The sequence below is a fragment of the Carex rostrata genome, chromosome 13 (assembly GCF_964058835.1).
Source record: "Carex rostrata chromosome 13, lpCarRost1.2, whole genome shotgun sequence".
Classification (NCBI taxonomy): Eukaryota; Viridiplantae; Streptophyta; class Magnoliopsida; order Poales; family Cyperaceae; genus Carex; species Carex rostrata.
Genome location: NC_135930.1, coordinates 6,126,588 through 6,197,276, shown reverse-complemented (window position 1 = coordinate 6,197,276; position 70,689 = coordinate 6,126,588). Strand labels below are relative to the sequence as shown.

Genomic DNA, 70,689 nt, shown 5'->3' with positions numbered 1-70,689 from the left:
ACAAAGATACAATTGATACAGGAAAAGAACTAAAAAAACATTAATTACGGGACAAAATGAAAAAAAAAATGCGTTTAAATTGTATCACTACATTAAATTTATAATGAAAAGTTAAGACTTAAATAATTTGTATTTCATCCAAACACAAATGTTTTTACAATAATTAAACTCAATGTCAATAACATAGCGTTATATATAAAATATATTAAGGAGAATGCCATGTATACCCCTCAACAATCCCAAAATTACATATTTGTCCCTCTAAAATTCATAATATCATATTTACCCTTCAAAATTTTAAAAACTCGCAACTTTAACCAACCTAATGTCTTTTTTATTAGAACTCATATTATTTTTATTAAAATTCATAACGGGTCATTTCTCTACATGTGACGCATACACAATGACATTTTGACATACATGTGTGTGCGTGCACAAGTAAGAAAATAGACTTTTTTTTACAATCGACCAATCAGAAAACTTTCTTAAACATGCTATATATTTTTATGTTTTTTAATAATATGTAAAATGGGTATTCTATAAATTTAAAATTAGTTTTAATTAAAAGACATTAATTGAGTTTTTTGTGAGTTTTTTAAAGTTATTAGGATAAATATGATGTTATGAATTTTAGAGCGAGAAACAAGTAATTTTGATGTTTTTGAAGGGTAAACATGAAAATTTCCCAATATTTATTATAAAATGTTCAAAGTCCTTGGTCAATATGTAATGGACATAAAAATTTTCAAGAGTTAATTACAAATATTGAAGTCGCAAGTCTACAAAAAAAAAAAAGTTGTTTATTTTTTTGGAAACGAGAAGATTTGTCCGTAGAATAGAACACACATCAGCATAAACGAAAAGCTGGTTGAAAACTTGAAATCATGAGATATCAAATGTTATCAAATAAAAATATTAGGCTATCTGTAGTGGGCATAGTGCGGATTGGTCAATACTCAAGACTAGAGAAAACATTCCATATAAAAATGTACATACTAACTAAATTTTACATTTTACATTTTTTTACATAATCATTTAAAACTGCTCATTTCTATCTATTTAAGAGCATCTATAACTCAGAAATTCAAATGAGTTTCTAAATAATTGTTAATTATCTTTTAAAAATTAAAGTCTCTTAAATTTTCAACTCTTACATCTCTAAAATTAATTTTAGAGTTTCTATTAAGTTATCAGCAATAAATTAAAAGGAAGAAATAATTTGAGCCAATCATTTGGCTAGCATGGAATTTATAAACAGTTTCTTAATGAGAAACTTTCTTATATAGTTTCTCAATAAGAAACTCCCCCACATCTTTAAAACTGAATGCGAAACTGTCAAATTATATTAACATATCTTTAAAACTGAATTAGAAGTTGTCACATTAGATTAAAAACTCTCATAATATCAGAGATGTAGATTCTCTAAGTACACTTTAGTAAAAAAAAAAAAAAAAAAAGTAAAATTTAGTCTAGAAGTACACTTATGTATAGAAATCATGTTAAACACAGATCAACTGTTTGAACGTCTTTTATTATTTTAAATACTCAGAGAGATTACGACACCTGGTTGAATTTTAAAAATAAAAATATTAACCCATAGTACAGACTAATCCATACTAATATACTATGGACTCGCTCATAAAAATTACATGATACTGAAAGTCCTATAAAAAATGTGCTGAGTCACCGAAGGTACACATGCATGGAAGATGGTTAGGTGATCATCGCTTCTCAAATTATTAAGACGGTCAACAATTTCAGTCTAAGACAAGGTTTCATTTATTTTCTATTACTTTAATTCTTTGAACAAATCTTGTCTCCCAAGGTAGCCGGTAACTTGAACCACATCACAACTTACCTTTGTTTCTTTTTCCTATTTCATTAATATGCCTAAATAGCATCTGATTTGTTCTACAGCTCTTCAGTTGTTCAGTTTCTAAAAATTAATCCAACGGTTAAGAAGTAACTCAGCCAAGAGAGGAGGTAAAGACAATTTTGTCCAAAGATTAAAACACATGGCAGTCTTATTGGTGGGCAATCTAAAGAGAAATAATCTGGACTAAAGAAAGAAAAATCATTTTTATAAAAATAATATCAAAGAGGTGCTTCAGAACTCAACGTGTAAATAAAAGAAAGGAAAGAGAGAGAAATGAGGGATAACCGAACCTCACGGTAGTACTGAACTTTATGTAAAACAACAACAAAATTGGAGAATAAATGATGCAAAACAAATTGAGAAGAGGAAAGAGAGGAATGCATATTCTCTCCTCTCCTCTCTTCCCTTCCCTTCCCTTTACACGATTAGGTACCACTTTATTATAAAAATGAACATGTGAATATAATTAAATAAGAATCGTAAAAACAAAGAAACCAAAAATTATCAACAAAAATAGGTCCTTCAAATTTGATGCTAATATAATTTGCAGTCAGGCCAAAGCTGAAGACCATGTGTTCCCCGTTAATTGAGCAAACAACTCAATCTGGGCGTCTTCAAATTTGCCCAAGGTTTTTCTAACAACAAACCAAAAAATAAAAAAAACTTCATTTGTAAAACTACAGAGAATTTGAGGATCAATCAATTCCAGCTCTACTTTTTATGTAGGCGTTTGATATGAAAAATATTTTTGTGTTTCTGCAACGTGGCACATCTTAAATTTAAAAATATGAAATGACATCTATCAAGCGGCAATTTTAAATGTAACTTAAACCGAAACAATGTTCTTCAACTAAGAGAAATTTAGGGTTTAAAAAAACACCAAGTGTAAGCTAAATTGCCTGACCAAAGGTTTTTAAAAACACCTACACTTTTTAAAAAAAACATCTCAATTGCCTGACCAAAGGTTAACCAGTGGCTTTCCATTCTGGCATTTCGATATACAATTCATTGCAATTTCTCTCAACTGTTCCTCCACAGATTCAATCTTAAGGCAACCATCAACAACCTATTACAAAAATGGTGGTTAAAAAAGCGTTATATCCTGCGTTCAAAACCAAAATAGCAACCTAAAATATTCACAAGGTATTGAGAGATATGAGTTACCTCCCAAGAAGAATCACGAAGGGCATAATAATGCTCGGCCACCTTCTTTTGGAACTCCAATTTTTCATACCTCTCTGTACCATATCCTCCCCTTTCGGCTGCTTTCTGAAATATTCCACAAATCAGTGCTCAAAACCAGTATTGCATTATGATGACTGGCCACACTTGAATCAAACAGCTGTACTGGTAAACCCTAGTATCAGAAACATACCAGTTGAGCAAATATCAGACCAGTAGATCTGTGCCATTCAGAAATATACTGGTAAACCCTCACAGTTAAGCCAAAAATCCAAATTGTATTTGTAATTTTTTATCACCCACCAGTCTCTTAGCATAAGTAAATCAAGAATTTACCTCAGGCGGAATATCGAGATATAAGACCAAATCAGGAGCTAATAAACCCTCCTCCGGAGCCTGTAATTACACAGCTACACAAATTATTCATCACAAATCAGAAGGATTCTCACTTATAGCATACAACAGTTTTCTCCAACAAAGAATTAACCTTGCACCACTGGAAATCAAGTCCTTTGGCAGCTGAAAAGGCAACACCAGAGTAAGAGTACCGGTCTACAATGAGGGTTGTTCCACTTGTTAGCTTACTCTCCATTAAAGCCCTGTAAGAAAGCAATAAATCAAATTCTCTATTTAACATCACATCATAAGAACTTAGATGAAATGTTTCACCAGCATGAGCATTTACAATCTATATTTTCCAGTAAATTTCAGCCAAATTTTCATACCGGGACCTCAAAATGCCTTCATTCAACAGAAACCCTCAAAGATAACATATCTCAGGACCAGAAAACAAACAAAAATGTTTAAAAAGAAAAAAAAAATATTGTATCAAACTGGTACAATATTACAAGGAAACAAACCTTTTCTCCCAACGGTTAGCACTGAAGAGCAGATGAATAACTTTATCATCTAAATGTGACTCGTTCGAGAGGTATGAAGAGATCATTTGGCCAATAACTGTCGTTCTGTCAGGGAACCGCCATGCCTCCACTGACAAACCCTTCCCTTGCAAATAGGAAACTAATTTTGCACATTGTGAGCTCTTTCCACTCCTGTCTAGACCTTCTAGAGCTATGAGGGACCCACGTGCCACTGAGATCTTGCTCTCAGTGCTTTCCATTTTTATGTTGTTGTATGATCTTTTGATTGGTTGTTTGAATCTTAGTTTATTCCTCGAGAAACTTACCCCAGAAACCCTAAACAAAAATTCTGGCTTAGTAAAATATATACACAAAAACATAGTTAGAGATTTTAACCAAATATAGAGTAGAAGATATTCATTACCAATTCAAAGAGATTGCTCTGAACGTGGCCCGGCCTAGTAAGGTCATACGAGATTGAAAAATTTGTTGATAATCTGGCTGGAATAATAAACAATTAAATTAGAATATATCAGAAATCACTATAAGATAACATTACGCAGTTCACAGAGAAAAAAAAATGTAGAGACTATCACTTTCCCTATAGATTGATCGATGATCGTAAAGTAAGTACCTTTATTACCTTACAATCAAGCCGTAGACCATTGTTGCGTTGCCAACATGGTTTGGGAATTCTATCGGCCGCACACGGTCTGATTCGATTATTAGCCAAAGAAGAAATCGTTTTGATCTGTGCGAGACAACGCAACGCTTGAATCGGGGTGGAAATGCGGCTGGCTGGCTGATTCCTCCTACTCACCGACCGTCCGAATGAAGCACGCCGATTCTTCGTTGTAGTTTGTTTGGATGTGAATGTTGATTGGAAGAGATATTAGGGGAAGCGTTTAGTAATGTGTCGTTCATTAAAACGAGGAAAAGACGGGTTTAGGGTTTAGGTTCGGTCGGGCTGTTACTGAGGAATTCGGATCTAATCATCCAACGCGTTACTGGACGGGTAGAATAAGATCTGAGGTTTTATTCTAGCACGATTTCAAAGCATCTCCCAATGAGTTCAGATCCAGTCAAGTAACTCAATCTTTGGATTTTAAATTGGGATCGTTTTAATTTGAATCCTTGATAATTTATTCTAAGCAAGCTTCTAAATAGTGTTTATAGCGGTGTAGCGGGGAGACAAAAAAAAAAGCTTTAGCGAATAGCGGAGCTATAGCGAAAGCTATTATAAATAGCGTTTTTTTTTATTTCAAAAATTATATTTTATATTTCTACTAATAGTAAAAAGAGTGATGCTTCTATGGACATAAGGGCCTATTTGTAAAATGAATATATTTTTATTTTCAAAGTTCAAACAGCCGATCCGAACCGTTCATCTTGTTCTCCATATTAATATATCTTTGGAGACCAAATTTTACATTTTTCTGAATTTATTTACTATTTATTAAGATGGGTATAAAAAATATCAAATTCAGACCATTGAATTTGTACCCATCTTAATAAATAGTAAAAAAAATCAGAAAAATGTAAAATTTGGTCTCCAAGCACATATTAATATGGAGAACAAGATCAATGGTTCGGATCGACTGTTTGAACTTTAAAAATAAAAATATGTTCATTTTACAAATAGGTCCTTATGTCCATAGAAGGCTTTGCCTAGTAAAAATGTCTCATCAAGAAAACAAATATCAAATTAATTAAGAAGTTCTAATATTATTCATATTAAATCAATACAAAGTTCAAATTGTCATTCAAAATATCCCTAATTCAAAAACTATCGATATATTTTATATTCAAAATATACCACTACCGTATATTAATGCATGATACAAAATTTAATTGATATAGCGGTATAGCCCGCACATGTTCCATTGTATTGATATAGCTTAATAAAGTAAAAAAAAAAAACCAATCTAGATATTAATGCCCATTAAAATTGCAAAATCATGTTTTCAGAAAAAAAAAAAAAATTGCAAAATCATAACCCATGTAGCATAGCGGACCGCTATTGCCGCTACGCGCTATAGCGGTCGTAGCTTGATTAGCGCAGTTTTAGTCCGTAGCTTAGCTTTCTGGGTCCAAAACCGCTATAGCTAGCTATTTAGAAGCTTGATTCTAAGTGAAGTACACATATCTCGAGAGATGAATTTGAATCGCGAAACAATTTTGAACAACAGATTCGAATCAAACAATCTCAATCCAAAACTCAAAAATTGGGTTACTTTAGGGGATACGGAACCTCTTCCATTGTGTATTGGTCCAATACGAATTTGCATCCTCTGAGATATCTCAAACTTTCAAATATTTTTGAAAAATCTCAACCGTACAAATATGTTATGCACAAATCTCAAAGCACAAACAATACGAATTCACATCCTTCCTGGTACAGTAAAATATAATCTTTTAAAATTAGTAGATCTGGACCGTTTTTTTCAATTTTGCACAAATCTCAAAGTGCAATAAATATTGTCCCCATGCTAGCTCAATTCTCAAAGCTGCCGAGTAAATCTCAATTTTAAAAAGAGAAGGAAGTCTTTTACAATATTGAAGAGGATACTTATTCCAAATAATAATACTATCCTATCCCCGAATAGGCTCCGTACACATTGTTCACGCAAAAGTGAAGATATCTTAGGGCTTGTTCGACACGAAAGAATTGTGGTGGAATAGAGAAAGAGTGAGGAATTATGACGGAATAGTAGCTGAACGTGAGTGAAATTAAATGAAGTAGAGAAAAAGTGAAATTATGATGAAAATATGCAATCAAACTCTTTTCTTTTACACTTTACTCTCTATTTAATCTCACTATTCCATGGTAGAGAAGTGAAATTGAGAAATAGTGACTTTTTCACATGTGAGAATTAACTCAATTTGACTCTTCCACTATTCCAAATATATCAAACATAATTAAAATTGTATGAAATAAAAGTCTCTTCTTTTTTCACTCTTCCACTATTCTATGTATTTGCCGAACGGCCTCTAAAATAATACGTACTCGTCTAATTGACAAGAATTCTCTCATATTGAATAGTGAGGTTTACAACTTTACCATCTAGATTTACTCAATATGATGCTTATTGAAAATGTAAGAATCCTCTTTAAAATTCTTGCCATGTTAAAAGAACAGTCTGGATCTACAAATTAAGATTCCCTTTTACGGTACGGGGAGGATATCAATTCCTCGTCCAGTACCACAAGGATACTGAATGGACTGTGACTCTGTGAGGTACTGTCGTCAACGAAATTCTTATATTAATTAGACTGATCTATACATTTGAAGTGAATGGATTAATTGGTGCTAGATGTATGCATATGTTTTGAAGTAGACCTTATATTTCTTCTTATCTAATGTTAATCATTTATACCTATTACTTTTTAAATATGTTTACTTTCTTCAATTACTTATAAATTGCATAAATAAATTGAAGAAAAAATATTATATTTATACAAGATCTGACAAAAAAAAAAGACTTATATAAATTTACAATAAACCATATTTAATATTACACAAAAGAGTACTTTTATGTACAATTAAAATAAAATAAAATGACTTTTGAATTAGGTTTTGCTACTTAATTTTTTTCTGCTTTAAATTTACTAAAATGACAATGTTAATACGACGTTATCATTACTTGTAAATGTTTGCATCATATAATTTCATTTTTGTTGTAGTTGTCAATATTAGAATATCATATGTACTCCAAAATCTAAATTACAACTATATTGATCAACTATATATTGAATCTAAATACAATCGTATGTACTTAATTATCAACTATATATTGAAACTTACGTAAAACCAAATGATCCCCGGTTAACGATTACGACCTTGGAAGTTCACTAAATGACTCTGGAGTCCTATTATCGTTTTGAGTCCACAATTAGGAGCTTACAATTATACAATAGGACAACCATGTCAGAGATTAAGTCATTCAACTGTTTAATATTTATACAAAATTTCTCATTCGAATTTCAAATATACAACTCGCACAAAAAGATATTGATCTTTACTTTTCCTCAAACAAAATATATATATATATATATATATTGACCTTTACCACTAGACAAAAAGACAAAAGACGTTTATCTAAAAATTTATGTCCATTAAAAGGACCTCGGCCATTACATAAAGGTGGCTCTGACCTCAGAGAATAAATTCACGGGGCTGCCACCTCCTTCCTCTATGCCCCTCTCCTTTCTTACCCTTTTATAGTTTTACCCCAGGAACCATCCAGTGGTCCAATTTGTTCCCACAACAAACACTATTCTAATAATAACATGACAACAGAAAGAAAAGGGAAACAAAACTGGAAGTTTCTTCTGGAAAAAGATACAACTATACCAGGGGAAACAAAGATGCAAAATATTTTGTATTGCACATAATTGCAATGCAGGAAACAGCAGCTTATGAGCTCATCTTTTCAGGCCTCATGAAAGATCCTACTTGCGCAAAATAAAACTGAGTGGTCTTTCTTAGTTTTGATAAATTCATCCTTGAAACCTGGCACCAATGACTTATTGTCACCAGCATAGCTACCAAATAATTCAGCAAATTGCACATTCAAACAAGACATAAACAAAGATACAAAGCACACACATGCATACAGAAAAGCAAGCTAAATGCACCAGAATCCACGAATTAATACACCCAAATTGTCACCACTTGCCAGCAAGGCTAAAAATATTTCTTTAACATAATAAATGTCAACACATAGCTCACAGAGATGTCTACTAGATGAGCACAATAAAAACCATGTTTTCATGATGTTGGAAAAGAGGTATGTTCATCAAATAGGGCCGTTTCATTTTTTCATCATATCCCTAAAGAGAGCATATACGGTCAAAAACGTTAGACCACATATGATATTCTTGTCCTGAGCAGTATACTCAAACCGCTTGTTTTGAATCTGGTTTCTTCCTTTACTAGATCCTTCTGCAATACGTTGTTTCATTCTCTGTTGCCTTGCACTTCGACCTGAACCTGAGCCTGAACCCGAACCCGAACCCAATCCTGAACCCGACCCAGAACCCATTATTAGTTGTTCTAGGAGTACCTTTTGTGAAACCTTGTTCTTGTTCGGTACTGATTCAGCCTGTTGCTTCCTTGCAATTGAACCTGAGAGTGGAACTAGAAAATTTAGATAGGAGGGCCTGAAACGCAAAATGAATAATACAAATATGTGGTCACTAGGATTTGAACCCAAGTCATCACAACCAAAGTGGAATTCTAACCACTAGGCTCCAATAGTGTTTTGCTAAACCTGTTAGGGGTTCAACCCGTTTTGCCCGGCCCGTACCCGTTACCCGAGGTACCCGTACCCGTTGCCCGGGTACAAACGGGTAGATGGGTAGACGGGTACGGGTAATAAACGGACCGGACAACCCAATTTGAAAAAAAACCCGTTGTACCCGTACCCGTCTACCCGTCTACCCGTACCCGCCTACCCGTACCCGTCTACCCGCCTACCCGTACCCGTACCCGTACCCGACCCGTTTCAAAATTTGAATTTCAAAATTTTTTTGGCGGCCTACTTTTAGAATTCAGATCCAGTGCAATACCTGACTGAGTAGAATAAGATCTGAGTCGTCAATTTTAATTTGGCATGAATCTCAAATTTGACCCCTATACAGTGCAATACCCTACCCGTTAATTTGGCATGAATCTCAAATTTGGCACGAATCTCAAAGCATAAAAATTCAGAAAAAACAGAAAAGAAAAAAAAAACAGAAAAAAAAAACCCGCCCGTACCCGTCAACCCGCAACGGGTACGGGTAATAAACGGGTAGGGTAGAGGTTTTGGGAAAACTACCCGTCTACCCGTTGCGGGTTGTACCCGTACCCATCCTACCCGTCTACCCGCCCTACCCGTTACCCCTAACGGGTTACCCGGAACGGGTCACGGGTAACCCGTTAGCAAACCACTAGGCTCCAAGCATGCACTTGACATTTTATAAGGGGGGCTAAACTACATAAAAACAGAAATTTCAATATACATTATTTACAAATTTAAAATCTTGGGGTTGGCTAAGCAACCTGGCTAACCTTTAGATCCACCCATGCCTGAGCCTGAACCAGAACCAGTTTCTAAGGAACCCTTGCCCTTGCTAGACTTACGCTCAACCAGTTGATTCATTTTCTCATTCCTTGCACTTGGATCTGCTTCTGAACCAATGGCTAAGTCCATCAGAAGCTTTCCCAGGACCTCACTCTTACTCGGCTCTGACGAATTGTTTGCAATTCTTCTTAAATCCTCTCTCCAGTCCCTGCATTGTATTGCTTTTTGGCTAGTAGAAAATTATATTTGATTGGATACCTCAAGATGCCTAACATATAAGGGGAAACATTTTTTGCCCAAAGTAGAGTTGTTGTTGCCAACATTGCCATGTTGTCCCGTGTATAACTATATATGTATACAAGTTTTCCTCAACTAGAAAGGCAAAAGTTTTAACATGTAGACACTATATAATATTTTAATTCATAAATGCAATTTTTTTGAAAAACTAAATTTGCAGTTTGATTTCTAAGCTTAAAAACAAGTCAAGTATATATGCTGATTCCAACAGCATTTTCCATTAGAAGTAAACCATATCAACTCTACTGAAATCTACCTTACCAATCTTATACACCCCCTTATAAATAATTTTTTTACAGTAATAGTGTACCTCCACTTTTGTGGTACATCTATTTTGTATAAAGGTTCCTTGTATTATCATTTTTTTAGAGAAATAGAGTACATCCAATGTTATGGTACATTGATTTGGTACAAATGTATTATGCATCATTTAGATAGGTGTGTACATCATTTGGCAATCCATCAAATGGTTGAAAACATTAATGTTCTAGTTTTAACGGGCTAGTGATGGATGATCAAAGAAATTATAAATTCAGCCTAATTTTGTTTGCATAAAATCCAAATGATAGATAGCAAAAAATCTAGAATTTTATATTTTTAACAAGCACAAATTCTGACGATAGGCAGTCAAAACTCAAAAAAGTATCAAATAGATGTAGAATAAAAAGAAGCATCACCTGTAGGTCTAAATTTTTATGCCTTTTTCTCCATACCAGCATCTCATTTTATTAATTAATAGAGATTTGCAGTGCATTCTTTTTCTTTTTTTGTGCGTGTGACATCACAAAAATGAACTTTAAAAAGTTGTGAATCACAGTACTTACTTGCACGTTGGTACTGCACAGTTGGAAGCAGAGCAGGAATTCGCATGGAATGAAATGAGGAACCACAATGTCTCACACATCTTGCAACCTCCGTAGATGCGTACCTTGCAATTTGTGCTGTGAGTGAAAATTCTCTTGATTTTTTTACAATCGTTAAACTCACATTGCAAGTTCTGGCATCCGGACGCATGCATGACTGGAGTTTGCAGTTGTTTCAGCTACAAATTCACAAAAGAAATATAATATAGAGATGGGGATTACCAAAGAGAGATGGGATATGTAGTTTACATAGATTATCTGAGAGAAGTTATATTAATACAAATTCCTGGATTTAGATGACTTTTAAATTGGTGACCATCCTATTCTGAACCAATCAACTATATTAGCTAGATTTTAGCTACTCCCGATTTTCCTTCTACTTTGAGGAGTGAGAAACAGCTTTTTAAAATTTCCAATCATTTTTCGGTTTTTGACCTGTTGAGTTTCTTGGTGTTGTACAATTAGAATTACTAGCTAGGTGGATAATTTGTCCTTCGAAGAACCATATAGATCTGGTTAAGTATCTCCCAAGCTAATATTTCATGTATAAATTCTATCAAAAATATATAATAAATTGGAGACTTTTATTTTTCCAAGAGTTCTTTATCCGATTAAAAACGATCCAGAATTCTATAGATCTTCCAGTTCTCCAAGAATTATGCATACAACTAAAACCGATCCATAATTAAGATCTAGTTCCTCGATCGCGGGCCTTTCAAGACTGGAAAAAAAAAATTATTGGCAATTAATTCAACCAATCGGGTTGCAGATAGCCATTTAAAAATAAATTTTAGTTGATTGTGAATTTTCTACTTCCATAATTAAAAAATAAATAAATTTCCAATCTAATCTTTTCTTGTATATTAAATAGAAAAGGGAGTAGAGAAGGAGACGAGAAAAGAGAAGAACCCATTCTTGATCGATATCAGACTGATTCAAGCCCTCAACTTTGCTGCACGTTGTTTGATCTTCTGCCATGGGGATTCAACAGGAATAAAATTAAGGAAAAGAAGTAAATCTAGAAAGGTACTAGGGTTAGAAAGAGAAGCAATGGGGCAACTTAATGATCTAATTTATATAGCAGAGGTCACTTTGGTGCAAAGTAATGTATTCTCAACCATTGAATCATATTATCATCTATCTACAGCGTCCATCATTACTAAATAAAAACTTCCCATCTATACCCTTAGCTTCTTCCTCACCTTTCTTTCCATATTTTTTATTATATGTTTATGTTATTTTTTTTCCCCGTGTGGCTCTTTGTTTTATACCTTTGTCAGGTCTTATTTACAGGGCTTGCATGAATTATGTAACAAATGATCTAACACTATGCCGTTACTAAACAAAAGACGAACGCAATGTGTTTTCAACTGTTGGATCCTATTATATTCTATTAATGCAGTTAAACACTATTTAACCAAGACTTTCCATTCTTGCACTTAGCTTCTTCCTTACCTTTCATTTATTAGTATTATTTCTTTCTTATTTACTTTTGTTCAGTGTGGTTTTTCATTGTATAAGCTTTATCAGGTTTCTTTCACAGGGCACACATGAATTATTTCAACAAATCATAGTATCCTTTAAACTAAATTAGATAATATTAGTAATGAAAAATAATTACCACACAACTCAAAAGGGTTAATTACATTGCTAGAGTTTTCTTGAATAATTGTCTTAATTTTGTGCTTGCTTTGACATTTGGGGCTAAGATTTCAGCTTGGCCCCTACTAAATTTTACAGGTGCCAAAAACCTTCAATTTAACAAATTTACTTTTCCAGTTCAATTCATGGGAACAGAGCCAGTATATAGGCTACTTAAGGTTTGTTAAGATTATTTTTCTTTGGTAATAAAATTTTTCAGTGTTTGAGAAAAATCTGCATGGAACATGGTGCATGGGAAATGTTATTGCACAGTTAAAAAATACACTATACTTAATTGCATTTGAGATAGAACAAAGCAATCAAAGTAAATAAAATAAAAGCTTATGAAAGCTAAATTTAAATGAATATTTTTCAGTGTTTTAGGGACATTTCAAAAAGGTTGATATGCCTTCTATAGTTTTGAGTTTAGCATGAAAGGAACCTGTATGTATCCATGAAAAGATGCCTCTGCAACAAACCCATTACCAGTATCCATGAAAAACACCATTTACTCCTCTGTTGTGTAACTAAATTCAGCATACAAATGATGTTCAGGTATGTTTGCATCCCAATTACTCCTATTGCATGAATTCACTCTAAACATAACTGTGCCATTATGTTTCTAATTAAGAAGTAATTAAATTTAGTCCAATCAACCATCACACAATAAAATAGACAAACAGAAAGATTAATATTTTGCAGTTGGTTTCAATATGATCCTACAGGTCCCGTTTTTTAGCATGAGCTGAAACCAGGAATGGCCTATAGAAGTCCTAACACTCAAGTATCAGTAAACAAAGTAACTTCAATAAACTCTTAAATTGTAGGAGCAAAAGCAAATGATTTGAATCTCACATGTACAAAACACTAAAATATGTCTTTTGTGCTAACCTGGGGGTTAACCTCAACAAAACAATAACCTCTCTTCACTGCAACTGGTTCATTCGCTAGCACAAAAACAAATTGCCAGCAACACCGTGGTCATCCCATCCAAGTCCAGTAATTGGTTGTTGCAACTCTCTCATAGCAATTTTCTGTTAACTGAAACCAACAAAAGCCTAAATATAATCAATAAAGTAGAATTAATTAAAGAAATTTGCTATTTTGCAAATTAACTTCCTCATGTGAGTCAAAATTGTCCTGGAATAGGGACAGCACAACACAGACATGTATGATAACCCACTAAATATAACTTGCCAACATATGTCATTTTCATTTCACATTCAAACTTGAGAACAAATCTACATTAAGATTACAACAAAGACTGATATATAAACTAGTGTGAAGAATTAAGTACTTCAATGCAGGAAAAAAAACCATTAATCACAATTGCAGTCCCACATATAATAAGATATATATAAAAAAAATTTATAGAAGAGGGTAAAACTCATTTCATTCAGAAATTAGCATTGTTGTTATGGTACCAAGCAACTGGTACCAATACAAAGTAACCTAATACATAAGAAAAGAAGTTACAAAGTAACCTAATATAGAACTAAAGAAGCAAAGCTACATAATCAGCACATATGGAAACACAGAACTAACAGCTATAACAAAAGTAGTAGTTTTCTTCAAAGAAACTACTTAGAAAAAGCCCCTGTGTTTTGATCATCCTCTAAGGTACTGCATCAAACACTTCATTCCTCTATTACTTCCTCCTCTTCCTCAATTCCAGGCTGCAATTGATTTGTTGCAGTCTGAGCTACTGACACCACTAACTCTTTCAAAAGCTGCATCTAACTTAGGATCGTCCTCAATTTCAAAAGTAAGAACATAGGACATCTGCTTCCCATTATCATCTACAAACTTCATCCGCCTACGTGGAGGAATGTCTGCTCTTGCTTTTATACTAAATCTAACACGCATAAAATCTATGCCCTCAGCAGACGTTGGGTCAACTTCCACGAAATGACCTCTAAATTCATCAGCTAGGAGTTCAAAATCAACATCCTTCCAGAGGTGAGGAGGTAAACCACGGATTTTGACCCATACCATTACCGATATGTTACAGGTACGGGCATTATGAGCATAAAGATCAAACGCTTCTATTGGGAAACATTCATCGCCCAGCCAGATCTGCCCTTTGGAAAGAGCTAGGGACCTCCACTCTGTATCAGGAGGCTCTATTATGAAACTGTCATTAGTAATTTGACGGGCAATCCAGTCCCAGTTCGGAACCGGAAATAGCTTTTTCAGATGAGATTGCAAGTAGATTGCTCCATAGTGTTTCTCATCCTTCAAATGTAAACAACGGAGAAGACCCTCCTCCAACTCATCTCTCGTCTGACTTGGGGGAAGCGTCACGGTGATACTACGAGGTCGACCAGGTATATCCATTTGCTCAGGTGAGAGAGTGAGAGGAGGCGGCGATGGTTGCAAGGGAATATAGCTCGACGGTCATGAGATATATATGAGTATATGACCTTAATCTATCTACCACATTAAAAGCATACCCCAGAAAAATTAAGATATTTTCATAATTTTTTAATTTTTATGCAAAAGCAACATCCAATTAATATTCTGAAAAAGTAACTTACTAAATTCCTCTCCAGTTCTACGAAGACATATCCGCTCCATTCAATCACTGCTGCTCTCTAGAGTCTGGATCGCTACCACTCCCTTCCCTCCAGTCCCCTCTTCATTGCTGGTCCCACCATCCCTTCTTTCGAGCAAAGTTCTCCTGACCCCTTGTCTTCCTCCCGAGAATCGAGAATTCATATCCTCTGAGATACCTCAAACTTTGCGTGACTTTATGGAAAATTCCAACCGTTTAAATACGTTCTGCACGAATCTCAAAGCAATAATAATACTGAATGCGTATCCTCTGAGATATCTCATATTTTGCATGACGGACGTGTCCGGTGCCTATTCGGGGTGACATGGGGGCAGTATTATTTGAGCTTTAAGATTCGCACAAAACATATTGCAACGGTTGAAATTTTCCAAAAAGTCACTCAAAATATGAGATATCTCAGAGGATGAGAATTCCATAATACTAATCCCTACATCACCCCCGAATAGGCACCGGACACATTGGTCACGCAAAAGTTGAGATATCTCAGAGGATACGCACTCGAGAATCGATGAAGGTCTTGCTTTCTTTTCGGATTTCTCATGGCACTCCTACATGCGGTAAAATATGTGGTCTCTAAGAAAAACAAATAGTTTGGGTTCAGTTCGGTGGGATTAAAAATTTGTGATTCGGTTATAATTTGAAAATAATTTAGTATAACAAGGAAGTCAAAAAAAAAGGAAAAAAACCCAAAAAAATAAAAATCACGTTTTATTCGCGAATAACGAATTATTTGCGAAAAAAATACGATTTTTTTTTAATTCTTTTTTAAATATTTTTTTTCTTTGGGTGTTTTTTTTTTTGCTTTCTTCTTATATCGAATCATTCACAAATTATATCTAATTATATTTGAATTAGGAATTTTTGATCCCACCGAACTGAATTCGAACTATTCATTTGTCCCTGTAGTTCATACTCCATAATGTATCAAATATGTAGTCATTAAGAATCAGAGGCGGCTCCGCTCCACTCCTAGAGTTCTCCGCATAAAAGGAAAAAAAGAGGATTTAGAGGGTGAAACGAAGCTGAAGGTTTGAGAGTCGATTCGGGACCGGTTGCTCCACCTCGTGCCTCCATCCGTCCCCCCTCGTTTGCCCGGTTCATCGTGCTTCGTCTCAATTGAGCGGATGGATTCGTTTAAGGATTCTGCCGCTTGTTGTCTTTTTCATTCACTTCGACTCTCCGGGTTCGACTGAGGGTTTGTGAATTCATTCCGCCCCGTAATATCTACTATATCTATATATGAATAAGATATGTATTTTGGTTGTTGCCGATGACGAGAACACAAAGAGTTGTCTCCTTCCTTCTCTCTTTCTTCTTCTTCTTCTTCTTCCTCCTTGAGTGGTGACTGTCCTGATCCGGTTGATTCAGTTTTTGGTTCCGGTTTGATTCAATGCCATCTCGGCTGAGTGGTGAATGTCCTAGTTCGGTTTGACTCAGTGCCCTTTTCTTCCTCCTCTCTGAGTGGTGACTGTTCCGATCCGGTTTGATTCAGTGCCTCTCGGTTGTGAACTCCTCTAGGCAGCGTCGAATTTAGAAAGAAGATGACGTTTCGTCCTCAAGAAAGAGTTCGATGCAGCATAGTCCGCGGGATATGCAACTCGTAGAAATTACTGCTGTGTCTACATTCTCAGAGAAGAAAATCGGAAGGCCCACCTACTTGTTATTCGAGCGCGAATAGACCAATTCGCATTCTCTGACTTCACGTTTATTTTATTTTCTGACATAGCAAATTAGATGATTGTACAAGTAGCTTAATGTATATGTTTTAATGTTTTTTAATGTTTTTTTAATTTTAACAAAAAAAGTCTATGTAATAGCTACTTTGTAAATCATTTAATTAATGCAATCGCTTATGGGCTTTCAACCAAAAAAAAAGAATCAAAGGCGACACTTCATAATGCGGTTAAAATATTTTTATTTTGTGAGGAAAGCGGTCAAATATATGGTCGATGGAATAAATATCAAATTTAAAAAAAAATTAAGAATCAAATTGATATCAAAATATAATACCACTTAAGGGCCTGTTCGGTGCGTTACTGTGCGCGTGGGAAAAAAAAATTCACTTAGACTGAATTTTTTTTTTCCCACGAGCACAGTAAAAATCAATTCAATTACCATTCCCATTCCATTTAAACGCCGAACATGCCCTAAATGTTCCTAGAGTAAGTTAATTTTGGGTAGCATGATAATATCTTTAATTTAATTTCTTACTTATCTAAATTTGAAGGACACGGGATTTCACAATTGATCCCGCAGAAGTAAAGAAAGTTTGGATCCGATGCTCGTGAGCAAATTAGGATCCGATGAGCATCAGAGTTGTGCGATACATTTTCGTGCGCGTTTCATTCTAAAATCTATATACATAAATTTTCAAACGCATTGGATGGCTCCGATACTCAAATTTATTTTCTATGAACATCGGATCTAAACTTTTCTCCACTTTACGGATAATATATACATTCATTTTTTTCTCTGTCTGACAATGTATTCATTTCAGAATTTATACGGCCGATATTGCAAGTAATGTAGATGTTAAGGTTGGCGAGATATCATTTGAATTTTGTAAACAAAATGGACCAATCTGTGCTTTGTATAGAGCGAAACTAGAAAATTAAATAAAAGACTGAAAAATAAATAATGTGGTGGGTTGGTTTTGAACTCAAATTCTAAAAAGGAATGCAATAAACAACTTTAACTACTAGGCTACAAGTAAATATTTAATATTTTTTGATAGAAGTTAAACTATATAAAAACTTAGAGAAGAAAAAACTAATTAAATTTTAATATACTTCATTAAAAAAAATTAGCACCCTTTAAAGTACACTAACATCCATCTCAGGTACCATGACCTCACTCATAACTTTTTATTATTATGGCAAAAAAGATAATATCACTTGTCACTTGTAAAATGCAAAACCAAGCTTCAAACTATATATGTTAATTTATATTAATAGTGTAAATCAAAGTCGTTGAACATGTTGAAAAAAAGGATGATGTGTTATGGGTCCAAAAAAATGAAACAAGTGAAAATATTCATAACTAAATACCAATCCAAAGCATCAATTCCTGCTACAAAATGCCTCAATTTCCTAAGAATTAATTAACATTCCTTTTTATTAATTAATTATTCCCTTGTGACTCGCAGTCGAAAGGTTGCATCGCTAATTAAGTGCTTGAGGATACTGATCGTCAAACGGACAAATAAAGAAAATGAAAAATTCGCACCATTAAGGAATTAAATTTTTTTATTTTTGAAAGAAATTAAGGCATTCATGTTTATCCTATATATAAATATTCCTCAAATTGAAATTTATCTAACCATTACTACTCGCAAGTCGCATCAGTCTATTCAACAATGACTATCACCAATGACAAGCTTGAACTGAAGCTTCTGATCGACAAAAAAAATAATAATCACAAAGTGTTGTTCGCCCAAGTCGGAAAAGATATGGTCGATTTTGTCTTCGATCTTTGACAATTGGGCCTAAGGTTTTTACTGGGCTTACCTTTTGGACTAGGCCTACATTGAGCCCTTAGTTAATTTAAGCAAATTTATTTTTTCATTCAATTCATGGGAACAGAGCCAGTAAGGCTACTTGAGGATTGAGGTTTCTTATTAACAATATTTTTCTTTAGTAATAAAAACTTTTGAATGTTTGAGAAGAATCTGCATGGAGCATGGTGCGTGCGAAATGTTCTTGCACAGTTAAAAATTTACTGTGCTTAATTGCATTTGAGATTCGAAAAGCAATCAAAGTAAATCAAATAACAGATGATGAAAGCTAATTTTTAAATGAGCATTTTTTGAAGAACTTGAGAAGTTTAATGCTTTCTATAGTTTTTGAGTTTTGCATGAAAGGAATCTGTACGTGATCATGACTAAAAGAGGCGGAGATAGCTTAATAGAATGGGCCCCTTTTTTTTAAAAAAAAAAAAAACTGATAATGAACTATGCCTTTTGTTCTATAAATAAATTAAAATGCTACATGTACAAAAAAATTGACCCCCAATTGACTCCCATATTTTTTATGAAATTTTATAATATTGACTCCATTCTTTTTAAAAAAAAATTAATTGTGTATAATTTGGAGGACTTCTAATATTTTAGATCATTTTTTAATTAAAAAGATAAAAAAATCTCACATGGAGAATCACATGGACTAATTCGTGACAAAGTACAAAGTTTAGTGACTTATGGAGAAATTTACCGTTTTATGTTATATCTCTCTGACTCACCATTAATTGAAAATTTTTTTTTGACCCCCATTCAATCAAATCCTGCCTCCGCCCTTGATGACTAAGATGCCTCCGCAACAAAATATTACTCAGCATCCATGAAAAACACCATGTGCTCCTCCATTGTGTAACTAAATTCATTTATGCAAATGATATGTATGTATGTTTGCATCCTAAAAATACCCCACTCACATGTATTCACTATACACACTACGCCATTATGTTCCTAATTAAGAAGTAATTTGATTTAGTGAACTCAACAGTCACAGAATATAATTGACAAACAGAAAGATTAATATTTTGCAGTCAATTTCAATATGATCCTACAGGTCCCTTTTTTTAGCATGAGTTGAAACCAGGAATGAACTATAAAAGTTCTAACACTCAAGTATCAGTGAACTAAGTAACTTCAATAAACTCTCAAATTGTAGGAGCAAAAGCAAATTATTTAATTCTCACATGTACAAAAAACACTAAAATATATTTATTGTGCTAACCTGGCTGTTAGCCTCACAAAACAGAAACCTCTCTTCACTGCAACTGTTAATTTGCTAGCAGAATCTCTAAACAAACAGATAGTTCCTTCACCTGGAATGAACCAAAATCTGTAGTGACAACAATGTGTTCATCCAAAAGTCTAGTATTTAGTTGTTGCAACTCTCTCATAGCAATTTTCTGTTTAAATTGAAAACAACAAAAACCTAAATAACGTAGAATTAATTAAAAAAAAATTGCTTGTTTGCAAATTATATTTCTCATGTGAGTCATAATTATCCTGAAATACAACACAGACATGCATGATAGCCCAGTAAATATAAATTACCAGAGCCTGTCATTTTCATTTCACATTCAATATTAAGAACAAAACTACATTAAGATTGCAACAAAGACTGATATATAAACTAGTGTGAAGAATTAAGTACTTCAATGCAGGAAAAACAAACCATTAATCACAATTGCAGTCCAAGAAATAATTAGATATATCTGATTTTTTTGATAAAAGTGGATAAACCCCATTGATTTCATTCAGAAATTAGCATAGTTGTTATGGTACCAAACGACCGGTACCAATACAAAGTAACCTAATACATAACAAAAGAAGTTACATAGTAACCTAATACGGAACTAAAGAAGCAAAGCTACATAATCAGCATGGCAACACAGAATTAACAGTGATAACAAAAGTAGTAGTTTTCTTCAAAGAAACTACTTAGAAAAAGGCCCCGTGTTTTGATCATCCTCTACTGCATCAAACACTTCATTCCTTTACTATTTCCTCCTCTTCCTCAATTCCAGGCTGCAATTGATTTTTTGACCTCAGATCTTTCTAAAGCAACACCTGACTGAGGATCGTCCTCAACTTCAAAAGTAAGAACATAGGACATCTGCTTCATATCATCATCGAAAATAGTTATCTGCCTACATTTAGGAATGTCTTCAATTGCTCTTACACAAAATCTAATACGCACGAAATCTACGCCCTCAGCAGATGTCGGGTCAACTTCTATGAAGTAACCTCTGAATTCATCAGCTAGACGTTCAAAATCAAAATCCTTCCATAGGTGAGGAGGTAAGCCACGGATTTTGACCCATACCGGCACCAATGTGTTACGGGCATCATGACGTTCAAGATCAAATGGCTCTATTGGGAAACATTCATTGCCCAGCCAAATCTTCCCTTTGGAAAGAGCTAGGGATCTCCACTCTGCATCAGGGGGCTCTATTATGAAACTGTCATCAGTAATTTTACAAGCAATCCAGTTCCAGTTCGGAACCGGAAATAGCTTTGTCAGATGAGATTGTAAGTAGCTTGCTCCAAAGTGTTTCTCATCCTTCAAATGTAAACAGCGGAGATAAGTCTCCCCCAACTCTATGCTAATCTGATTTGGGGTAAGCCTCGCGATCGGAGTACGACGTCGACGAGGTTCATCCATTTGATCAGGTGAGACAGTGAGAGGAGGCGGCGATGGTTGCAGGGGGGATATAGCGACAGTGATAAGATCTATGACCTAAGTACCTAACCTACCACATTCAATTAAACACAGATATTTTCACTACTTTTTATTCAAAAGCAAAGTTCTCCTTAGTCCTGACCCGGTCTTCCTCCCGAGAATCGATGAAGGTTTTGCTTTCATTTCTGATTTCTGATGGCACTCCAACATGCGGTCAAATATGTGGTCGCTGAGAGCCTGAGGCGTCACTCCGTAATGCGGTCAGATATGTGGTCACTAACTCACTATAACTTGAGGTGGAATTGTCGGTATTGTTCTTATTCAACTATTACTAATAAAAATCAGTAAGATCGTAAATTTACCTAATTTGTTGATTTTTTATTGTATATTATGAATATAATTATATCACGAGGAGATTTAAATGCCTCTATTTTTTATGTCTCCATCATGTTTTTATTTTTTAAAACTTTAATAACTCAAAATTTAAAACTCAAAATAAAACCGTTAGATGTGATCTATATTATTTTATATATAAAATTTATAACTTTTTGAATTTATTTGGTATCAAGTTAAGCGATCAAATGCATGAGTTTTTAAGTTAATTTTAATACATTCATTTTTCAATTTTTTTACTCCTTGATTTGATACTAAAATAACCCGAAAATATAAAAATTAAGTTTGCATGTAAACTCATCACTCGTAAATTAAATTGGTTTCAACGGTTTGGATTAATCATTTGAAGTCTATTCAATCAATTTTGAAGTTAGTGTCATGTGACACCAATGTCATACTAGCCAGACTCCATATTAAGAGTATGGCTAGTATGACATCAGTGTCATTTTAGCCTATATAACATCAACTCCAAAATCTATCGAATCGACTTCAAACGGTTGATCCAAACCGATCTACTTCATTAGTTGTGCATTTACATATAAAATTTATAACTTTTTGAATTTATTTGGTGTTGGATTTATTGAATGGTACGCCCGTTATGGTAAACCCGAATCCAAAACTGTGACCCGTTATGAAGAGGTGCTGACCCTTTATAAATAGGTGCATTGGTTTTATATAAACCATCCATATCTCTCTCTTAATAAGTCAGTAGAAAAACGTATGAATAGTGACTGCCAAAAATAGAGAGAAAAGAAAGAGAGCACCAAGAGCACTCTGTTAATACTTGAAGGTCTTAGGTCGTGGAAAACGCAGGGCTTCCGGCTTCGGCTTGTGATTCCTTGCAGAACCAGTGATACTGCTACGCTTGCAAGATCCGCTTCCGCACGAAGATTAACGGAGTAATTTGTAAGTTATATCTGTTAATTAACATTTGGTATCAAATCAAGCAGTCAAATGTGTGAATTTTTAAGTTAATTTTAATACATTTATTTTTCAATTTTCTTTACCGCTTGATTTGTACTAAAATAATTCGAAAATAAAAAAATAATTTTTCATTTACCCTTGTGTCCTGGAGGTTCTGGGTTCGAATGAGCCTCCTTAAAAAATACAAGAAAAAGATTGCCTAGAAATTCCCTTCTTCAGATCCCACAACGTGTGAGAGCTTTTGGCACTGGGTATGCTCTTCTTATTTTTCCTCTTTGCTTTCTTTTTTTTTCTCCCCCTACGCCCTTGCTCTCTCTATCTTTTCTCCTCCTAAATTTTCAATGATTTGAAATTAATAATTAATGCTTTCACTGATTACTGGTACACTATTTTGTTCATATCATCGGATCAAATTTTGTTTACTTTTGTTATTTAAACATGACTTTAAACTGAATTATAATGATTATACTATGTCAAAGTTGATGTCGCTATTCATCCTTAGGAGCTGGCTGTCAAGTAATATATTTTTATTATTATAGATATGAATTCAGGGATCTGATCGATGTTAATAACTCTAATAAATTATTGCATTAAAATTGCACAGGTATGAAAAAACACAAGAGGTTGAGAAGCTTTAGAATAAAAACATAAGATTTCAGTGACATGGTTGCAGACTTTCAGATGCTGATTTTTATTCTCATTCCTGTTTCGTAAACTTCAACTTTTGTATTTATCAAGCTAATTAATAAATTCCGAAGAGTACTGGGCACGTTCACAAGTAAATTCCAGCCTACTTGATTTCAAATGTCATTTGATAAGGTAGTAATTGTTGAGTTTACCGCAATTAATAAATTGATGATTTGAAAGGCTTGTTTAATTATCAGATGTAATTGCTTGTTATTTACTTTTGTTCTTCATTATAGCATGCAATAAATTGCTTGTTATTTATTTCATTATTGGACCAGCAAATGTATAACATGCAGCGTTTGACAACTGCACTCGTTTTTTTGAATTGTACCATTGTTGCTCTGCGTACCTACAATGCGTGTTTCTTTACAGCAGTTCAGTCTAGGGGTACAAAAGATTACAGTTTTGTTCATCTCCAGTGTGTGTTTCTCTCAATTGAATTACAGCAGTTCATTCTGTGTTTTCTCTGCTACAATTCAGTACACAGTGCGTGTTTCTTTGTCAGTATAAAAAATATCAAGACAAAGAAGCAAGGGTACATTGATGCTAAGTTTCGGATTTTCAAAACTGCCTTCTACTTTTGTATTTTTTTTAACCGTACAAATAAAAAATTAGGAAAATTAACCAAATGAATTTTGATCTCTGATATGTTTATTAAAATTGACCTGAAGAACCCAACCGTTCATTGTTAATTCAAATTCAGTATACAAATGATATGCAGGTATGTTTGCATCCCAAAATACCTCTCACATGTATTCACTCTAAACATAACTAGGCCATTATGATCCAATTAAGAAGTAACTTAATTTAGTCAACTCAACCGTCACAGAATATAATTGACAAACAGGAAAAGTAATATTATGCAGTCAGTTTCAATATGATCCTACAGTTCCCATTTTTTTAGCATGAGCTGAAACCAGGAATTAGGGGTGTTCATTGGGTCCGGTCTAGTCAGTTTTGAACCGAACCGAATTAGTTTGGATCAAATAGTTCAGTTTTTCCGGTTTATTGGTTTGGTTCGGTTTGGAAATTTTCAAAATCGAAATAACTGAACCAACCGAATTTTATATATTATGAATTTGGTCCGGACCGCTCCGGTTTTATTTCTTAATCAATTGCTTTAAATACTTTTGTTTATTTCTTAATATTCCAGTTTATTTTTAATACCCCGGTTTATTTCTTAATATATTTCAGTTTATTATAAATCAATTGCTTTAAATAAAAAATTAATATATTTCGGTTTGAACTGAACAAACCGAAATAAAACTTTGGTTCAATTCGGTTCGGTTGCAATGCTAAATCGATTCGGTTCGGTTCTATTTTTGAAACCGAATTATAACTTTGGTTTGCCTAGTTCGGTATGAGCACCTCTACCAGAAATGGCCTATAAAAGTGATAACACAGAGTATCAGTAAACTTAGTAATTTCAATAAACTCAAATTGTAGGAGCAAAAAGCAAATGATTTGATTCTCACATGTACAAAACACTAAAATATATTTTTTGTGCTAACCTGGGGGTTAACCTCAACAAAACAGTAACCTCATTTCACTGCAACTGGTTCATTTGCTAGCACAATAACAAATTGCCAGCAACACCGTGCTCATCCCATCAAAGTCCAGTAATTGGTTGTTGCAACCCTCTCATAACAATTTCCTGTTAAAACTGAAAACAAGGAAAGCCTTTATATAATCAATAAAGTAGAATTAATTAAAGAAATTTGATTGTTTACAAATTAACTTCCCCATGTGAGTCATAATTGTTCTGAAATAGGGACAACACTACCCATACATGTATGATAACCCAGTAAATATAAATTACCAGCATAAGTCATTTACATTTCCCATTCAAAATTGAGAACACAACTACATTAAGATTACAACAAAGACTGATATATAAACTAGTGTGAAGAATTTTCTTCATAGCAGGAAAAACAAACCATTGAAAAGGTTGGTATCAGTGCAAAATCACAATTGTGGTCCCAAAAATAATTAGATATATATATATTTCTTTTTACAAAAGTGGGTAAACCCCACCGATTTCATTCAGATATCAGCATAGTTGTTATGATACCATACTACTGATACCAATACAAAGTAACCTAATACAAAACAAAAGAAGTTACATAGTAACCTAATACAGTACTAAAGAAGCAAAGCTACAAATTAGCACATATGGCAACACAGAGTTAACAGCTATAACAGAAGTAGTAGTTTATTCCAAAAAAGCTACTTAGAAAAAGCCCCTGTGTTTTGATCATCCTCTAAGGTACTACATCAAACACTTCACCTCTATTACCTCCTCCTCCTCAATTCCAGGCTGCAATTGATTTGTTTCCCTCAGAGCTACTGGCACCATCAGAACTTTCTAAAGCTACATCTGACTGAGGATCATCCTCAATTTCAAAAGTAAGAACATAGGACATCTGCTTGCTATCATCATCATCATCTACAAACATCAGCTGCCTACACTTAGGAATGTCTTCTCTTGCTCTTACAAGAAATCTAATACGCACGAAATCTATGGGCTCAGCAGACATTGGGTCAACTTCCATGACATAACCTCTAAATCCATCAACTAGGCGTTCAACATCAAAATCCTTCCAAAGGTGAGGAGGTAAGCCACGGATTTTGACCCATACCGGTTCCAATCTGATACACCCATCATGACGACGAGGCTCATATGGATCTATCGGAAAACATTCATCGCCCAGCCAGATCTTCCCTTTGGAAATAGCTAGGGATCTCCACTCTGCATCAGGAGGCTCTATTAAGTAAGTGTCATCAGTAAGTCTACGAGCAATCCAGTCCCAGTTCGGAACCGGAAATAGCTTTGTCAGATGAGATTCTAAGTAACTTGCTCCAAAGTTTTGCTTATCCTTCAAAACTAAACATCGGAGAAGAGTCTCCTCCATCTCTATGCTCGCCTGAGATGGGGTAAACGTCACTGTCGGACGAGGATTAAATATAACCATTTGCTCAGATGAGAGAGTGAGAGGAGGCGGCGGTGGTCGGAAGGGGATATAGCTCGACGGTGATGAGAGTCCCTATTATGGTACCGGGGAGGATCTGAATTCTTCAGAGCACACCCGAGTCCCCTGACAAAAAAAAAGAAAAGAAAAGGAGAATTTCATGTATCCCCCTCAAAAACCTTGAAATTACGTATTTCCCCCTCTAAAATTCATAATATCATATTTACCCTTCTAAATTTCAAAAAATCACAAATTTATCCAATTTATTGATTATTCAAATAAAAATTATTTTAAAATTATAACTTACCCATTTTACTCTTTCTCCATCTTTTCTTTTTGGGTTAATTTCTTATTTACCCCTGAAAACTTGTTCAGTTTTCTATTTACCCTTCAAGTCTTTATTATATCTAATATATCCTTTAACTTTGTTAACTCTTTTCTATTTACCCATGGAGTTAATTATCCATTGTCAGAGTATATATTTTCCTATTTTACCCTTGTTCTAGTTATAGAAATCTTTCACCGGTTATTTACTTTTAAAGAAGGCAGTGCTTATTATGACTTTCTGGAGCATGAATAAATAATAGTGAACATTCATAACATTGGAAGGTTAAATTATAGCGAATATCCTTCACTTCCAGTATTACGACTTATAATGGCTTTTACTGGTATTATATGAACCCGAACTTTCATATATACTTAGGCCTATATATTTTAAAATTGGAAGGTTCAATGTACTATATGATAGCAACGTATTTATTTTTTCTGTTAAAGTGAATAAATGATGTTTGTTTTAAACAAATAAAATCATATGGCATCTTAAGGTACTGACATTATCTTCCTCCTAGCATACGAGGCATTCGACCATTTGGAGCAGTGACTGGTCAGAATGAAATCACACTAAAATCACACTAAAATTACATACCAAAATAAAATCACAGTATAATACCGCATATCATCTTCTTTTACAAAATTACTAAAGCATAACATAACACCAAAATAAAATTACAAAAGGATAACCTAACACTGTAACACCAAATTACAAAAAGTTCCAGTAAGTACTCATCATGATCATCTTCTATTCTCAAATTTTTACTTTTACTCTTTTATTCCTATAAGTCAGAAAATTACATAAACAAATTCCCAAATAAATTGAAAAACCACTCGCAATTCTTACCAATATAGAACTTTTCCAGCCTGTCCAACGAGCATAAATTTCATGTGTGCTTCGGGAATCATAGACAGTAATAGAAGCAACTTGTAGAATCTATCATAATTGAGAGGAAAAGAAGTGTTAGAAATCTTTCGATTTGGAGGCAAAGAATTCAGAATCCCCAAAAAAGTCTTTTAAATTCAGATCAAATCCTTTGAAGCATACCCACAATATTGATTTCCCTTTTTGTTGTAGAGAAATTGTATTCCCCACAAAAAAAAAAAATGTAGAAAGGTGTAGAAACAACAATACTGCAAAGGTAAAAAAAAAAGAGTACAAAGATGCAAGAATAAGAGAGATTGTTGTAGAGAACAACAAGGAAGCTTACCTGAAAACAAGACAAGGGCGTAGAGGAGAAGAGAGCAGGGAGACCGTTAAAGAGTACAAGAGAGCAGAGGAGAAAAATGAGGGCATAGAGCAAAATCAGGAGAGCGCAAATTATGGAGAAAAAGATGGAAAATAAGAGAGCTTGATAAAATGAGATGGATCAACTTCTGTGAATCTTCTGTGTAAGAAGGATATTATTGTCTTTTATGATTTCGACCAGAGATTTAACCATGGTTGTTTCCAGAGTTATTTTGTAATGGGTAAAAAGGAAAGAGTTGTAAAAGTTAAGTGGCAAATTGGATATAATAAAGAGTAGAGGGGTAAATAAGATATTAAAGAACTTTTGAAGGGTATGTGAGATATTAACCCTTTCTTTTTCTCATTTCCCTTCTTTCCCATTCAAACGTACTGACTTTTCAATTTTCACACGCAAAACAATAAATTAACCACTTAATTATATGTGATTCTGTAAATTGGTTGAGGGACTTTGTAATTCCTGGCGTACTTTGGACCCGGTACCAAACCAACCGGTACAAAGTATTTTGAATCAGCAAGCTTCCTCCTCTCTTCTATAGTATTCCTGGCACGTTTGAGGCTCTGATTTTTGTTTGCATATACCACATCATTTCTGCTTCGACAAACCGCCTATATATAGAAATCTTGTTGTGACAGTGTATCTGAGAAGCATTGAATCGTTTTTTGAGATCCCCTTGCAACTGATCTATTCTTAGTCCCAAAGGAGAGGCGAGTCAGGCCACTCTAGCAAAATCACAACTAAAGAGGGCATGCAAAACTGATTCATCTGTTTTACCACAAATACGGCATATAGAAGAGACAGAACGTACGCGTATCGACGGAACCGCTTTGACAGGTATAGTGTTTCGAACCGCTCTTCAGATGAACATCTTGAGTTTTGGCAAAAGACATTCTTCCTTCCACAACCATGTCCAAATTTTTTTGTGGCTACCCCTAGCTATCTATGTCCTCTTTAAAGAGCTGGTATGACTTCCCAGCTGTGAAGTTCTAATTTTTAAAATATGCAAACAGTAAACGATCTTGAGCTGGGGCTGGTACCGGCACAAATGCGTCAGTGAGTGATATTGTTATCTATCTCATATGACAAGTTATCTTTCAATTAGTTTCAGTGTTTACCAATTCTAATTTTTTTAAAAAAAAAAAGGTAAATCAGACATACTACAAGTTAATTACTTTCTAAGGATCTTCAAAGAAAATTTTAGTGGAACACAAGCTTCACAATAGGATATCTGGATATGAACACATGAGGAAGCAAAATTTTCATACATATCATTTTTTCACAAATTGCAATATATTGCATTCCACAAAAGAATGAGAAGTCTGAAGACTAAGCTGCAAATAAAAAATTGAATGTTTTAATTGAATCGTTATGCAATAATAATAACAAATTACAAATTAACTATGGTTCAAAGGAAACAATATGCGTTTTGCTTTCAAAATTAGAAAGCATTAAAAGATCAAAATAAAATAGTTATAAACACATATCAGAAAGAAGCTCATGACAGAAAAGGTCATATGTTAAGAACATATAGATGTAGCAATATAGGCATGTTGGATCTTAATCCAACATTGAGCATATATGTAATATAATTATGAATTGTATAATGTCATATATGATTGTCACAATTAAAGTGATCTAATATGAAATTAAGATATCGGACAATCTATGTATTCAATAGGATGTGGTCCATAAATGTGTAGAACAATTTGGACAAACATCAAATCATTAATGGATTGATTCTGAGATTTGCAAATACAGAAAACTGCTTTCCAAAACCCTGAGTGCGGACGTACTCAATACTTAGTCAATTTCTGGGAACTTCAGGACAACACAGGAAAAAGTCCGAGCCTAGTGCAGACGCACTCAGTATTAGGTGATTTTCTGAAGTTCAGCGCAAAAAAGTCAGAGCCTAGTGCGGACGCACTCAGGACTTGGGCAATTCAGGGCTGAAGGAAAAACAGTTATTTGGACGCTTCTCAACCCTAGTACGGACGCACTCGCGGTGCCAGATGTGTAACCTATATAAGGATGGGTCCTTAAGGCATAAGATAACCAACTCAACTCAGAATTCTGAAGAGAAGTTATTTTTATACATAATTTGAGTGTCTTCTCCATTCTTCCACCATCAAATAATAGAGAGGAGAAATCCATTAGAAATAAGAAAATGATTTCTCAAGGGCAAATTTTGTTGCTTTGGAAGACTTAATTCACGATTCAACCAAAAGAGCGAGAGGGAATTCTTGGCATCTAGAGTCTTGTCTCGTGCTCACGGAGACAGTTGTTGCTCTACCATAGTCTTTAGAGATTCCATGGCAAACGGCATGGAATCAGGTATTGTATTCTGCACATAAGATTATGTTTTAAGTCTCTTTGACATATGATGGTCCTTAGGTTAAGATGGAAATTGTTTCTTATTCCCCGAGGTGTAAGTGTTTGACCCCTAGATGAAATGTAAGTGTTTGATCTCTAGATAAGGTGTAATTGTTTGGCCTTTATGATTTCCAACAAGGCAATGTTATATATCAGTCAATAGAAATAAAATTGATCTGAAATAATTGTTGTACAAAACAAAGCAAGCACACCACTGAACTTATGTTATTTGAGGATTGGTTTTCCACTAAATAAAGAACAAAATGTAGAAAGAATAATCGTTCATCCATATATAATTAATCACAAAAGAGACAGTCATGTTGAGCCACCCAATTCTAACAATGGCAAGTGCCAGTATGAACCAGCTCAGATTGTAAACCAGGCCTTATATATATATGCTACATGCTGCTCGGAAATCCAAAATAACTTGGAGAAAAAAATGAGAATAAAAAAGTGGCGTTCTTCCTTTAATACAAAATTACATCCAAGAACAAGGGCAAAATCTCTGGAAACGAAGAGATGAGAAAAAAAAGATCGATGGAGAAAGGGTAAAATGGGTAATTTAAAAATTTAAAATGAATTTTATTAGAATAATCAATAAATAGGGTAAATTTGTGAGTTTTTGAACTTTAGAAGGGTAAATATGATATTATGAATTTTAGAGGGGGAAATACGTAATTTCAAGGTTTTTGAGGAGGATACATGAAATTCTTCCAAAAAAAAGGCACACCCCAGAAAAAAATGAAAGGATCCCTAAAGTAACCCAAATTCTGAGTTAGATCCTAACTGTTCAATCAAAATCCAGGTCAATCCGATTTGAGGTGAAATGCACGAGTCCAGGGGTCGATCTAGGATTTCAATAAGAACTAGGCACAAACTACTAGTAATAATGTAATTTTTTTTCCTGGTGAATAAGAATGGAGTAGCGGATAGGATTTAAAAAAAAAAAGCCATGGCGTGACCTAATACATCATGGCACAATACGTTTCTGTCACGTCACGACACGTATCGTGACTCTAGGGATTTAAACGGTCGAATACGGATCAGATAGTGGTCTTACTGTATCCTTATCCGTTATAATTTTTCGGATACGGATACGGACACGGATCAGATATTAAACGTCACGAATACGGATCAGATATCGGACGTATACAAATATTTTTCATAATTAGTTTGTTGGTTACCAAACATCTATTATATTATTAAAATATTAGTCACTAATTGTGTCATAGTGTTATATTGTTCATCAAAATATATATCTATATGTAATTTAATAAATCAATTTAAGAACATATAGTAAATTTATTGTGGTTTAAGAGTGTAAACAGTCGGATATGGATAGTTAAAAATTTTACTGTATCCTTATCTGTTATAATTTTTGGATACAGATACAGATAGTCTCGAATATATAATTTAGGTAATTTTTCGAATTCGTATCTGGACGAAATCGGATAATATCCAATCCGTTTACACCCCTACATGACTCGCATGTCCCGTGCCATGACTATTGGCGTGACATTACCATTGTTTTTTAAATTTGGCACAACACGTCATGCAAAAGATTTAATCGCGGCACGGTACATGGCCACATGAGTCATGTGTAATTAGGTTTGTTAAATCTGGATCGAATGGTGAATCTTGAATAAACTAACATAAATTATGACAAAAATAGTTAAATATGACCAAACGTGACAAACCAGTAACGTAAGGTTAAAGCGTGACTAACGTGCCGTGACCATCATTCCAAATTTGATTACAGCATAACATGATATGTAAAAATCTAACTTAATCACAACACAATACGTGATCCAAGGGTAAGCACAAGTCCATTCAGAAGTAAACGCAAGTTTAATTTACCACTAGATCTAACAAAATTTTCAAATTTAAACAAATGCCTACCATTGAGACACTCTGGATCTGTCGTTGCACGGGTCTATTTATTATTCGTGCCAGTGCAGATTGGATCCGGTCCAGTTAACAACTTTTTTGACCTTTGAATAAAGTAGTTAATTTAGATATAGATAGTTTGTATTTTAGTAATGTTGACTACTACTTGAAACAAACGTTGTTTTAGAACCAAACAAACACCTTATCTTATAAGAACAACCAATACATGTCATACTAGGTGGTATAAATCACTGATCTGTTGTCTTTAGAATTCCCTGATTAGATTTCAAAAAATCTATAGTTTTCTTTGTCTTTACTTTTCATGTTAACTAGCTAATTAAATATTTTAGTAAATTAACTCTTATAGTTAGCATATTTGTATCTTATTTGGAAATGTTGATCATTTCTTAGTTTCTGGAACAGCAGATTAACCCTTTCAATTATTTTTTCTAAGAACTTCTTGATTTAGGATACAGATTCAAATATGAGTCTTTACTAAGTAAACGGGACAGCAGTTAGAATTCTTGAATGGATTGGTGGCTATCACTTATTAAGTTAGGGCCAGTTATCCATCGGTCTTGAGACCTGAATTAATTGTATATAGTGAATGTTTAAACCTAGTTCTAAGTACTTGGGGGTAGTTATAAATCAATTTTGACAGGTACAGGTACAACTTACTAGTACATGATTCCTGTAGTATTGATATGAAAATACAAGTTCTGGTACAAGTCTTTACTAAGTAAACGGGATAGCCACAGTTCTAGGTCAATATTTGGAATTAGCATGATCATATCACATATGACTGATAAAATATCTTTTATTTAGATGAACAGGCGATTAAGTCAAAATTGATACATTCTCTCCTTTGTAGGAGATAAATGGCAAAATGATGTCTTTAATTTTTAGCTAAAGATATAGAAAAGACTAAACTTAGCAATAACAACTCTAAATTCTCTCTGTCATAAAGCTCATTTCTTTAGAATGCCTCACATTTGTTTAATTAGATTTTGGCTTTAATTAGAATAATAATCCCTTCTTCGCCTTTGGTGCTATAGCAAAACTTTTTTGTCTCTCTCTCCTTAGACTCTATCATCAACAAATCCCTTGCTATTACCAGATATTATGAAAATTTATCACAAACCAACAAGAGAGAGAAAGAGATAGCCATGGCTACACTGAAACTTGGTTCAAAAACAGATTCATTCCAACTACAGGGTCAAACATGGTAACTATAATCTCTCCTTTTTGACTTGATACGGAAAAAAACTTGGCTATGCTTTTTATTTCAGTCAAGACGCAGTACAATTTTCTGAAATATGCACACTTTCAGATTTCTGTACTTCTTTAATTCCAGTACTGTTAATATTTTATCATTCTTTGGTGTTCTTGGATTTTAAATCATCATGATGGTTTCTAATTTTCGGTGGAAATGTGAAAGAAAACTATATATTTCAGGATAATATATAGAGTAAGGCTACGGTGCTACGGCTCAATATTTGAGTTTTCAAAATCCTAACGGTCGATACGAACCGTTCATCTTGTTTTTCATATTAATATGTGTTTGAAGACCAAATTTTATATTTTTTGGAAATTTTTTTTTACTATTTTTTTAGATAGGTAAAAAATCACTTGATCTAAAAAATTCTGCACCATTCAGATATTTGATTTTGTATCTATCTAAAAAGATAATAAAATTTTTTCAAAAAATGTAAAATTTGGTCTCCAAACACATATTAATATGAAGAACAGGATGAACAGTTCCGATCGACCGTTAGGATTTTGAAAACTCGAATATTAAGCCATAGCACTGTAGCTCTCTATGCAACCCATAGCACCGTAGCCTTACTCTAATATATATATTCAATTTTTTTTCACTAACAATGTATTTCATTTCAGGCTTTGTATGACTGATCTGGCAAGTGATGTAAATGTTAAGGTTGGCGAGATGTCGTTTCATCTCCATAAGGTACACATTTGTCTCTTCAAATTTCACAACTTTTCATCTCTGAAATTTTTTTGGTAATTTATTTAAAAAATCTTGTTTGAATTTTGGGTTTAGTTTGAGCATGTAATGTAAGCCTGAAACAAACAGTTTATTAACAAACAAATCAGTACCAATCATGTTTTACATTGGCCTTGATTAAACCAATTATTTCCAATCATTTACCAGTCCTTGTGGGTAAACTGAATTAATTCTTGATCCATTTTGCAGTTTCCTCTAATAAATCGAAGCGGAACACTCCAAGAGGAAATCAACAAAACTCCAGATGACGAATCGGGAAATTGTGTTGTCAACCTCTCTGATATCCCTGGTGGGTTCCAGACATTTGAACTTGTAGCCCGATTCTTCTACGACATAAAAATTGAACTCAATGCGCACAATGTCGTTGCTCTTCGCTGCGCAGCCGAGTTTCTCAAAATGACCGATGAATTTGGTGATGGCAATTTAATAACTCAGACAGAGAATTTTCTTAGAGAAGTTCTCTCCAACTGGAACGACTCCATTAGAGCGCTTCAGACATGCGCGGATGATGTACTAGAACATGCCGAGAAGTTGCACATTGTTTCGAGGTGCATCGATTCTATCGCAACAAAAGCATGTGCTGAACCGGGTACGTTTGGTTGGCCGTTATTGCATGAGAGTTATTCTATGGAGGAGTCGGTGCTTTGGAACGGGATCATTGATACAAAATCATCAAAGCCCCTAGGTAGGGATTGGTGGTACCGGGATGTTTCATACCTCAAATTTCAGATGTATAAGGAATTGATCAAGGCGTTAAAATCAAAAGGAATGATACCCAGAGAAATTGCGGGTTCTTTAAAGCATTACTCAAGAAGGTATTTGCAGGGTTTGAGCAGACGGCCAAGTCAGCAAGATCCCTCGGCAAGTACCTCTTCTTGGACCATAAGTTCAGAGAAAGACCAAAGGCGTCTTTTAGAAGAGATAGTTGATCTCCTTCCTACAGAAAAAGGCGCAGCACCAACCCAATTCCTTCTCAGCCTCCTGCGCACTGCTGTAGTACTTAATGCAAATCCTGCATGCAAAGAAAACCTAGAGAAAAGAATCGGGACCCAATTGGATGATGCACAAGTAGAAGATTTAAAAATCCCAAATGTCACGTCATCAAAAACTTTGTATGATGTGGAGTGTATGCAGCGTATACTGGACCATTTTATATTTGCGTACCAGTCAAATTTTGCGGCCTCACCTGATATTGTAGAAGAGGGTCAGACAGTACCAGCAGCAGTTGAGGTTTTGACACCTATAACCATGGTGGGAAGACTCATAGATGCATATCTTGCCGAGGTTGCGTCAGACGAGAATTTGAAGTGCGCGCAATTTCAGGCCATAGCGGCCTTGGTGCCTGAATATGCGAGGCCTTTAGATGACGGGATATACCGTGCAATTGATATTTACCTTAAGGTAATTGCTTAAACTTTTAGTTTGGAAAACATGCATTGTGATTTTGGATTTTGAATTTAGGTACTTACCAGTCTGGCATGGTACAAAACTTACCAGTCATGAATCATAAACTCTATTCAGTTGGTTTCTCTATTAGAACCCCATCTAAACTATCTATATTTTTTTAAAGAGGGAATTAGGTTTCAACCATTACAAGGTGGCATGTTTTAAAACAAAATAATTTATAAAATTGTCAGGCCTTTTAGAGGGAATAAGGCTTCGACAGGACAAGGTTCAAGTTAGCCTTGCTAATTAAGCTATTAATTTATGGATTCCCTCCAAAGTATTTGTATTATCTATAAACCCATTTCTTAATTATCTATCTTTTAATGGCTGGTCTAATTTTTGTAGTGAGGTTGACATGAAATTTTGCAGAAAAATCCATCAGTGGCAGCTGTGCTTTACAAGCACTGCTACTGCCCCACAGTAGAACATCCCACCGAGAACTGGCATAGACCAAAGATTTCAGAGCCTTCTAGAGATCTATCACTGTTGCTTCTAAATGTCAAATATCACAAAGACAATATAACTTCTAAATTTTTCCCATGGAAATAGCCATGAATTTTTGTGACCCAACCAGACTCTGAAACTGACGAATTCAGATCCAGTGTGGTACCCTACTGTGTAGAATGATATCTGCATCGTCCTTTTTAACCTAGCACGAATTTTAAAGCAGACCCTTATAATCCAAATAGGCACAGAAACTCAGCTGGGAGCTCATTCTACCATGCTGTATCCCAGAGGATATGCTTCCGAAACCAACCTGAGAACTTGAGAATAAAAAAACCAGTACCCAGCCTAACTAGACATGGTACCAAAAAGGTAGTCCATGCCAACCAGGGAATTCCAAAATCCAAACAACCCTTCTGACCGGATCTGAACCTTACTAAACAGCCTTCCACTTTGCCACCTCTAGATGTTCATAGAAGTACGAAAATATGCAGGGGCAGATTCAAGTAAAATGAATGGGGGTCAATTGATCCCCATTTTTTTTTTTTTGTATTTATGTTTGATTTTCTATATAATTTAGAGTAAAATATCTTGGTACTACAAAATTGATCATCATTCTCACCATGAAAATTTTATAAGATTGATCCTAATGCATGTTTGACCTCCATAGTTTGAAAGTCTCACTCCGCTTTTGAAAATATAAGTCCTGATTATTGATTTTTGTGTTTTAGGCACATCCAAAGATGACAGATTCAGAAAGAGAGCAGTTATGCCGTCTCTTGAACTGTCAGAAACTATCCTTAGAAGCATGCACACATGCTGCCCAAAATGAAAGACTACCCCTAAGAGTCATAGTACAGGTTCTATTTTTTGAGCAGCTTCGCCTTCGAACCACAATTGCCGGATGGTTCTTTGTCTCTGACAATGTGGACCAAAATGGTTCTCGTATCCTGCCAAGGAGCAGCAATGGAGATGCCACTGGAGAAGAGAATGGAGGGGCCAAGCTCACAATCGACGAGATCAGATTGCGGGTCTCTGAACTAGAGAAAGAGTGCAATGGTATGAAACAAGAGATTGATAACATTGGCAAGTCAAAGAGCGGAAGTAGTGGCCCTTTGGGTTTTCTATGTAGGAGGTTGGGTTTTGGCAGTACGAGGTCGATACAACAAGCTAATCAGAAATCCGCAGACAGTAAATGTTGATTCCTTTTGTTTTAGGAGCTTAATTGTAGAAACTAGATGGTATTTTAGTTGCTTTTGTTAATGTTTGTGTAGTTTAGTTTACTATTGTTTTGTTATATCTTAGCATGTCAAATGTTAAAAGTGTAAAATTGTTCTTTATTCAAAATAATAATAATTATTATTATTATGATCATGATATTCCTTGCATGGCTGGTACGCAAATATTCTGTACAACACCTGATCAGTTTCTAAAAAAAGAAAAAGGGAATTGTTATAACTTGGCTATAGTGAAAACAAAACTGCTATCAAACAATAAAACAAAGAAGCGAAATCTCGTTGCTTCTGGTAAGCCTGCACCTTCTCCAAAATATTCCACTGTCTGATCTGAATATCAGCTTCATGTATGAGCTGCGCCATAACTCCCACGCTCTGGCTGCCCGGATTATGTCCCATAAGCCCTTGTCATTTGGAGCCACCGAACTCTTCCCCACTGTCAATAGTTGGATAATTGTCTCCACATTTCCCCTTGGTGCCACAAATCCAAAATTACCATGTATTAATCATGTCCAGAATATTTTTGTGTACCAGCATGTCCATAGGATGTGATCCCTAATTTCTAGTCAGAAAAGCTAAAAGTGCAGGCAGTTCTAGTCGGAACAAAACAATAAAAACATAAAGCAGTAAAGTCCAGGCAAAATTCGTATACATATACACAAATGATAAAACAAAAACTGGTACATACTCCTGAAAGAAGAAAATAAATGCAAAAAGAGGGCATTGTAAATAATCCCCTAAAAATAGTGTTCTAAATAGCTAGCTATAGTGGTTTTGGATCTAGAAAACTAAGTTAAAGGGTAAAACTGCGCTAATCGAGCTACGGCCGCTATAGCGTGTAGCGACAATAGCCACTACAAAAGACAGACACTTTTCGCGACGGAGTACCGTCATAAACGTGCTTTTTCTATTTGCGACGGTACTTTTTGCGACGGAGTCCCGTCATAAATGAGTTTTTTCTCTCACGAATAGTGCCTACTTTGTTGTTGTGAGCAGTCCGCTATGCTACATGGGCTTATGATTTTGCAATTTTAATGGGCGTTAATGTCCAGATGGGTTTTTTTTACTTTATCAAACTATATCAATATAATGGAACATGTGCGGGCTATACCGCTATATCAATTAAATTTTGTATTATATATTATTGTTGGGTTTTCCAAAAATGAAAAATTAAAACAATGCCTAAGGACCTTGTCCATGAGAAATTAAACTTTAATATGAATATTATAACTTCTTAATCAATTTGGTGTTTTTTTTTTTCTCGATGAGACATGTTTACTATTAGTAAAAATATAAAATATAATTTTTGAAATAAGAAAACACAATTTATAATAGCTTCCGTTGTAGCTGCGCTATTCGCTAAAACTTTTTTTTTGTCTCCCCGCTATGCCGCTATAAACTCTATTTAGACCCTTGCCTAAAAATGAAGAAAGTTTATTAATTATTATAGTTATATGACCCAAGATGAAGATGAAATCAACAACATTATGGGCTTACTATATTCATTAAATATGTTGGCACCCAAAGATTTGCTATACTTTATTATGTAATTGATTTTATTTCCCTCCAAATCAACATAATATATAAATATTTTAATTAAGCATCATTCCATGTGCTTCGATCTCGCAGTAATTAAAGAATACAATAAGTTGCAAAGATGTTAGAGGCACGTTGACTTTCATTTGTCTATATAAGGAGCTAGGGATCATGGTGTATTTTGTACACAAATTAATTACAAACTGATCAGGTAATTAAGGTAAGTAGGTAATATTGATCCAAATAAATAAAAATAGCTTCCATGAAGGTGTCATGTGTACTCTTGTTTATCCTTCTCGAGATAGCATGCAATTCAACAGCTTAGTGAAGCACATCTTGGAGGCAGATCACGTGCACTTTTAAAAATTGGTAGTGATCTCATTCTGGTTTTCGGTTTCTTTGGCAATTTTACAATGCCAATTTGTTAGTTGCATGATCTCCTTGAGTTTTAATTGTTTGCCTCTCTTGGCAACCCTACTATAAATTATTGACTGAGTTGCCAATGTGTTAGGTTTTTATCTACTTGCTTACTGGGGTGTGAGGTGTCGGTGCGGCTCTCTTCATAATATCCTTATCTATAATTTGCCGGTATGAGGTGACTACCAATTTGTAGAAGTGCACGTGATCTGCCTCCAACTCCAAGATGTGCTTCACTGAGTTGGATGGCTGTCTCGAGAAGGATAAACAAGAGTACAGAATGACACCTTCATGGAAGCCATTTTTATTTATGTGGATCAATATTACGTACTTGAACCTGATCAGTTTGTAATTAATTTGGATACCAAATACACGATGATCCTAGCTCTCCTTGTATAGACAAATGAAAGTCAGAGATGGGGTCCGAGGGGATCAGATATTATTGTTATTGAAGCTACCCGCGCTACAGTATTTGCACTGTACCTGCAAGGGGAACCACAAAAAATTAAATATGAAAAAATAACTTTTTGTGGGGATCAGAAAAACTCTACAATTCAATTTTTTTTCCTAAAGTATTAATATCGATGCACGGAAGTATTTATACCTATATACGAAAGTATTTTTATAGCTATGAGGTGAACAATTATTTATTGTGTGGGTACTGTAGCGCGAAGATAATAGTACCCGCATCACTGTACCCGCACTGTACTTGCGGGGGACCACCGAAAATTAAATGCAGAAAGATAACTTCCTGCAGGGACTGCAAAATCTCCACAATTTTAGTTTTTTTTCCATATTATTAATATCTACGTAATATTTTCTTTTAAATGAGATCTATGATGACGTACTTTCAAACTCGTCATCGCGCAATGATGCGCGCAAAAGCGTATGCACAAAGTTTCAGTACAAAGATGTACTTTTTAATCCTTTAACACACGTTTGAGTTAAATTGCAAGTGCACAATTCTATCAAAGTAGTATTTGAGGTATCGAACCACAGGGAGTATGATAAAAACTTAGTTTAAACTTTACTGATAAATTTCAGAAAATAAAAGGAAAGTAAAGTGCAATAAAAGTAAATTGGGGGGGGGGGGGTTTGTTCTAACGATTCCTAAATTTGGGTTCAATACCCGAATTGAGAGTTTAAACAATAAAAATAAATGAATGAAAGAAAGATTGGATTGCTTTCTAGATGAGAAGATCTAGGGGTATTCGGTCTACAATCCATTGCTAATTCTATCTATTCGGTATTTGTTTAAGTTCATGTATGATTTGAGGAGGTTTCTAACCTAATATGTCATTAAGGGTCACTTTCGTGAATTAATAACGTGTCTAAGTAATTCGGACTTCACGGTTAGGTCCTTCACCCTAGCTACTTAGACCATAAGCTCTTGTTAGTCTCTCCTCTCCTCAAATATTGATACTTCGCGATTAAGTCCTTCATACCAATACCCGATTCGATTTGAGATGTCCTAATTAGGGTTTGCCTTCACGGTTAGGTTCTTCACCAAATTCCTAACCTTAATTTCTATAGTTCCGGCTTAGATTACAAATTGGTTACAATCCTAATCTAAACCTAGGGTATTTGCATTCATAATTTGGTACTCTCCTCTCGTCCTAACTTCTTTGGATCCTTTGACAAAGAGATACCAAAGCGGGACTACTGCGATTTCAAGTACTAATTATGTAATTAACACAAATGATAAATCACAGAAATTAACATCAAATCCCATAAAACAATCATAACAAAGACAAATAACCGAATAAGATACAATTAAACAAGTTCATGCATTGACCTAAACCCCTAGAGAGAGATCTACTCCCTCATGGAGAGATCAATTACAAAAATTGGCAAAGTAAGAAGAAATGAAACAAAGAAATAATTACACCCTTTATTTGATCAAAGCCTTCAATTTTGTCGATTTCTTGCTCAGGAAACCCTTCTTCTCCTTACTTGAAAGCTTTCCTTACTTTAGAATTTATCGCTATGTGTGGAGAGAGAGAATGAGATAATGGATGGGAAGATATGATTATGGATGATGTTGCGAAGAGATGCCTTGAATGGATAATGAACCCCCTCTTTTATAACTAAAGACCATGTCCAATTTAGAGGCTATGAAGTGGAGTTAGTGGGTGCTATATTTGGATTGTTTTCCAGGATTGCATTGTCCACATTTGGCTGTAAAAACGTGTCCTTGGTGCGCCAAAAATAGAAACCGTATTGAAAACGTGTAATTTTGGCTGTCTGCGAGTTTAGTGCGTCCTAATGACTCCAAATTTTCTTTTTTTAGTTTCTCATGTTGTAGATCTTCTTCCTGGCTTTCCAAAAAGTGGTCGCAAGTCTAAATCAGAGTTACGAGTCAAAAGTTATGGCTATTTTAAGATCAGGCTCCAGTTATGCGTTATGCTATAGTGCGTCCGCACTGCTACAGTACCATCCGTACTAGGTTCGGACTTTTCCTGTGTGACCAGAGTGCGGCTGTATCGAGATCTGTGCGTTCGCATCGATATCCGTGCATCCGCACGGATTTTTGATGTATAGCTTATTATACCTTTTTAAAATTGACGCGCGTCCAGAAATCCATCTAAGTACTTATTGCAGTCATATCGCAAACCGTGTGTTCACACTGAGCATTTTTCTTCGGTTTTCTTCATTTTTCTTCATTTCCTGTAAGTTAAAACCAAGCAAACGCAGTAACTTGATTCTAGGTGTATTCTATTCACTTTATATTCAAAATACAAGATATTTGATGTTATTTTGTGATAAAAATCAGATCGAATATGTATATAATTTAGGTCTATCACGCAAATATTTATACCTCGCCGTACAAGTATTTCTACATATACTTGCAAGTATTTTTTACATATGAAACTGAAAGTATTAATATCTAAGTATTGAAAGTATTTATACGTATGAGGTCAACTATTTTTGTTAGAGGAAGGCTGACGCGGGATGATTAGAGAACTCCGAAAAGGATAATCATAACAAGTTACACATCAAAGTATTAATATTTTTTAAGTGTTAATATCTTATCTTCTAAGTATTTATAACTACGAAGATATACATATCTAAGTATTTTTTACATATGACACTGAAAGTATTTTATAAGTACGAAGGTACACATATCTAAGTATTTTTTACATAGGACACTGAAAGTATTAATATTTAAGTACTAAAAGTATTTATATCTATGCATTGAAGTATTTATTCCTATGAAGTAAACTATTTTTGTTAGAGAAATGTTGACGCGAGAACAAGTGCGGGAATTGTAAAAGGGAAACTATATAATTAGTGGGGACCATAAAGAAATGATGCTACTGAAATTTTAAAATAATAATTAGTTGAGACTATATAATTAGTGGGGATCATAATATATTATTTCTCTAAGTGCAGATACTGTAGCACGATTACTATAGTGCGGGTACTATAGCGAGACACTGTAGCGGGATACTTATAAAATGATTATTCTATTGTTATAGCATAAAAGCTATTGTATTCTTTTAGTTTAATTTATTGGGTTGGAAACACATTTACATTAATACATCATGGTAGTCACTATCAATTTTTTTTTTAGAGTCAACGGTTTTCCGCACTATATATATATGCATGTTTCTAACATTTTTGCAACTTATTGTATTGTTTAATTACTGCGAGATCGAGCCACGTGATGCTTAAAATATTTAAATATTATGTTGATTTGGAGGAAAACAAAATCAATTACATAATGATAGCAAATCATTGGGTGCCAATCAACCTATTTAATGAATACAGTTATAAGCTCATTCGATCTGTTATTGCCTTTCATCATCATCTTGGGTCATATAACTCTAATAATTAAGAACTTTTCTATATTTTTTAGAGGTTTATATACAATGCCCCATTTTTCATTTATTTTCATCTTTTTATTATTCAATAATTTATCAAAATTAATTACACCTTGAATATAAACCAACTATTTTTTTCCTTATCTCCATTCTATTATTAAGCACGTTGGGTGTCCGATCCGCCAACGGCTACTATTGAAAGATGAAACTTCGGATTTGATCTCAGCCCTTCAATTACATAATTTGTATTCTTTTGATTAAATGCATATGTTTTATATATAGAAGTCTAAATTTAGTTAAAAACATACCCACCACATGTACTGTCACACGATATATTACAATTAAAATTGAACAAATTCTGAAATTTAACGATATATTTATCTGTTTTCTTATTTTTTTTTATTTTCATATTTCTCCTGAAGACTCCACTTTCTATTTTCTTATTTTTTTTTGTTTCATTACTTCTTCTTCGTTTCTATACGGATCACAATGGAAATCATTTTTTTTTATTTCCTTATTTCTCTTTCTTTGTTTCTATACATATTGGTGTGGGTAATTTAGAATATATTTCAAATATAGAATATATCAATGTGTGTGTGTATTCTAAATTGGAAACAAGGAAGAAGAAGAATATAAATTGAAACGTGTGTGTGAATATATATTTCTCTTATAATATGTGTGTGTGTGTGTGTGTGTGTATCCTATACATACACACGATAATATTTTTTATTTATGTTTTTTGATATCATATTATATGTTGATATTGAATTGTTGTATGATATTTGATATTAGATTCGAATCAAGCCATTATTTGATATCATTGGTACTTAAAAATAAAGAATCATCACATCATCAAATTGTTATCAGAGATCACGATTAAAGTTAATCAAAAATACAGAATCATATAAATTTTCTATTAACATGTGTTTTAATTTTTAAATAATTATTATTTTTATTGATATATTTGTTTCTTATAATATGTCCCGTTGCAACGCACGGGTATGATATTAATATATATATATATATATATTTGTTTAGTTAATTGTATATAGCTTAGTTAACATTGAAATTCTGCCGTGGATCGAGATTTTTTTTCAAATTTTTGTCCGAACTAATTAATCACAGCCGTTAATTTCAAAAGGGTAAAATTGAAATAGCTCCATATAATAATCTTTCTATTAGATCTCTGTCCCTTTGCTACAGTCTCTTCTTCTCGTGGATCACCCCTCTCGTCGTCTCTTTCTCATATTTGATCATTTTAATGTTATTGTAAGAGTTGAAAACAATGGGGATGTTGACCGATATGGCAAGCGGGTCCAGGAGACCTGTGTCACCGACATAGAAAACAAAAATAAGTTGTAATATTATAAGTGTTTTATTGTACATTAAGCACATCAAAGACCAAACATTTCTTCTGATCGTGACAAAGAAAGAAGTATGATAAAACTGTTGAGAATATGAATGATATGATTAAACTAGTGTACTAAATAGTGTGCTATAGCGGCGCTATAGTATTTTTGGACCTTAAACGCTACACTATGAGATAAAAATGCGCTATTTCAGCTACGACTGCTATAGTGGTAATAGCGGTCCGCTATCTGCACTACTCGCTATGCGCTATAGTGCGCGCTATGTTACATTAGGCTTATATACAAATCCAAACTGAAAATTAATTTTAAAGATTAATTTTTTCAAGGTCCAAATTAATTTTGCCTTTAAATAAAAAAAAAGATAGATAGTTTATTCCATGATGCCTATGTTTTTTTAATAGAAAAAATATATAGTTTATGCCGTGATACTTAGGTTATTTTGATTGGAAAAAAAAAAGATAGTTTATGATATTATTACAGATATTTTGAATAGCAATTTGGACTTTGTATTGGTTTAATATGAATATTCTAATTTCTTAATCAATTTTGTATTACTAATTGCTCTATGAGACTTTAGATAATGTTAATAATTAGTAGAAATATAAAATATAATTTTGTAAACAAAAAATGTTATGTATAATAACTTTCGCTATTGCTACGTTATTCGCAATAGTTTTTTTAAGATTTTCTGCTATAACGCAATAAACGATATTTAAAACCTTGGATTAAACAACTTAAAATACAACCATTTATGCAGAGGCAGAGCTATATTCAAGGAATGAGGGTCAATTAATCTCTATTTATTTTGAAAAAATTTGTACTTATATACGATTTTTTATATAGTATAGGATAAAATACTATAGATATGGTAATATTGACTCTCATTCATAGCATAAAATATATAAGTGATCTTCATTCTTATTTGATCCCCATAACTTGAAAGTCTGACTTCACCTTTGCATTTATATATTTAAAATTTAAAATTGGGTTTTGTAATATGCATCTATTGTCAAATCTTTCCCTTGATCTCGTGAGGCATCAATTTTAAAAATAATCGCCTTTGTTTTCAGGGAAAATATTTTCTCTTATGTTTTAACTTTATTAATTTTCTCATATATAATTGCTTGCTAAATATCTCTGGCATTAGACCTTTTACTGCTCGCTACCAAAAAAAAAAAAAGTGCTAGCAATTTTTATAAGTTCTGAACAGATAAATGGCATCGTTAACCGCACCGAACGGTTACTAAAGTATTAAAATATGTATACTGGTTAGGTAAAAAGAATAAATATCTAAACAAACATAATAAGATTATTTGGCACAATTATTTCTAACCCTTTATGTAACAGATCCAACTTCAAAGAAAAATTAACATGCAATGCAAAATGTTATATTGCAATATAGAATATTTTGTTAAAGAGGCTAACTTAGATCAAATGTGACAATTGTGCGTTAATAATTTGTCCTTAACACATTACTAAATTTAGTTTCTTTTCGCAACGGTAGGAAGAAAGAATCTTTCACGACAAATGTAGTTGGTAAATCATAAATTCATAATTTGACAACTGTAGTTGGTAAATCATAAATTCATAATTTGGAATGTAGAGGATTCAAATGCTTCTATTTTTTTTCCTCTCTATTATGCATCTATTTGGAAAAAATTAATAACTCAAATGTATAACTTAAAAGTCAAAATAAAACCGTTGAATATGATTTACAATAATTTGTCTATGCATATGTAAAAAAATATGATATTTCAGGTTTTTTTTTGTTGTCATTAAGAGCTAATAAAAATGTACTAATGTGAATAATTTTTAGACGTTGATTTTTTAACTTATTGATTTACATAAAAACAAAACTGAAACGAGATAATTTTTATGAGCACATAGAGAAAATAATATAGATCACATCTAATGGTTTTATTTTGATGTTTATGATTTAAATTTTTAGTTATTAACATTTTAAAAATGAAGATATGATAGAGGCACAAAAAATAAAGACATTTGAACTCACCTCCTTAAAATTTAATAAAGTTGAAAATAATAAGAAAATGACTGTCTTCACTCACTAGGGGAAACGGAGCAAATGCGAAGTGGATAATGTTAATATCAAATTTGTATATGTCTTTCAATGAGCATATATGAATACGGGCATGGATAGTAAACAGATGTCAACAAAGCAGATAATCTACGAATACGAATTCAGTTCATGCCATAATATATTTTTGAAAAATTACATTTGTCAAATATGTCTTTTTAGACTATATATCTATGCATCTCATCTATGAGATGTGCCCTTCAATTAGAATCATTTCTCGCATGTGTTATTGTAGTATTCCCTAGCAAGGAATATAAACCGAATTATGAATATATAGAATAAATTCCGTATTGTAGTATTTTGTAGAGATTATATCTACATCAGATTCTACCTTCAAAACGAGGAGTCCAAATTTCGGTCAACAATGGGCAAATTTGAAACCCTAAAACGTACCCGATTTTTTAACAGTAAAAAGCCACTTGTTGTTTGGGATCCAGAATGGCAATTTTAGTTTGCCTTGCGCGGTCGATCATTGAGCTTTTCTTCTGCTTAAGAAAATTGCTTTTTTCATTCCGAACCTGGACAGTGATACTCTTTTAAAAACTAAATTCTCATTCTTTTTATTTTTCCACATCAAACTTAAACATTTCCAGAAACTTCAAAAAGGAATAAACACAGAGGTGATGAAATACATTTCTTGGTATTCTTTCCTGTTCAATTGGTCATCGATTTCAGAGATTTGTGCAGTGCACTGCCTATCGATCACTTCATTCACCACATTACCATACCTCAGCTCAGATGGTGCAGCTTCCTCAAAGGCCCAGGTGTTCTTTCAAGTCCCTGTATTTGTGACAAGTTCTTTTGAGATGAATTATATATTTAAAGAAAAGTACATATGTGCCTTTACATAAGTTGAGCAATACTGAATAAGACTCTATACAACATTGAAAGTATCACAGATCGTCCATTATAACCCTTTCTCCCTTATTACGAAGTAATTTTCCTGTATAGATGTTCCATGTGTTTTCATAAACATATTACATATATAACAATTTGCACAAGGTTTTATGAAATTGGTTGCTTTTGTTTTTTTAGTATTTCTCTAAACCAAATAATTTTGTAAAAAAATTCAGATTAAACTTTGAATGAAAAAAATTTGAAATACACCCAAATTGCAAGACATTCTCAAGTATTGCAAACTATTCCCTTTTTAAATCCCTATTTCAAACTAACAATAAGAGATGGTGTTTACTTGCATCGGGGGACACTGCACTCGGCTTCCTTGCAAGCTTCAGCATGGCACCGAAGGATGTACCACATCTTGTTGCAGTGAGGACATCCTTTACCAAAACGAACTTCGCACAACTTGCCATGGTGAAATAATGCCTTCATCTTGCGACATCTTTGGTGGCAATATTGCCCAGATTGGCACTTTGAGGAGTGTAGCAGCACATCTAAAATAGGTTTCACCTGCATTAAGAAAAATAAAAAATTATAAACTAAGGCAATACATATGGAGTAATCTTCCTACTAATAATAGTGACATAATTGTTATTACATGGCTACCAAATCTTCCCATGTTGTATAAAGCTAGCATCCATACTTTTACATGTCCACAATTACCTGTCTAATTTTTCAATTATTAATCCAAAGTTCTTAATATTGATATCCACCACTTCATTCGAACCCTTTTTCTTAAATCCATCACCTAAAGTTATTACAGTTAATGAAGCATCAGAAATCAAGTTCAAAAGGCCATATTCTAGCCATAGATCAAAGAAACACCTTGGACAACCAATCCCCAATAAAGTTTAATAAAAAAAGCAATAACAAACAAATCAATGAACAATGCACCTTCAACTCTGCCTCTTGCCGAGCCTTCTCGTTTTGGGTAGTCAACTTGTGGGGATGATTAAAAATCCCCTCCTTCTGGTAGCATCGGTTGCAAACTTCAAAGTTGGGGCAAACCTTGCAGTACCAGCCTTGACCAGTCTCGACATTATGAGCACAGACATTACATCTAACCACAAAGTTGCAAATATCACATTCAGCCTCTTTGCAGTTGTTGTTGTGCTGACGTAGAAAGTAAATCAGTTCCTTGCAGTTGCTAGTACAATTCTTTGTATTGGTGATCAATTTCTTAATCTCCTGACAGAAGCCGTAGGAGCAGTTATGTGAGGTGCATTTCCACGAATGTCCGATTGGATCTACAATTGCTCCAATCTGCACAAACTCACAACAAAATAAGAAAGAAATTACTTAATGTTGTTTACCACGAATATCATAAGAATCAGAATTACAGCAATAAGGAAAAACAAGCCGACAGGAAAGAAGAATAGACCTCCTCTTTTTCCATCAAACCAGCAGTCATGCTGCTCGATTGTCCCTTCGACATGTATAAGTTATCAATTGTATGAAAAAATGCGAGAAGACAATGGAGATAAGATGGACAGGGTAAAAAACTATATAGAATATATAAAAACAATAATGTGAGTACAAGGTGATAAGGAAAGGAGGTAAAGAAACGGAAGCCTTTAGGTACAGAGGAAAAGTAAGTTGAGCACGAAGTGACAAATGAAGCGTTATGCGTTATATTTTCGCGATTATGATATTTGCAGTTGAGAATATATGTGCTGTTGAAATTAAACTAGTCTCGGTCTAAATACATTCTATTAATGTTTGTGCCTTCATTCCGATGTAGTAAATTCTTGTTCATCTGTGCATGTGTTTTGTTTGAGAGAGAGAGATAGAGAGAATATGTGTCCGCGTGCGTGCATTCTGCGCCAGTGTTTGTGTTCCGTAAGATATCTGAAATTCATTTATCACAATTATTTTCCTTAATAGAATGCAGAGTATATTTTTCTAGAACTTATCTATATTTCCATACTGGTCATGAGTAAGATTTATTAAGATATATTTTTATTAATGCCTAAAGATCCACTGTCTAGGTTGGCTTTTGTATAAATGTATTATTTTTGCTATGTCTACATTTTTTGTGCATATTTTTGTGTGACTCAATCTGTTGCCCCCAAAAAATGCCTTATTTTTCATATTGCATGCATAAATTGATTCTCTGATTGACAAACTTTTCATATCAAAGTAATTTGCATGTGTGTGCAATGACTAAGTGCAATGAAGTAATTTGCATGTGTGTGCAATGACATAACATATATATATTTTGTTTCTTCATACCATATATATTTATTCATTGAATTTGAACCAGTAACACTAATTCAACTACTTAGACTCTCTTTAAAACCAGTTAGCAAGCTTATTTTAATGGAATGTTAAAGTTGAAATGAACAATAAACTAATAAAGTTCATTCATGAAGTTGCAAGATGTGATGCACGTGTCATTGCCTTGGATCAATGGAGTCAATTTTGACAAATATGTTTGATCAGCATATGTAATAAAGTTAAACACAAGTCTTAAATTCCTTGGTTATGGTAAATCTACCAAAAAAAACAAGAATTTCAGTGATGCATTTTGTCAAACAGGTAACAGGCAACATTGAAGGTGAATAACTCATTCTAGCATAAGTGATTTTTCCATGAAGAAACATGAAAAGAGGAGCTCAAACACACTTCTTTTAGTTTTCTTCGTGGCTAAACTATAAAAACAGTTGGAAATGTGCACCTTGTTATGGGGATCAAAGAGGTTTCGTAGAATCAAAGGGCTAATCCATGCATTTCTCTACACCCTTTACTTCTCCAGCTCATGCTCTCCATCGATCTAATTCGTTGCCTTTACACATGTTTTGCCTCCCATTCCATTCATCTTTCTTCATTTCAAAGATCATACATTAATTTCCACTCTACCAGCAGCATAGAAGGCATTGGCCGGTTTAGAAGCATAGTCGAACACAAGTATAAAAATTGGGATATGGAGAGAGAAAGTAGCGAAGTAGGAAAAGTGCATGATGAGCGGGGTTAAGGCCTAAGGGAGATGGGAGAGTCCGTACTCCGTAGTAATCCAATTTTTTAGTTTTGATCCAGACCGTCCGATAAAAAATTCAGGTTAATCCAGCCCGTGGAATGCACAGTACCCCTTTATATTCGTATTAGAACAGCTCGGACGGTCCGGATCAAAACCAAGGGGTTAGTTTAGTGGATCCGAACCGAATTCGCAAAGAGTGCGGATCCTCTATTCCTCTTATATTCTGCGTGAACGACGTGTCCGGTGCCTATTCGGGGATGGCGCAGGGGCCAGTATTATTTGAGTTTTGAATTCGTGCAGAACATATTTGAACGGTTGAGAATCTCTAAAAAGTCACGCTAAATATGAGATACCTCAGAGGATGCCCGTTGATTCGCAATGGGATGGGCAGTGGCGTAGTGCCGACCTTATGGCCTGCCCGAGGCCCTGCCCGATGGTGCCATCGATCAGGTCTGTTCTACTACATTAGTATGGTCCTAAATAATTAAAATTCTTTAATATTAACCGAAAATCATCTTAAGATAATGAACAATTCGTAATTTAATTTTAAATTTTGTACAAGCTTTTGCTATATCTAATTGCATTTCTAAGTCTGGGCCTGACAGACGGGCCTTAGCAAAGGCTCATACGGAGTTGTCCCACAGCGGAGACCAACCCGTACATTGACCGGCTGGTTCCAGACAGACGAACGTGGGCAGGTTAGGTCCAGCCGGACGCCATGGACCAAGCTTTGTTACAATTGATAGATCAAGAATAGTAAAAGAATTCGTTAAATTTTAAGATATAAGAAAAACAGTAAGATGCAGCGAGAATAGCGAGAACAGCGAGAGCAGCGCTATTCTCATCCATCCAAACGTACTCAGGAACAGCAAGAATAGCGCTGTTCTCGCTATTCCTACAAAAACATGGAATAGCAAATGAACTCTCTCAAAGCCTCAATCCCTACAGTAGCTATTCTAAATGTTCAATCCAAACAACTTCCGAATAGCTTTGAGTTAGCGCTATTCTTAAATAGTAGCTGTTCTCGCTATTTTTAATTTACTATTCTCAACAGTAATATTCAGATTAGCGAACTCAATTAAATTTCTAATTAATAAAACAACAACAAAAAACATAGGAGGTTGATGTCCATAACATCCAGACCATTGAAAAAAAGTTTATGAAGTTCTAACTATCAAATGACATCATTTTTCAAGTTCGAGTCTGGACGTTATAGATAGTAACATTTAGGTTTTTTTTTTTTGTGTGGTTATTTTGTTAATTAGTGATTTAATTGATTTCACTCATCTAGATGTTATGGTTTATAAACATAACGGTTTTCTTATATTTCAAAATCAGTCAAATTCATTAATTATTATCGATCTTTTTTAATGTTTTTCCTATTAATAAAAATTTTAGTGTATTAATTGGACATATTATATTGAAAACAATATTATTTTATAATTGTGACATCAAACTTAGTTATATTTATTATTATAATTGTAAAAAATTGTTCATTAGTCATTTATCGAGTAATTAAAAAGGAAAATCATTTTTTAGTTTTAGTACATTCGACCAATGATCAAATAGTTTTCAAATTATATAAAATTTAATACAAGTTCTATTAAATTAAAAAAAGTATATTTATTTTACTTAATTTATTTTTTTAATAATCATTCCAATATTATGTCAAATTTGGAAAACCTTCGCAGGTGCAGCCTATAGTCTATCTGGTATGCCTTGTATTATGATATGAGCCAGACAAATTACTATACGTTCATTTTTATAATTTAAAATGACTAATCATACTCATAAATTGTTTTAAGGAATATTCAATTTTAAAACCATTATTTGAGAATCACACTAATTGATTGAACTATTATTAAAATGAAATACTAAAAATATGAATATATTCACTAAAAGTTAAATATACCACATATTAATGAAAGGGTTTGGCTACAGTGTTTTGGAGAGTGAAGTGGTTGCTTACTTTCTGTTTATATTTTCGTTTTCAAAGTTCAAACAGTCGATCTAAACCTCTCAACATAATCTCCATATTAAAATATGCTTGAAAACAAAATTTAGCATTCTTTAAAATATTTGTACTATTGTTTTAGAATTTTTTAAATCACTGTTTTGAAAAATAAATACTTTCTTTATTTAATGAAAAAATGTTTTACAAAATTCTAAAAAGTAGTAATTATTTTCTAAAATGTTAATTAAGGAGTTTTGGATCAACTTTTTAATTTTGAAACTATAAATATAAACAGAAAAATAAAACAATCTCTTGACTTTTCCAAAGCACCATATCCTGAATCATATTTAAAAAATATAATATAAGAGCTCCGCTTCCGATTATGACTTATATATGACTATGAGTATGTAACTTTGTAATTGACATCCATCCTAAAGAAGTAATTTATTACCTATTACTCTATTAGCACAAGGATGCACGCTTTCTTAAACTTATCCAAGTATTTCAATGAATCAAATGTAGAGACTTACTGTACCCAGACTCTCCTTGATCAACATTGAATTAGATTTTTGTGATATGTTTTCTGTGGTCAAACTTACGCATATTTATGTGAGGCAATAATTGCATTTTTTTTTTTCAGAAGAACACTTTCTCTTCAAGATTAATTTCGCTAATTATTTCATAAACAACATATTTGTTTGAATTAATTAGAACAGTGCCTGCTTATATAAAACTTAAAAACCTGTTTGAAATAGAATAATTAAAGTGAAAGATAACATGATAACTCCATGATAATTCTTACCTCTATTCTTATATGAGATAAGAATTATGTTTCTAAATTGTTTCCAACAATTAGATATAGCTAGTAAGCGAAAAAAGAAGAAGATAATTATTACCTCGAATGAAATAAAATAAGATAATCATAAAGTTAAATTTTTTATTTTATATCTCTATCAAATACAACGCATAATTTATAAACGGTCTCTATCCAAATCAAAGGCACAATTTTGAACGATTGAAAAAATAACTTAGTCTTTTCAAGTGTGTGTAGACCATATAACCTTATTTTCATCCCATGACCTTATAATGCTTGTTAGCATCTACTGAATTATTGTGCTTGCTTCAAGATGCATGCGTTCTTCAATTTTTTGCAAAAGGGAATTTAGAGCAACATACCTCCTTTTTAATGGAGTTGCATCATTAAAGAGAACCCCTTCCTATATTTGTCTCCTCTGTCAACCATGATCTCTGAGGAGACATTATTGTACCTTTTAATATTGATTTTTCAAATATCATACTTGTTCATTACATGCATTTTTTTTTAAAGTCAAGTATATTATATCTGGTTATATAACTATTAATAACTACATAACTTAAAACATAAATATAAGAGTGTATTTATTGAACAATATGATTCCATATTTATATAAGAATCATGCATTTATATGAGTAGAAGTGATAGACCTAAATTATATACATATTCAATCTGATTTTTATCATGAAATAACATCAAATATCTTGTATTTTGAATATAAAGTTAATAGAATACACATAGGATCAAGTTACTGCGTTTGTTTGGTTTAATTTGCAGAAAATGAAGAAAAATGCCCAGTGCAGATGCACGGTTTGCGATACAGTTGCACTAAGTACTTAGATGAATTTTTGGACGCGCGCCAATTTTAAAAAGGTATAATAAGCTATTCATCAAAATCCGTGCGGACACACAGATATCGATGCGGACGCACTCTGGTCGCACAGGAAAAACCGAGCCTAGTGCGGGTGGCCTGGCCGCAGTGTAGCAGAACGCATAATTGGAGCCTGAACTGAAAATAGCCATAACTTTTGACTCGTAACTCCGTTTTGGACATATGACCACTTTTTGGAAAGCTAGCAAGAAGATCTACAACATGAGAACTAAAAAAAAAGGAAATTTGGAGTCAATACAAACGCACTGGACCTGCAGACAGCTAAAATTACACGGTTTCTATTTTTAGCGCACCAAGGACATATTTTGACAATCAAATGTGGACAAGGCAATATGAGAAATAATCTAAATATAGCACCCACTAACTCCACTTCCTAGTCTCTTAATTGGGCATAACTCTTGGCTATAAAAGAGGAGGTTCATTCACATTCAAAGACACATTCATTCTCATCTCTCTCTCCCTTAGTGCATGTCAATTTCCATAAGATATAGCGATAATTCTGTGGTAATTCTTGGAGTTCCAGAAGCTTTTCTAGGAAGGAGAAGAAGGTCTAAGCAAGATTTCGGCAAGTTTGAGGTTTTTGATTCGATAAAAGGTGTAATCATTTCTTTATTTTATTTCTTCTTATTTTTGCCAATCTTTGTAATGGATCTCTCCATGAGGGAGTAGATCTCTCTTTAGGGGTTTAGGTCAATGCATGAACTTGTTTAATTGTATCTTATTCGGTTATTTATTTTTATTATGATTATTTTATGAGATTTGATTGTTAATTTCCGTGATTTATCATTTGTGTTGATTACGAAGTTTAGTACTTGAAATCGCAGTAGTCCCGCTTTGGAATCGCTTTGTTATGCAAAGGATCCAAAGAAGTTAGAATGAGAGGAGGGTACCAAATTATGAACACAAATATCTTAGGTTTTGGGTTAGAAGCGACCGTACTTTGATATCCATAACCGGAACTATAGAAATTAAGGGTTAGGGTTTGGTGAAGAACGACCGTGAAGTCAAACCCCTACTTAGGACACCTAGATTGATTAAGTATTGATGCGTATTTTTGTGTAAACGTGATTGTTAAATATCCCTTTGGGATGGTGACAACACCTAAAATTCGAGGAACATTAACCCAACCTACCAAAATACTTGTGTCAATAATTAGTCAATATAGGCTAACAAAAGCTCAATGGGTCTAGATAACTAGGATGAAGAACGACCGTGAAGTCCGAAATTATCTAGTCACGTCATTAATTCATGACCGTGACCCTTTTTAACACTTTAGGTTAGAAACCTCATCAAATCATACATGAATTTGAACAAATACCGAATAGATAGAATTAGCAAGGGATTGTAGACCGAATATCCCTAGATCTTTTTTACTTGAAAGCAAACCAATCTTTCTTTCCTTTATTTACTTTAATTGTTTAAAATTCATTTCTTCGGGTATTGAACCCAAACTTAGAATTAATTAGAACAAATCCCCCCCCCCATTTACTTTATTGTACTTTACTTTATTTACTTTTTCTGAAATTAATTATAAAAGTTTAAACTAAGTCTTAATCTTACTCTCTGTGGTTCGACACCCCTAAATACTACTTTGATAGAATTGTACACTTGTAATTTGACTCAAAAGTGTGTTTAAGGTTTAAAAGGTATAATTTTCTGTATTGAAATTTTGTGCATATGCTTTTGTGTGATCAAGAACTAGGATGTTCTTAAGTTTACCAAGTTCCTTGGTGAACTCAAGTCTAAAATATGTCGAATCGGCTTCAAATGACAAATTTGAACCGTTGAAATCTGCCTACTTTATAAGTGATGCGTCTATATCTACATTTAATTCTGAAATTAATTTTGGATTGAGTCAAGTAGTAAAAAAAAGTTCAAAAAATAAATGCATTAAAAATTTATTAACCTTCTAATTTTGATTGCTTGACTTCATACTAAATTAATTGAAATGTTAAAAATTTTCACATGTAAACGCATCACTCGTAAAGTAGGTGGATTTCAATGGTTCGGATCTGTCATTTGAAACCGATTTGACGGGTTTTAGACTTGAGTTCACCAAGGAGTTTGGTGAACTTAAGAACACCCAAATTCTACTCAAAATTTTAAACATTCGAATTAATTTTGTATAAAGTAAAGCAGTCAAAATTAGAAGGTTAATAAATTAATTTTAATGCATTTATTTTTCAAATTTTTTTTGATCACTTGACTCTATGCAAAATTAATTTCAAAAATTAAATTATTTTACATACAGACGCATCACTCGCAAGGTAGGCAGATTTCAATAGTTCAGACTCATCATTTAAAGCCGATTCGATGAGTTTTAGACTTGAATTCACCAAGAGACTTGGTCAACTTAAGAACACCCTAGTTCTACTCCATTTATATTCATATAAATAAGCCGGTACAACATATTAAAATGAAAGAATTAAAATGTACAAGTTTGATGTTTTGATGATCACAAAATGCTGTCATCCTTTTTATCTAGAATTAAAATGAAAGAAAATGAATTATTTTTAAACTTTAAACTGCATTTAACTTTTGAAAAGAATCAGGTTTGGGCTCCAAAAATATTCCAAACTATAATTTTTTGAGTTTTGACGATGGCTCTGAGAATCGGAATAGGAACCAGCACTACTACAGAAATTGTAATTGTACACTGCACATCGTACACGGATTTGGCAATTTTATATAAAAACTGTGTACAAAATAGGTTTTTTTGAAAGTTCGAAATAACTGTGGGATTTATACACGGATATTTATTAAAGAATCAGTGTAAAAAGCCTTGAGAGAGCTACACGGACATTTATTAGGAATTGTACACGGATTATTGTTTAAATAACAGTGTAGAAAACCTCGAAAGAGCTACACGGCTATTTATTAAAGAACAGTGTAGAAAGGTAGGCATTGTACACGGATTTTTGTTTAAATAACAGTGTATAAATCCTTGATAGAGCTACACGGATATTTATTAAAGAACCGTGTAGAAAGGTAGGAATTGTACACTGCACATTGTTTAAATAACAGTGTAGAAAGCCTTGAGAGAGCTACACCGACATTTAATAAAGAGCCATGTAGAAAGGTTTTTTTAGGGTTTTGGTTATATAAAATGTCTTCTCCTTCCAGCGCCGTTTTGATCAATTAATACTCTCTCTCTCTCTTGTAGTCTGATTTCTGCGCACAAGGAGGCTGGATCTGAGATTTTTGAAGTTAATTTGTATTTCTTCTGCGCACAAGGAGGCTGGATCTGAGATCTTTAAAGTTAATTTATATTTCTCCTCTAAGGTTAGTCATGTATATATATATATTTCTCTTTTCTTCCTCTAATTTTCTGTTAATTTGTATTTCTTCTCCCTATCTTACTCTAATATTAGGAACAAACAACTAATAATACAAAAGGGCCATCTATTCCATGATTTATATTAAGTTGATTTTATTGCAGGAACCTATTACTCTCACATTCACTTAGCCGTAAAATCACAAGAAAAGGGTGCCGAATTCTCATCTCGGCACAAGGAAAATTCTCGGCACAGTGTAGAAAAAAATTCTCGGCACAGTGCCATTTTTCTATAAACTAAACTATCACTCACAAGACTTCCTCCATATTCTCGGCATAGTGTAAAAAAAATTTGATAAAGAGCTAGTGCCCAATACTCATCTCGGCACAAGGAAAACAAAATTGATATTTTTCAATAGAGTGCCCAATTCTCATCTTGGCACAAGAAAAAAAAAAATTTATTTGCATATTGATTAAAAACTTGTGAAAATTCTCGAGCCGAGATACTATTTCGGCACAACAAAATAAAATAATAATATAAGAGAGCTACACAAATATTTAGTTAAAAGTCCGTGTAGAAAGAGGAATCGTACACGGCTGTTTATGTAATAATTCGTGTAGCTCGGTAATGGAGAGTGACACTGGCAAGGAATTGTACACGGATATTTAGTTCAACGTCCGTGTAGAAATAATAATCGTAGATGGCTGTTTATGTAATATTCCGTGTAGCTCGGTAAGGAATTGTACACGGCTGTTTACAATGATTTCTACACCCTCACATCGTACACGGCAGGAAATCCGTGTAGCTCCTTCATTTATGTCCGTGTGCAATCTCTTTTTTTGTAGTAGTGCAGTCATTTAACCGTGAAATTATAATTGGGTGAATCAATTTGAATTGGATTGAAAATTTATTTTTTTAGCAAAAACTTGTTTTATATCAAAAGAAATAGAAAAAAATTGGTAACAATTAATTGTCAAAATGAAGGTGCAAGAAAATATTTAATCGGTCTACTGCCCTGCTACACTTAGTGTTGATCCCTAAAAAAACAAAAACAAAAACAAAAGAAGAAAAAAAATTTAAGAAAAAAGTTAAGGAAAATAATCGGAAAATAAAAGAAGAGTAAAATGGCCATGTCCAATGAGCAATGAACATAGAAACGAAAAAAAATGGAAATAAGAGGAAAATAATTAAAAGAATAATTATTTCTGTACCCGCGCTACAGTACCCGCACAGAACCAGCTACAGTAACTCTATTTAGAGGAATAATGTATTATGGTCCCCACTAATTATTATTCTAAAATTCCAGCAGCACCCTTTCAAAGCCTCGGTATTAATTTCGTGTCAACATTTCTCTAACAAAAATAGTTGACCTCGTAAAAATAAATACTTGAGTGCATAGATATAAATACTTTCAATATTTAGATATTAATACTTTCAGTATCATATGTAAAAAGAGGAGGGATTCAATTACAACATTATGGCAGTTTAGGTCCCCACAAGCAGTTATGTAAAAATTACAACACTATTTACTATATAGATATAAATACTTGTGTTCTTCGAACTATATACTTCAAGATTTGACTATTAATATTAAAAAAAAAGTTATAGATATGGAACAGTTGCGATCTCCACAAACAATTACGGCAGTTTAGGTGCGGGTACGACGTCAGAAATTTCAAAAAAGGGTGTGGGTACGATTATTTAAAAATAATTAATTTATCATTTACATTATTTATTATATAGATATAAATACTTGTGTTCTTTGAACTATATACTTCAAGATTCGACTATTAATATTTTAAAATAAAATTACAGATCTGGAACAGTTACAGTCCCCACAAGCAATTATGGCAGTTTAGGTGCGGGTACGACATCAGAAATTTCAAAAAAAAGTGCGGGTACGATTATTTAAAAATAATTAATTTATCATTTACATTGTTTACTATATAGATATAAATACTTGTGTTCTTTGAACTACATACTTTAAGATTTGACTATTAATATTAAAAAAAAGTTACAGATCTGAAGTGCAGTTATGGCAGTTTGGTCCCCACAAACAGTTATGACAGTTTAGGTGCGGGTACTGTAGCGCGGGTACTCATATTAGCTTCCTAATTAAAAAGGAAATGGAACTGGACAGTTCCAAGGTGTTGAAAAATGGAGTTCATAATTAGCGGTGAAAACATGTCAGATATTATCGGATTGGATCCGTATTCGAAAATTATATACGGATATGATTTTAAATTTTAATTATTTATATTCAAATAGTAAATATATTATAAAAATATTTATGTATATGTGTACGGAGATATCCAATACGTATCTGTATGCATTTATTTATTATCCGTATTTATGTCCAAAAAAAAAATGTGATATGATTTTACCACTATCTAATCTGTATCCGATCTTTTTTTTCATCCCCATAACCCAATTGAAAGAAAATAAAAAAGCAAAAACGCGAGAAGTAATAACCGGCCCGACAAAACTCAAAACATATACGGCCTAACACAAACTATTTTCTTCAACCGACTACATTAGGGGTCCTCTTAACGATTCGAGCCAGGTTAAAGAATGGTCCGGATCCACTAACTTTACTCGGAGATGCTGCGATTTCCTACATTCGAATCCTCCCACTCGACGACGAAGTACGAACTCATCTAAAGCTTACCTCTCTTCCCTCAAAAATAAAGCTTACCTCTCCTCCACCCCCAAATCTCTCTTCCGATCAACAGTCGTATCCGCCTTTGAAAAATTCGATCGGACGGTGAGTCGGAGGAATCCCTCCGCCCGATTCAAGCGTAGCCTTCCGAAGGTACTAATTGCAACGGGAGACAGTATAATAAGGAGGCTGCAAAAGGTACTTATTGCAATGGGAGAAGGGTTACGGTACTTCACAAAACAGTATAATAGTGAGGCCTGGGCCCCACCAGCCTCAGTCTCGGCTCACTCTTCATCCTAGATTCGTAGTTACTATGTTTTCAGTAGAAATGAGAGCTTTTTCTAAATTTATTTGATTCTTTGGCGAGGGTTCCTCTATTTTATCCAGGCCCTGATAGTTGTCGCTATTGACTACTAGAATTGAAAATTGATTTCATCTTATATGGTTTTTCAGGTGTGAGGTGCGAGTAAGTAAAATTGCCCAATAATCACACTCTTAGAACTTCTCTGATTAGACTGGCTACTCCCTCACTTTGTCTCTGATCAGAACTCGATGCAAAATCATACTGGCCATGCCAGCATGGACCCAGATCTCCAGGCACTGCGAATCAATATGCAAGACAGAATGTAAGCCTTTCTTCTTCTTTTTTTCTACATCGCTAGTATCATATAAACCTATTTTCTTGAATGCAAAGTACTGTGTGTGTATGTAAGTTATAAAGTATTGCTTACCAGCTTATTCTCTTGTGTTTAATTGGTTGTAATTTTTCATAGATAAGTTGATGTGGTGAACTAGTCTGTCTCATTAACATACAAGTGGATTTATGTTTGAGTTGTATATATTGAAATCTATTGTTACTGAAGCTTCTTGTTCATTACTACCAAAATTTAATTCGTTTCTCTCCCCCTCCTTTTTTTGTACATAAAAATATACAGATGCAAATGGTTAGAGGGAAAACAAACTAATCCATCAAGTGACTGGAAGCAGAGATTGCCTGATATTGCGAAGAGGCTTGAAGAGTCTATATTCAAAGAGTCTCTTAACAAAGTAAATCAATCTCTTTATTCCCCCCTACAAACTTCTGTAGTGCCATCTTGTGAGCAGGAAGACAATTGATCATACTATACTTTTCTTTGTGCTTTTCTTGTGAGCAGGATGACTATATAAGCAAATTTCAGAGTGGGATTGAGAGTCGTATAACAAATATGCTGAATCAAATGAAGCAAAACCAGGTACGTCAACAGCAACTCCATCAGCAACAACAACTCCATCAGCAGCAGCAGCAGTTGCAACAGCAGAATCATCAACAGACTATGGCGCATCATAACATACAGTCTAATTCGTCGGTATCTGGCATGATGATACCTACACCTGGCATATCCCACAATCCGACTGGAACCATGCGAATGTCATCCTCAATGGAGAACAACCAGGGGATTAATCCCACTAGCGGTCCTGCTGGTATGATCTTGAATAGTAGAGATTTCTTTAATCTCTCATTAATCCCTTGTTGAGTTTTTTTTCCTTTTGCGTTCTTGCATATGTTGCAGTAGACCTCCCTTAAATGAACCAATAACTGTTTCCTTAATGTAATGGAACCAATGACTGTTACCATTATTAAAAATGTAATGTATTATCTGGGCTTTGTTTCGCATGCAATATTGAAGTGGTTGTACAAGTACCACCAGAACTTTCATAGAATTTTCCTATGCCATGTATAATGCACTACTGTAAATATTTGGCAAAGAGTAGGCATACAATTTCTTAACATTTATGTTTAGTTAGTTAGGCATGGCATATTTTTGGGGTATAAACTAAATGTGATTTTATAAGTTAAACATAAATATCAATTGACTTTTCTTTCGTGTGCTGTTACTGAGGATACCACATTCTTTCCTATTTAGGTGCCATGTCTAGTGGATACCAGCTCTCACATGGGAACATGTCAATTAATCAGCCAGGAAACACTTCAATGTCTGGATCAATAGGCGTGCGACGTCAGGTTACGCCGCAAATGATACCGACCCCTGGATTTAACTCCACCAGTAACACACAAGTAACCCAACAGACCATGCCTATGAACTCCGACTACAATAATGGGTCTGGGATTCTAGGTGCAGACTCTTCTATGCTTCCACTTCTGCAGCCCCAGAAGCAACAACAATACAACACTCTCAGTGGACAAGTGGGGCCTGGCATGCAGTCAGTTCCTATGAATCAGAAACATTCTTCCCAAGGGTTTGGAGATGGCATGATGAATAATAACAACGGATTAGGGTTGCTTGGTAATAACATGCAACAACTGATGAATGGACCAGGAATGTCAGAAGGGTACATGGGCATTGGTGGCACATATGGGAACTCAACAAAGCCCCTCCAGCAGGGTTTTTCTTCACAGCAGATCCAGCAAAGGATGCCGAGTATGTAAATTTGTTGCAATATTCATTTGTTTTCATTATCGAGCTTAGTAGTTAAATGTCCCACCAACTCTTGACTCGCAGGTGGTCAGAGCTTTGCAAATTGCGTTATATGTATATGTGCGCGTGCGCGCACACAGACACATACACGGATGATTAAATACATATAAATGTATACATATATGTATGTGTTAAACTCCCTGTTATCCTTAAAATGTGTAATTGAACTATAGAAAATACATTCTCACTTCTTCTTTTTTCCCCTTTTGTCTTTTTGAAGCATCACTGTCTCAACAAGGTGTTTCTCTGATGGGCGACACCAAACAAGTTGACATGACCATGTCAAGTTCTGGAAACTATTACAATTCTGCAGGCCCATCTAACATGTCTTCAGCAAGTAATTTAAACAAGATCTCAGCTGTTGCAGCATCCCTCCAATCAAAGCCCAGGGCAAACATTCTGACAAGCAATCACCAAGCGGGCATCCAGCAGATTCATCAAGCAATCCAACAAACGATCCAACAACCAATTGTGAAATCTGAGCCATTCTCTCACCCTGAGAAGGTCAACTTCCAGCCATATTCACACATGAGCAGTCAGCTTGGTGGCAATCAACTGCACCAGCAGAGCATGCAACAACAACATCCACAACAACAGCAACCAATGATGACGAGGGTTGGAAACAACACCTTTTCTAGACAATCCTCCTTGGGCTCTATTGGCTCAATCGGTTCTTTGGGGGCCATTAATACAGACCAAGTAATGGCTGAGAGTGCCCTGCTGACGAATAATGATTTAATGCTCCCTCAAATTGCTGATTTCCAGGTGCCATTTGGTAATAATAAGGGAGGCCAGGGACAGTTCTTTGGCCCGTTAGTTGGTTCCAATACATTAAATCAGACTGTCCAGTCTGATGAATTGTCATCCCATAATGGGGTAGGGAATGGCCGATCGAGGGGTGGGGTCCAGCAGCCAGACACGATGCTGGTTCAGCAACCGTCTCAGTGGAGGCCAACTCAGCAGATGCAACGGAACAACCACCAGATGGTTGTTGATAATAACAACAGTCACAATAGCAATGCATTGATTGAGAAGAAGCAAATTTCTCAAAACGAACCTGACCAGTCTTGCATGAGCATATCGTCAGAGGGCGTGCGGGCACCTGGTCCTACTGTCACAACTATGGTGGTTACAAATAAAGGATCCTCCCAGCTCTCTCAACAGGAGACAAAGTATCTGAATCAGATGAAACTGCTACTATTCCTGTTACATGCGAAATACTGTTCTGCTCCAGTTGGTCACTGTTGTGAGAAGAATTGTGTTAAAGCACAACAGCTTGCCAAACACATTGAAAGCTGTTATAAGAAGCAGTGCCAGGTCCACCTTTGTCTGACAGCCCGGAAGGTTCTTCTTCATTTTCGTGGTTGCCGTGAAGTGAACTGCCCAGTATGTATTCCCGCCCGCAAGTTTATAATCATGGCCAAACAGAAGTCCTTGACACTGAAGGGCGACTCAAAAAAAGGTTCAAATGGAAAGGAGGTTGATAATAAGGTGGAGACTGTGGCTGGTTTGGCCCCTGTTGCTTTACCTGCCTCAGCCTCTGCCCCTCTTGCTTTGAAACACTCACAGAAGGGTATGAATCAATTAGACTCATCGTCAGGGGTATTCTCAGATCAGATGGATGCCGAACCAGTTTTGATGGATGTCTCAAATGGGCGGCATCAGCCTCTCCTACCACTCCAACATCCTTTACCAAAGAGGCCAAGGATGGATATGGATATCTCCCCTGTATCAGTCAACAATACAAACCCGTCTTTTAGTGCCCTGCAGGAAGCATTTCCAATTGAACAAAGTACTAGTAATATATCTGCAAAGCAGGAGACAGATGTTAAAATTGATCCAGCATTGCAAAACTTGCATATTGCCTCTACAGTGTCCGACACATCATCAGTTCGGATGGGTTATGGTTTGGATGGGGATGTCAGCATGATAAGATCTTCCCAAACTGATGTGGGTCCTACTGGTCCATCTGACTGGGTCAAGCAGGAACCTTCTTTGCTGGTTGAGGACGAAGAGAGAAATGATGAAAATGCATCAGAAGCAAAACAAGAGGAAATGGAGGAGGATGGGGCTGCTGGTAGGTCAGGGAAACCTAAGATAAAGGGTGTTTCTATGATGGAACTCTTTACGCCGGAGCAAGTTAGAGAACATATCAAAAGTTTGAGGCAGTGGGTTGGTCAGGTACATATTTTTTTATTTTTATGAAATATAAATTTGAGAAGTGTCCTTGATAAGACGAGCTTCAGACTGTACTGTCCTCCAGATTTGTAAATTATGCATTTCTAAGGTACTTATAAGTGATTTGCTATACGCAACCATTCTTTTTTTTGTGTTGGCATTGAGGTGGGGGCTGGGTATTGTCATGCTAACAAACTTTCTGTGTTGCTTTGAGATCATATTACTGTCTGTATCTTTCTGTAATGGAAGAAAATGGTAAAAGATGGAAATATATCTCCTACTGAGGTGCATGTGAATGATAATCACAACCAGTTTGAGGGCTAGTTTTCAGACTTGTCATTTAATTTCTGTTGAAATTAAGGATTTTCGGGTCATGTTTGGTTGCTACTTATATTTAAGGAGGATTAAGTTGCCTACTCCATCTTACTCTTATATTACACCTCGTTTGTCAGCTTAAGTCATGGCTTAAATTAATCCGTCTGGAGGAGAGAAAAATGGGGAAATGAATCTGTCTATGACAGTGGCCCTACTGGAGTAGTAAATGTGGAGCAAGTTAATCTGTCTAGAGAGGTGGTTTAACTTGCTCCGCCTTCACTCCATCTTACTCCTGTTTTACACCTCGTTTGGTAGCTTTAGTGTGAAGTAAGGGGTTTACTCCACCTCTTACTCCACAACCAAACATGGCAGATGAAGAACTTCTCTTTGAGAAACATGTGTACTGTTTATTCTATTTTGAATAATGACAGTTTTGTGGTTGGTGATGCAGAGCAAATCAAAGGCCGAGAAGAACCAGGCCATCTCGATGAATGAGAACTCATGCCAGCTGTGTGCTGTTGAGAAGCTGACCTTTGAGCCACCACCAATCTACTGCACCCCATGTGGGGCCCGTATAAAGCGCAATGCTATGTACTATACAATTGGCACCGGTGAGCAGAGGCACTATATTTGTATCCCATGCTTCAACGACGCAAGAGGTGAAACCATAGAGATTGAGGGCCATGTTGTCCCCAAAGGTAGGCTCGAGAAGAAAAGGAATGATGAGGAGACTGAAGAATGGGTATATCTCTTTATTCTTTCAACCCAGGATTGTAGTATAGGGTACCAGACTCGTATTGGTGTGGTATCATGATAGTATCTTCTTTTGATTTTATTTCCCTTTTTTTGGGTTTAGCAATTTGCCTGATGATGAATCTCTACGAGTTGAGTTTATAGACTGAATACTTGATGTGATTTAACTGCATTTGCATCATTAGTCTAATAGGAGAATCCAAGTCCTAGCATAAGAGATCTTTTTTCTTCTCTTTAGTTTCTGCTGGTCTTGTTGTTTATTTTCCTTTTTGGGGTTTACAAGCTTATAATTCTTCTCATGGGCTCGGGTAATAATTTTCAATAACAGGCTTCTTTTAAAGCTTTGTAATTCTATTCTCTTTTCACTGAGAACTAACCAATAAGCCACCTTCTCCACAGTGGGTGCAATGTGACAAGTGTGAGGCATGGCAGCATCAAATATGTGCTCTGTTTAATGGGCGTAGAAATGATGGCGGCCAAGCTGAGTACACCTGCCCAAACTGCTACACTGAAGAGGTAGAAACAGGTGAGCGCAAACCACTACCCCAGAGTGCTGTGCTCGGTGCCAAGGATCTACCACGCACAATCTTGAGTGACCACATAGAGATTCGTCTCTCCAAGCGGCTGAAGCAGGAAAAGCAGGACCGAGCCAACCATTTTGGAAAGAGCATTGATGAGGTACCAGGAGCAGAGGGACTTGTTGTTAGAGTTGTCTCATCTGTTGACAAGAAATTAGAGGTGAAGCCAAGGTTTTTAGAGATATTTCAGGAGGAAAACTATCCGACTGAATTTCCCTACAAATCTAAGGTGCTGAGAAGATCCTTTCTTGAGTATTTGATTTTTCATTTTCTAAAGAATTTTGGTTTTGTACTAACTTTGTGGTTTTACTTTATAGGCAGTATTGTTATTTCAGAAGATTGAGGGTGTAGAGGTGTGCCTTTTCGGAATGTACGTACAAGAGTTCGGCACAGAATGCGCCTTTCCAAATCAACGGCGTGTTTATCTGTCTTATCTTGATTCAGTCAAGTACTTCAGGCCTGAGATCAGAACAGTCAGTGGAGAGGCTCTTCGTACGTTTGTCTATCATGAGATTCTGGTATAGTCACTTGTTCAACCTTGAGAAATTACATATAGTTTGCCTATTTTCAAACAGTTGTTTTGATACACATAATAATTGGTTCATATAATATTTCCAGATTGGGTACCTTGAATATTGCAAAAGACGTGGATTCACAAGCTGCTATATATGGGCCTGTCCCCCTCTCAAGGGTGAAGATTACATCTTATACTGCCATCCTGAGATTCAAAAGACCCCTAAGTCTGACAAATTGCGTGAATGGTGTGTGTTATCCCTGCAAGTTCAAGTCAAAGATTGCATTCATTATACATGTTACTAATCATATTTACTATATTGTTTACCCATGTATTATGTTTTGAAGGTACTTGTCTATGCTGAAGAAGGGAGTAAAAGAGAACATAGTGGTTGACCTGACAAATCTGTATGACCATTTCTTCACACATCAGGGGGAGTCCAGAGCAAAGGTGACAGCAGCCCGTCTGCCTTATTTTGATGGTGACTATTGGCCAGGAGCTGCAGAAGACATGATTACCCAACTGCGCCAAGAGGAAGATGATCGCAAGCAGCAGAAGAAGGGTAAGCTGAAGAAAGCCACTATCACCAAGCGCGCCCTTAAGGCTGCTGGCCACACCGATCTAAGCGGTAACGCCTCAAAGGATGCCATGTTGATGCAGAAGGTAACCTACTTTCTTTTCTTTCTTTTTTTTAAAAAAAAATTACCATAATGAATCCTTATGTATGTTTATCTTGTAAACCTTGAGTGATGTGATAGTTTTTGCTTGTACTTTGCTTCTTGATTTTAATGGATGCAATTATTGTCTGATCCTTTTTTGTTTATTCGTTGTGAAGCTGGGAGAAACAATATATCCTATGAGGGAAGACTTCATCATGGTTCATCTCCAGCATCCCTGCAACCATTGTTGCGTACTTATGGTGTCTGGTACACGCTGGGTGTGCAATAGTTGCCGATATTTCAACCTATGTGAGAGGTGAGCATGATAATTGGCAGCATTATTCATGAAAATTTTCTGTATAAAAAAAAACATCCTTATACTGACCATTATCCAAAATGACAATTTCATCCTTCTGGTTGACTTTTGCATTTATTCATCTGCTGTCTTGTATGAATAATCTTCTCTCTCTGCATGATAGCTGTCATAAAGCGGAGCAACTGCGTGAGGACAGGGAGAGGCATCCGACCCATAGCAGGGAGAAACACACTTTCAGACCTGTAAGTTTTCTCTTTCTTGGACTTTCTTCCAGTAGAGCTTTATCTTGATAGTATTATTTATCATACTTCTTATATTGTGCTCTTATTTTACCATTTTGCACATGATAACATAACAATGAAAATTAGTTGCAACTTATAAATCCTGATTACGTGATGTTTCTTTCAGATGGAGATAACCAGCATTCCGAATGACACAAAGGACAAGGATGATATCCTTGAGAGTGAGTTCTTTGACACACGACAAGCATTTCTGTCACTATGTCAGGGCAACCACTATCAGTACGACACTCTTCGACGTGCAAAACACTCGTCAATGATGGTGCTGTACCACCTTCACAACCCGACAGCACCGGCCTTTGTGACCACATGCAATGTTTGTAACCATGACATTGAGGCTGGCCAGGGCTGGCGCTGTGAGGTCTGCCCTGACTTTGATGTTTGCAACTCATGCTACCAGAAAGAGGGGGTGGTTAATCATCCCCACAAGTTGACAAATCACCCCTCGAATGCTGAGAGGGATGCGCAGAACAAGGAGGCTCGGCAGAAGCGTGTTTCACAGGTACGTTGTTTATTGACTCGCTTGTCGGCTGCTGTGCTGTTTGAATACACTGCAACTTTGATTTTTTGGATTCTTTTTTGACCTAATGTGGAATGGGGGTAGGATATTTTTCTAATTTTACATTCAAGTCTTGATACTTGTAAAATTGCATGCCTATTGGGCTGTTGGTGTATAAAAATATGAATGTTATTAGTATACTAGATGCAATAACCATTAGTAAATATTGCACTGTCATTAGTAAGAAGAATTAACAAAATCAATTATGTAATTTATACATCTATGTTTGACCTAATGCAGCTGAGGAAGATGTTGGAGCTGCTGGTGCATGCCTCACAGTGCCGGTCCCCACATTGTCAATACCCGAACTGCCGCAAGGTAAAGGGGCTGTTCCGCCATGGTATGCAGTGTGGAGTTCGTGCCTCTGGAGGTTGTGGTCTCTGCAAGAAGATGTGGTACATTCTTCAACTCCATGCTCGTGCTTGCAAGGAGACTGCGTGCACTGTACCCCGCTGCAAGTGAGTGAAAGGAATTCTTGGTTTTATTATTTTCTGCTGCTATATAACGCAAATCTGGTTTGCTTTGCTTTAGTCATTTAGGGAGTGTCCTGAGTAGGAAGAATATCTCGTAGTTAATATGTTAGTACTTTAGAAATACATTCCAAAGTGGTTATATAAAATAATTTTTTACTGTCTCACTGTTCGTGGACACTTGTTCCAAAAAGATTATGGTATACTAGTGGTCCAGTACCTTGTTTTATCTTTCTCAGAAGGAAAAAAAGAGGAGAAAGATGGTAAGGTAATTAACCTCTCAAAAATATTACGGTATACTAGTGATCCTGTTTAATTCATGTCATGTATACCATAGTAAAATGAGAATCAGAGTACACACATCTACAAAGCATAACAATTATAACATACAGGAAATCTACAATTAAAGCAAGATAAAAATGACTGAAAACGTAAATTATGAAAAAAATAATAGAGGGTGGGTATTGGCAAATATTTGGTTATTTTAGAGTTTGGTTAGATGTTACTCAATCTGTGGTTGGCAAAATTTTATTTTTATGAATGGGACTCATCTTTGATCAACTTGTAATTTCAATACAGGGATTTGAAGGAACACTTGCGGAGGCTTCAGCAGCAGTCTGAGTCAAGACGTCGGGCTGCTGTGAATGAGATGATGAGGCAACGAGCTGCAGAAGTTTCAGGAACCAATGACTCATAGAACAGTCAACAACATAATGAATGTACATTTTTCAATACCTCCATTGTGTCATATACTGGAGTGCTAACTAGATCCATTGCAGTGCGAGCTTATACAGGCCTTGACCCGATGTACAAGGTTGTGGCCAATCTTTTATTTTACTTGTGTACCATTTTCATACCATCTGTTTCCTGTGAAAGCTGTACCGTATAGTTGTAACTGTAGATCTCTCATGTGCAGAAGAAATCTTGATGGGTCTGTATTTTAATTTATTTTTCATTATTGGTTTTTCCTGTGATTGTTTGGTTGCTTATGTTATGTTTAGGGAACAGGGAACAGTAGGAATGAGGAGAACAATACCAGTCTCCTTTTGTAGGTTGGCCCATTTTTAGTATAAATAATTAATAATGAATAATAATCGTGCTTTGATTACACTGTTATGTGGATACAAAAAGTAATATAGTTGAAATGCATAAAATAATATATTGTTAACAATAATGCATTTCAACTAGTGGTCAAATGCATAAAATTTCTGGCGTCGTACTATTGAGAAAAAAAAATGCACATATCTTATGGGCTATGGCTTGAGGTGAGTTGGGAGGATAGTAGAGCCCGATTTTTTTAAAAATACCCACTAAAAAAATATTTTATTAAAAATAATCAGATTTCAGCAAAAT

General features: G+C 34.7%; 6 protein-coding genes across 18 annotated transcripts; 2 read left to right on the top strand and 4 right to left on the bottom strand.

The window, feature by feature from the left end:
- Positions 1 to 2,762: 2,762 nt before the first annotated feature.
- Positions 2,763 to 4,859, bottom strand: ZEU1 (P-loop containing nucleoside triphosphate hydrolases superfamily protein). Of its 5 annotated transcripts, none has more exons than XM_078314358.1 (7): positions 4,562 to 4,859; positions 4,343 to 4,419; positions 3,919 to 4,254; positions 3,546 to 3,657; positions 3,395 to 3,454; positions 3,041 to 3,145; positions 2,763 to 2,942 (listed from the first exon to the last, which is right to left on the bottom strand). In XM_078314358.1, the coding sequence occupies exons 2-7, from the start codon at positions 4,387 to 4,389 to the stop codon at positions 2,823 to 2,825; spliced, it is 780 nt and encodes a 259-aa protein (XP_078170484.1). In that variant the 5' UTR covers positions 4,390 to 4,419; positions 4,562 to 4,859; the 3' UTR covers positions 2,763 to 2,822. The 5 variants fall into 5 exon arrangements, with proteins under 5 accessions (XP_078170484.1, XP_078170485.1, XP_078170487.1 ...); XM_078314359.1 differs by having other exon boundaries at positions 4,553 to 4,822; XM_078314361.1 differs by having other exon boundaries at positions 4,343 to 4,415; positions 4,553 to 4,822.
- A 3,496-nt stretch (positions 4,860 to 8,355) lies between these two features.
- LOC144564198 (uncharacterized) lies at positions 8,356 to 15,393 on the bottom strand. 4 transcript variants are annotated; one of them, XM_078313752.1, is made up of 5 exons: positions 15,325 to 15,393; positions 12,056 to 13,828; positions 11,108 to 11,325; positions 9,974 to 10,194; positions 8,356 to 9,046 (listed from the first exon to the last, which is right to left on the bottom strand). In XM_078313752.1, exons 2-5 carry the CDS (start codon positions 12,122 to 12,124, stop codon positions 8,733 to 8,735), a joined length of 822 nt encoding a protein of 273 aa, XP_078169878.1. In that variant the 5' UTR covers positions 12,125 to 13,828; positions 15,325 to 15,393; the 3' UTR covers positions 8,356 to 8,732. The 4 variants fall into 4 exon arrangements, with proteins under 4 accessions (XP_078169878.1, XP_078169879.1, XP_078169880.1 ...); XM_078313753.1 differs by lacking the exon at positions 15,325 to 15,393 and having other exon boundaries at positions 12,056 to 13,301; positions 13,679 to 14,121; XM_078313754.1 differs by lacking the exon at positions 15,325 to 15,393 and having other exon boundaries at positions 12,056 to 12,117; positions 13,679 to 14,106.
- Positions 15,394 to 20,434: 5,041 nt separating this feature from the next.
- On the bottom strand, positions 20,435 to 26,644 carry LOC144564199 (Ta11-like non-LTR retrotransposon). Of its 2 annotated transcripts, none has more exons than XM_078313758.1 (2): positions 25,902 to 26,644; positions 20,435 to 20,925 (listed from the first exon to the last, which is right to left on the bottom strand). In XM_078313758.1, exons 1-2 carry the CDS (start codon positions 26,524 to 26,526, stop codon positions 20,885 to 20,887), a joined length of 666 nt encoding a protein of 221 aa, XP_078169884.1. In that variant the 5' UTR covers positions 26,527 to 26,644; the 3' UTR covers positions 20,435 to 20,884. The 2 variants fall into 2 exon arrangements, with proteins under 2 accessions (XP_078169884.1, XP_078169883.1); XM_078313757.1 differs by lacking the exon at positions 20,435 to 20,925 and adding an exon at positions 24,976 to 25,217 and having other exon boundaries at positions 25,851 to 26,644.
- A 6,754-nt stretch (positions 26,645 to 33,398) lies between these two features.
- LOC144564510 (BTB/POZ domain-containing protein At5g03250-like) lies at positions 33,399 to 37,554 on the top strand. Its single transcript, XM_078314106.1, has 4 exons — positions 33,399 to 33,582; positions 34,254 to 34,323; positions 34,570 to 35,781; positions 37,002 to 37,554. Exons 1-4 carry the CDS (start codon positions 33,524 to 33,526, stop codon positions 37,470 to 37,472), a joined length of 1,812 nt encoding a protein of 603 aa, XP_078170232.1. The 5' UTR covers positions 33,399 to 33,523; the 3' UTR covers positions 37,473 to 37,554.
- Positions 37,555 to 47,227: 9,673 nt separating this feature from the next.
- On the bottom strand, positions 47,228 to 50,584 carry LOC144564402 (histone acetyltransferase HAC12-like). Of its 2 annotated transcripts, none has more exons than XM_078314000.1 (4): positions 49,029 to 49,811; positions 48,542 to 48,910; positions 47,940 to 48,157; positions 47,228 to 47,527 (listed from the first exon to the last, which is right to left on the bottom strand). In XM_078314000.1, exons 1-4 carry the CDS (start codon positions 49,080 to 49,082, stop codon positions 47,500 to 47,502), a joined length of 669 nt encoding a protein of 222 aa, XP_078170126.1. In that variant the 5' UTR covers positions 49,083 to 49,811; the 3' UTR covers positions 47,228 to 47,499. The 2 variants fall into 2 exon arrangements, 1 of the variants encoding a protein (XP_078170126.1); XR_013514620.1 differs by lacking the exon at positions 49,029 to 49,811 and adding an exon at positions 50,325 to 50,584 and having other exon boundaries at positions 47,232 to 47,527.
- Positions 50,585 to 60,182: 9,598 nt separating this feature from the next.
- LOC144564197 (putative histone acetyltransferase HAC-like 1) lies at positions 60,183 to 70,302 on the top strand. Of its 4 annotated transcripts, none has more exons than XM_078313750.1 (17): positions 60,184 to 60,371; positions 60,672 to 60,844; positions 61,154 to 61,265; positions 61,373 to 61,450; positions 61,499 to 61,679; positions 62,123 to 62,638; positions 62,916 to 64,876; positions 65,640 to 65,930; positions 66,341 to 66,748; positions 66,837 to 67,037; positions 67,138 to 67,280; positions 67,381 to 67,696; positions 67,869 to 68,008; positions 68,172 to 68,250; positions 68,417 to 68,809; positions 69,107 to 69,324; positions 69,916 to 70,302. In XM_078313750.1, the coding sequence occupies exons 2-17, from the start codon at positions 60,771 to 60,773 to the stop codon at positions 70,031 to 70,033; spliced, it is 5,229 nt and encodes a 1,742-aa protein (XP_078169876.1). In that variant the 5' UTR covers positions 60,184 to 60,371; positions 60,672 to 60,770; the 3' UTR covers positions 70,034 to 70,302. The 4 variants fall into 4 exon arrangements, with proteins under 4 accessions (XP_078169874.1, XP_078169876.1, XP_078169875.1 ...); XM_078313751.1 differs by having other exon boundaries at positions 60,185 to 60,371; positions 61,499 to 61,515; positions 62,454 to 62,638; XM_078313748.1 differs by having other exon boundaries at positions 60,183 to 60,371; positions 61,373 to 61,679.
- The last annotated feature ends 387 nt before the right edge of the window (positions 70,303 to 70,689 follow it).

Excerpts from the sequence above, each read along its gene's own strand:
- ZEU1 (XM_078314358.1), bottom strand. The coding sequence starts at position 4,389 with ATGACCTTACTAGGCCGGGCCACGTTCAGAGCAATCTCTTTGAATTG. Across the intron at positions 3,455-3,545 it reads TTGATTTCCAGTGGTGCAAG|GCTCCGGAGGAGGGTTTATT; the intron begins GTTAATTCTTTG and ends GTGTAATTACAG. Across the intron at positions 2,943-3,040 it reads TTCGTGATTCTTCTTGGGAG|GTTGTTGATGGTTGCCTTAA; the intron begins GTAACTCATATC and ends TTTTTGTAATAG.
- LOC144564198 (XM_078313752.1), bottom strand. The coding sequence starts at position 12,124 with ATGGCAGAAGATCAAACAACGTGCAGCAAAGTTGAGGGCTTGAATCAG. Across the intron at positions 11,326-12,055 it reads CTGATATCGATCAAGAATGG|CTGAAACAACTGCAAACTCC; the intron begins GTTCTTCTCTTT and ends GTGAATTTGTAG. Across the intron at positions 10,195-11,107 it reads TGTGCAGTACCAACGTGCAA|GGACTGGAGAGAGGATTTAA; the intron begins GTAAGTACTGTG and ends AATACAATGCAG.
- LOC144564199 (XM_078313758.1), bottom strand. The coding sequence starts at position 26,526 with ATGGTTATATTTAATCCTCGTCCGACAGTGACGTTTACCCCATCTCAG. Across the intron at positions 20,926-25,901 it reads AGAAAGTTCTGATGGTGCCA|AAAGATCTGAGGTCAAAAAA; the intron begins GTAGCTCTGAGG and ends GTGTTGCTTTAG.
- LOC144564510 (XM_078314106.1), top strand. The coding sequence starts at position 33,524 with ATGGCTACACTGAAACTTGGTTCAAAAACAGATTCATTCCAACTACAG. Across the intron at positions 33,583-34,253 it reads CAACTACAGGGTCAAACATG|GCTTTGTATGACTGATCTGG; the intron begins GTAACTATAATC and ends ATTTCATTTCAG. Across the intron at positions 35,782-37,001 it reads CAATTGATATTTACCTTAAG|GCACATCCAAAGATGACAGA; the intron begins GTAATTGCTTAA and ends TTTGTGTTTTAG.
- LOC144564402 (XM_078314000.1), bottom strand. The coding sequence starts at position 49,082 with ATGTCGAAGGGACAATCGAGCAGCATGACTGCTGGTTTGATGGAAAAA. Across the intron at positions 48,911-49,028 it reads GTTTGATGGAAAAAGAGGAG|ATTGGAGCAATTGTAGATCC; the intron begins GTCTATTCTTCT and ends GAGTTTGTGCAG. Across the intron at positions 48,158-48,541 it reads GGCAAGAGGCAGAGTTGAAG|GTGAAACCTATTTTAGATGT; the intron begins GTGCATTGTTCA and ends TTCTTAATGCAG.
- LOC144564197 (XM_078313748.1), top strand. The coding sequence starts at position 60,771 with ATGCAAAATCATACTGGCCATGCCAGCATGGACCCAGATCTCCAGGCA. Across the intron at positions 61,680-62,122 it reads TCCCACTAGCGGTCCTGCTG|GTGCCATGTCTAGTGGATAC; the intron begins GTATGATCTTGA and ends TTTCCTATTTAG. Across the intron at positions 67,281-67,380 it reads TCTGACAAATTGCGTGAATG|GTACTTGTCTATGCTGAAGA; the intron begins GTGTGTGTTATC and ends TATGTTTTGAAG.